General features: G+C 37.9%; 2 protein-coding genes and 1 pseudogene across 6 annotated transcripts in view; 2 read left to right on the top strand and 1 right to left on the bottom strand.

Moving 5' to 3' along the window:
* Positions 1 to 18,803: 18,803 nt before the first annotated feature.
* On the bottom strand, positions 18,804 to 21,227 carry LOC119540679 (annotated as a pseudogene).
* A 484-nt stretch (positions 21,228 to 21,711) lies between these two features.
* GLYATL3 (glycine-N-acyltransferase like 3) lies at positions 21,712 to 37,851 on the top strand. 2 transcript variants are annotated; one of them, XM_037844138.1, is made up of 6 exons: positions 21,712 to 21,772; positions 25,753 to 25,871; positions 30,671 to 30,778; positions 31,545 to 31,671; positions 34,218 to 34,344; positions 37,255 to 37,851. In XM_037844138.1, the coding sequence occupies exons 2-6, from the start codon at positions 25,794 to 25,796 to the stop codon at positions 37,670 to 37,672; spliced, it is 858 nt and encodes a 285-aa protein (XP_037700066.1). In that variant the 5' UTR covers positions 21,712 to 21,772; positions 25,753 to 25,793; the 3' UTR covers positions 37,673 to 37,851. The 2 variants fall into 2 exon arrangements, with proteins under 2 accessions (XP_037700066.1, XP_037700067.1); XM_037844139.1 differs by lacking the exon at positions 21,712 to 21,772 and adding an exon at positions 22,524 to 22,564.
* Positions 37,852 to 57,041: 19,190 nt separating this feature from the next.
* The window catches only part of C7H6orf141 (chromosome 7 C6orf141 homolog), a 4,924-nt gene continuing 1,017 nt past the window's right edge, over positions 57,042 to 60,948 (top strand). Inside the window, exons 1-3 of one of the 4 annotated variants that reach the window (XM_037843193.1) lie at positions 57,042 to 58,143; positions 58,258 to 58,308; positions 60,582 to 60,948. The exon at positions 60,582 to 60,948 is cut by the window's right edge and continues 1,017 nt beyond it. In XM_037843193.1, the coding sequence (XP_037699121.1) occupies positions 57,193 to 57,798 (606 nt within the window). In that variant the 5' untranslated portion in view covers positions 57,042 to 57,192 and the 3' untranslated portion in view covers positions 57,799 to 58,143; positions 58,258 to 58,308; positions 60,582 to 60,948. Of the gene's footprint in view, positions 58,309 to 60,581 lie in introns of all 4 variants that reach the window. The other 3 variants (XM_037843195.1, XM_037843194.1, XM_037843192.1) reach the window with 3 other exon arrangements.

Here is a 60,948-nt window from a genome sequence, read left to right as displayed (position 1 = left end):
AGTGACCTGGAAGATATCAGAATGGAAAATGAAAGGACAAAAGAAAGAATGGGGAAAAAAATTGAAAAAATCAAAATAGACCTCAGGGATATGATAGATAATATAAAACATCCAAATATGAGACTCATTGGTGTTCCAGAAGGGGAAGAGAAGGGTAAAGGTCTAGGAAGAGTATTCAAAGAAATTGTTGGGGAAAACTTCCCAAATCTTCTAAACAACATAAATACACAAATCATAAATGCTCAGCGAACCCCAAATAGAATAAATCCAAATAAACCCACTCTGAGACATGTTCTGATCACATTGTCAAATACAGAAGAGAAGGAACAAGTTCTGAAAGCAGCAAGAGAAAAGAAATTCACCACATACAAAGGAAACATCATAAGACTAAGTAGTGACTACTCAGCAGCCACCATGGAGGCGAGAAGGCAGTGGTATGACATACTTAAAATTCTGAATGAGAAAAATTTCCAACCAAGAATACTTTACCCAGCAAAGCTCTCCTTCAAATTTGAGGGAGAGCTTAAATTTTTCACAGACAAACAAATGCTGAGAGAATTTGCTAACAAGAGACCTGCCCTACTGGAGATACTAAAGGGAGCCCTACAGACAGAGAAACAAAGAAAGGACAGAGAGACATGGAGAAAGATTCAGTACTAAAGAGATTCGGTATGGGTACATTAAAGGATATTAATAGAGAGAAGGAAAAATATATATGACAAACATAAATCAAAGGATAAGATGCCTGATTCAAGAAATGCATTCATGATTATAACACTGAATGTAAATGGATTAAACTTCCCAATTAAAAGATATAGATTCGCAGAATGGATAAAAAATATGAACAATCAATATGTTGCATACAAGAGACTCTTCTTAGACACAGGTACACAAAGAAATTGAAAGTGAAAGGATGGAAAAAATATTTGATGCAAGCTACAGCCAAAAGAAAGCAGGTGTAGCAATATTAATCTCAGATAAAATAGACTTTAAATGCAAGGATGTTATGAGAGACAAAGAAGGCCACTACATACTAGTAAAAGGGGCAATTCAACAAGAAGAAATAACAATCATAAATGTTTATGCACCCAATCAAGGTGCCACAAAATACATGAGACAATCAGTGGCAAAACGGAAGGAAGCAATGGATGTTTCCACAATAATTGTGGGAGACTTCAACATATCACTCTCTCCTATAGATAGATCAACCAGACAGAAGACCAATAAGGAAACTGATAACCTAAGCAATCTGATAAATGAACTGTATTTAACAGACACATATAGAACATTACATCCCAAATCACCAGGATACACATACTTCTGTAATGCTCATGAAACTTTCTCCAGAATAGATCATATGCTGGGACATAAAACAAGCCTCAATAAATTTAAAAAGATTGAAATTATTCAAAGCACATTCTCTGACCACAATGGAATACAATTAGAAGTCAATAACCTTCAGAGACTTAGAAAATTCACAAATACCTGGAGGTTAAACAACACACTCGTAAATAATCAGTGGGTTAAAGAAGAAATAGCAAGAGAAATTGCTAAATGTGTAGAGATGAATGAAAATGAGAACACAACATATCAAAACCTATGGGATGCAGCAAAAGTGGTACTGAGGGGGAAATTTACAGCACTAAATAAATATATTAAAAAGGAAGAAAGAGCAAAAATCAAAGAACTAATGGATGAACTGAAGAAGCTAGAAAATGAACAGCAAACCAATCCTAAACCAAGTAGAAGAAAAGAAATAACAAGGATTAAAGCAGAAATAAATGACATAGAGAACAAAAAAACAATAGAGAGGGTAAATAACACCAAAAGTTGGTTCTTTGAGATGATCAACAAGATTGACAAGCCTCTAGCTAGACTGACAAAATCAAAAAGAGAGAAGACCCATATAAAAAAATAATGAATGAGAAAGGCGATCCTACTGCGGATCCCGAAGAAATTAAAAAAATTATAACAGGATACTATGAACAACCATATGCCAACAAACTGGATAATGTAGAGGAAATGGACAATTTCCTGGAAATGTATGAACAACCTAGACTGACCAGAGAAGAAACAGAAGACCTCAACCAACCAATCACAAGCAAAGAGATCCAATCAGCCATCAAAAAGCTTCCCACAAATAAATGCCGAGGGCCAGATGGCTTCACAGGAGAATTCTACCAAACTTTCCAAAAAGAACTAACACCAAACTTATTTAAACTCCTTCAAAACATCAAAGAAAATGGAACATTACCTAACTCACTTTATGAAGCTAACATCAATCTAATACCAAAACCAGGCAAAGATGCTACAAAAAAGGGAAACTACAGGCCTAGCTCCCTGACAAAAATAGATACAAAAATTCTCAACAAAATACTTGCAAACCGAATCCAAAGACACATTAAAAAAATCATACACCATGACCAAGTGGGGTTCGTTCCAGGCATGCAAGGATGGTTCAACATAAGAAAATCAGTCAATGTATTACAACACATTAACAAATCAAAAGGGAAAAAGCAAATGATCATCTCAATAGATGCTGAAAAATCATTCAACAAAATCCAACATCCCTTTTTGATAAAAGCACTTCAAAAGGTAGGAATTGAAGGGAACTTCCTCAATTTGATAAAGAGCATATATGAAAAACCCACAACCAGCATAGTACTCAATGGTGAGAGACTTAAAGCCTTTTCTCTAAGATCAGGAACAATACAAGGATGCCCACTGTCACCACTGTTATTCAACATTGTGCTGGAGGTGCTAGCCAGGGCAATCCAGCAAGACAAAGAAAGAAAAGGCATCCAAATTGGAAAGGAAGAAGTAAAACTGTCATTACTTGCAGATGATATGATCTTATATACGGAAAACCCTCAGAAATCAACGATACAGCTACTAGAGCTAATTAACAAATTTAGCAAAGTAGCAGGATACAAGATTAATGCACATAAGTCAGTAATGTTTCTATATGCTAGAAATGAGCAAACTGAGGAGACACTCAAGAAAAAGATACCATTTTCAATAGCAAGTAAAAAAATCAAGTACCTAGGAATAAACTTAACCAAAGATGTAAAAGACCTATACAAAGAAAACTACATAACTCTACTAAAAGAAATAGAAGGGGACCTTAAAAAATGGAAAAATATTCTATGTTCATGGATAGGAAGGCTAAATGTCATTAAGACATCAGTTCTACCCAAACTCATCTATAGATTCAATGCAATTCCAATCAAAATTCCAACAACCTACTTTGCAGACTTGGAAAAGCTAGTAATCAAATTTATTTGGAAAGGAAAGATGCCTCAAATTGCTAAAGACACTCTAAAAAAGAAAAATGTAGTTGGAAGACTTATACTCCCTGACTTTGAAGCTTATTGTAAAGCCACAGTTGTCAAAACAGCATGGTACTGGCACAAAGATAGACATATTGATCAATGGAATCAAATTGAGAACTCAGAGATAGACCCCCAGATCTCTGGCCGATTGATCTTTGATAAGGCCACCAAAGTCACTGAACTGGGACGTAACAGTCTTTTCAACAAATGGGGCTGGGAGAGTTGGATATTCATATCCAAAAGAATGAAAGAGGACCCCTGCCTCACACCCTACACAAAAATTAACTCAAAGTGGATCAAAGATCTCAATATAAAAGACAGTACCATAAAACTCCTAGAAGATAATGTAGGAAAACATCTTCAAGACCTTGTATTAGGCGGCCACTTCCTAGACTTTACACCCAAAGCACAAGCAACAAAAGAAAAAATAGATAAATGGGAACTCCTCAAGCTTAGAAGTTTCTGCACTTCAAAGGAATTTCTCAAAAAGGTAAAGAGGCAGCCAACTCAATGGAAAAAATTTTTGGAAACCATGTATCTGACAAAAGACTGATATCTTGCATATATAAAGAAATCCTACAAATCAATGACAACAATACAGACAGCCCAATCATAAAATGGGCAAAAGATATGAAAAGACAGTTTTCTGAAGAGGAAATACAAATGGACAAGAAACACTTGAAAAAATGTTCAGCTTCACTAGCTATTAGAGAGTTGCAAATTAAGAACACAATGAGATACCGTCTAACACCGATTAGAATGGCTGCCATTAAACAAACAGGAAACTACAAATGCTGGAGAGGATGTGGAGGAACTGGAACTCTTATTCATTGTTGATGGGACTGTATAATGGTTCAGCCACTCTGGAAGTCAGTCTGGCAGTTCCTTAGAAAACTAGATATAGAGTTACCTTTGATCCAGCGATTGCACTTCTTGGTATATACCCGGAAGATCTGAAAGCAGTGACATGAACAGATATCTGCATGCCAATGTTCATAGCAGCATTATTCACAATTACCAAGAGATAAAAACAACCCAAATGTCCTTCAACAGATGAGTGGATGAATAAAATGTTGTATATACACACGATGGAATACTACACGGCAGTAGGAAGGAACAATGTTGTGAAACATATGACAACATGGATGAAATTTGAAGAAATAATGCTGAGTGAAATCAGCCAGGCACAAAAAGGGAAATATTATGCTACCACTAATGTGAATATTGAAAACTGTAAAACAAATGGTTTATAGTGTATAATGTAGGGGAACTAGTGATAGAGAACAATTAAGGAAGGGGAACAATAATCCAATAAGAACAGATAAGCTATCATGGGTAAATTTAATGTTCTGGGAATGCCCAGAAATGACTATGGTTTGTTAATTTCTGATGGCTATGGTAGGAACAAGTTCACAGAAATGTTGCTTTATTAGGTTACTTTCTTGGGGTAGAGTAGGAACATGTTGGAAGTAAAGTAATTATCTTACGTTAGTTGTCTTTTTCTTACTCCCTTGTTATGGTTTGTTTGAAATGTGTTTTTATTGTATGTTCTTTTTTTAAATTTTTTTAATGTTTTTTCATTTTTTTATATAGTTGATTAAAAAAAGAGTTAATTAAAAAAAAAAGAAAAAATATGCAGAGCCCCCTTGAGGAGCTGGTGGAGAATGCAGGGGTATTGGGCTTCCCCACCTCAATGGTTGCTGATGTGCTCACAGACATAGGGGACTAGTGGTTTGATAGGTTGAGCTCTCTACCACAGCATTTGCCCTTGGGAAGACTGTTGCTGCAAAGGAGAGGCTAGGCCTCCCTATAATTGTGCCTAAGAGCCTCCTCCCAAATGCCTCTTTGTTGCTTAGATGTGGCCCTCTCTCTCTAGCTAAGCCAACTTGGCAAGTGAAATCACTGTCCTCCCCACTATGTGGGATCTGACACCCAGGGGAGTGAATCTCCCTGGCAATGTGGAATATGACTCATGGGGAAGAATGTAGACATGATATCATGGGATGGAGAACATCTTGACCAAAAGGCGGATGTGAAAGGAAATGAAATAAGCTATGGTGGCAGAGAGATTCCAAAAGGAACTGAGAGGTCACTCTGGTGGACACTCTTACACACAATATAGACAACCCTTTTTAAGTTCTAGTGAATTTGAGGAGCTAGCAGTGAATACCTGAAACTATCAAACTACAACCCAGAACCCATGAATCTTGAGGACAATTGTATAAAAACATAGCTTATGAGTGGTGACAATGTGATTGGGAAAGCCATATGAACCACACTCCCCTTTTTCTAGTTTATGGATCGATGAGTAGAAAAATGGGGGAAGCAAAACAAAGAAACAAACAAACAAACAAAAGCACCCAGTGTTCCTTTTTACTTTAATTGCTCTTTTTCATTTTAATTATTATTCTTGTTATTTTTGTGTGTGTGGTAATGAAGGTCTTAGGGATTGATTTTGGTGATGGATGCACAACTATGTAATGGTACTGTGAACAATCGAATGTATGATTTGTGTTGCATAACTGCATGGTATGTGACTATATCTCAATAAAATCAATTTAAAAAAAAACACTGTGGTACTGGCACAAAGACAGACACAGACGAATGGAATCAAATTGAGAGCTCAGAAAACAACCCTCACATTTATGGCCAACTGATTTTGACAAGTGGGCAAAGACTACTCAATTGGGAAAGAATAGTCTCTTCAACAAATGGCGCTGGAAGAAATGGATCTCAATTTGCAAAAACTAAATAAATAAAAGAATGAGGACCCCTACCTCACAATGTATACAAAACTTAACTCAAAATGGATCAGAGACCTAAATCTAAGAGCTGAAACAATCAAACTCCTAGAAGAAAATGTAGGGAGGCATCTTCAGAACCTTGTCTTAGCAAATGGTTTCTTAGACTTTATACCCAGAGCACAAGCTGCAAAAGAAAAAAAATTGTTAAATTGGACCTCATCAAAATTAAAAGCATTTGCTCCTCAAAGGACTTTACCATGAAAGTAAAGCAACAACCTACACAATGGGAGAAAATATCTGGAAACCACATACCAGCTAAAGATTCAATATCCAGAATATATAAAGAAATCCTTCAACTTAACAAGAAGACAAACAACCGAATTTAAAAATGGACAAAAGACTTGAATAGACATCTCTTTAAAGAAGAGATATAGGTGGAAGCAGGGCAAGATGGTGGATTGGTGAGCTGTATGTTTTAGTTACTCTTCCAGGAAAGTAGGTAGAAAGCCAGCAACTGCATGGACTGGACACCACAGAGCAACCTGACTTTGGGCATACTTTATACAACACTCATGACTATGTGGAACTGCTCAGATCAGTGAAATCTGTAAGTTTTTGTGGCCAGGGGACCCTCACCCCCCCCCCCGCCAGTCTCAGGCCCGTGGGAGGAGGGGCTGTCAGCTCCGGGAAGAAGGGAGAACTGCAGTGGCAGCCTTTATTGGAAACTCATTCTACTGATCCAAACTCCAACCATAGATAGACTGAGACCAGACACCAGAGAATCTGAGAGCAGCCAGCCCAGCAGAGAGGAGACAGGCATAGAAAAAAACAGCACAAAAAACTCCAAAATAAAAGCGGAGGATTTTTGGAGTTCTGGTGAACATAGAAAGGGGAAGGGCAGAGCTCAGGCCCTGAGGCTCATATGCAAATCCCGAAGAAAAGCTGATATCTCTGCCCTGTGGACCTTTCCTTAATGGCCCTAATTGCTTTGTCTCTTAGTATTTCAATAACCCATTAGATCTCTGAGGAGGGCCCCCCTTTTTTTTTAATCCTTTTTTCTTTTTCTAAAACAATTACTCTAAGAAGCCCAATACAGAAAGCTTCAAAGACTTGCAATTTGGGCAGGTCAAGACAAGAGCAGAACTAAGAGAGCTCTGAGACAAAAGGCAATAATCCAGTGGCTGAGAAAATTCACTAAACAACACAACTTCCCAAGAAAAGGGGGGTGTCCGCTCACAGCCATCATCCTGGTGGACAGGAAACTCTCCTGCCCATCACCAGCCCCATGGCTCAGAGCTGCCCCAGACAACCCAGTGTGACAGAAGTGCTTCAAATAACAGGCACACACCACAAAACTTGGCATGGACATTAGCCTTCCCTGCAACCTCAGCTGATTGTCCCAGAGTTGGGAAGGTGGAGCAGTGTGAATTAACAAAGTCCCATTCAGCCATCATATCAGCAGACTGGGAGCCTCCTTACACAGCCCAGCAGCTCAGAGCCACCCTGGGGGGACGGCACTCACCTGTGACATAGCACAGTCATCCCTCAACAGAGGACCAGGGGTGCACGGTCTGGAAGAGGGCCCCACTCGCAAGTCTCAGGAGCCATATGCCAATACCAAGGACTTGTGGGTCAGTGGCAGAGACAAACTGTGGCAGGACTGAACTGAAGGATTAGACTATTGCAGCAGCTTTAAAACTCCAGTATCACCAGGGAGATTTGATTGTTAGAGCCCCCCCCCCTCCCTGACCGCCCAGAAACACGCCCCATATACAGGGCGGGCAACACCAACTACACACGCAAGCTTGGTACACCAATTGGACCCCACAAGACTCACTCCCCCACTCACCACAAAGGCAAAGCAGGGGAGAACTGGCTTGTGGAGAACAGGTGGCTCTTGGACGCCACCTGCTGGTTAGTTAGAGAAAGTGTACTCCACGAAGCTTTAGATCTGATAAATTAGAGATAAGGACTTCATTGGTCTACAAATCCTAAAAGAACCCTATCAAGTTCAGCAAATGCCAAGAGGCCAAAAAGAACAGAAAATTATAAAGCATATGAAAAAACCAGACACCCAAATCAAAAGCCCAAATCAAAGCCCAAGCACCCAAATCAAAAGATCAGAAGAGACACAGCACCTAGAGCAGCTACTCAAAGAACTAAAGATGAACAATGAGACCATAGTACGGGATACAAAGGATATCAAGAAGACCCCGGAACAGCATAAAGAAGACATTGCAAGACTAAATAAAAAAATAGATGATCTTATGGAAATTAAAGAAACTGTTGACCAAATTAAAAAGATTCTGGACACTCCTAGTACAAGACTAGAGGAATTTGAACAATGAATCAGTGACCTGGAGGATGACAGAATGGAAAATGAAAGCATAAAAGAAAGAATGGGGAAAAAAATTGAAAAAATTGAAACGGACCTCAGAGATATGATAGATAATATAAAATGTCCGAATATAAGACTCACTGGTGTTCCAGAAGGGGAAGAAAAAGGTAAAGGCCTAGGAAGAGTATTCAAAGAAATTGTTGGGGAAAACTTCCCAAATCTTCTAAACAATATAAATACACAAATCATAAATGCTCAGCGAACTCCAAATAGAATAAATCCAAATAAACCCACTCTGAGACATATTCTGATCACACTGTCAAACATGGAAGAGAAGGAGCAAGTTCTGAAAGCAGCAAGAGAAAAGCAATTCACCACATACAAAGGAAACAGCATAAGACTAAGTAGTGACTAGTCAGCAGCCACCATGGAGGCAAGAAGGCAGTGGCACGATACATTTAAAATTCTGAGTGAGAAAAATTTCCAGCCAAGAATACTTTATCCAGCAAAGCTCTCCTTCAAATTTGAGGGAGAGCTTAAATTTTTCACAGACAAACAAATGCTGAGAGAATTTGCTAACAAGAGACCTGCCCTACTGGAGATACTAAAGGGAGCCCTACAGACAGAGAAACAAAGAAAGGACAGAGAGACTTGGAGAAAGGTTCAGTACTAAAGAGATTCGGTATGGGTACAATAAAGGATAGTAATAGAGAGAGGGGAAAAATATATATGACAAACATAAACCAAAGGATAATATGGCTGATTCAAGAAATGCCTTCACGGATATAACATTGAATGTAAATGGATTAAACTCCCCAATTAAAAGATATAGATGCGCAGAATGGATCAAAAAAAATGAGCCATCAATATGTTGCATACAAGAGACTCATCTTAGACACAGGGACACAAAGAACCTGAAAGTGAAAGGATCAAAAAAAAATATTTCATGCAAGCTACAGCCAAAAGAAAGCAGGTGTAGCAATATTAATCTCAGATAAAATAGACTTCAAATGCAGGGATGTTTTGAGAGACAAAGAAGACCACTATATACCAATAAAAGGGGCGATTCAACAAGAAGAAATAACAATCATAAATGTCTATGCACCCAGTGACGGTGCCACAAAATATATGAGAGAAAAACTGGCAAAACTAAAGGAAGCAATTGATGTTTCCACAATAATTGTGGGAGACTTCAACACATCACTCTCTCCTATAGATAGATCAACGAGACAGAAGACCAATGAGGAAACTGAAAACCTAAGCAATCTGATAAATGAATTAGATTTAACAGACATATACAGAACATTACATCCCAAACCACCAGGATACACATACTTTTCTAGTGCTCACAGTACTTTCTCCAGAATAGATCATATGCTGGGACATAAGACAAGGCTCAATAAATTTAAAAAGATTGAAATTATTCAAAGCACATTCTCTGACCACAGTGGAATACAATTAGAAGTCAATAACCATCAGAGACTTAGAAAATTCACAAATACCTGGAGGTTAAACAACACACTCCTAAACAATCAGTGGGTTAAAGAAGAAATAGCAAGAGAAATTGCTAAATATATAGAGACGAATGAAAATGAGAACACAACATACCAAAACATATGGGATGCAGCAAAAGCAGTGCTGAGGGGGAAATTTATAGCACTAAACGCATATATTAAAAAGGAAGAAAGAGCCAAAATCAAAGAACTAATGGATCAACTGAAGAAGCTAGAAAATGAACAGCAAACCAATCCTAAGCCAAGTAGAAGAAAAGAAATAACAAGGATTAAAGCAGAAATAAATGACATAGAGAACAAAAAAACAATAGAGAGGATAAATATCACCAAAAGTTGGTTCTTTGAGAAGATCAACAAGATTGACAAGCCCGTAGCTAGACTCACAAAATCAAAAAGACAGAAGACCCATATAAACAAAATAATGACTGAAAAAGGTGACATAACTGCAGATCCTGAAGAAATTAAAAAAATTATAAGAGGATAGTATGAACAACTCTATGGCAACAAACTGGATAATGTAGAGGAAATGGACAATTTCTTGGAAACATATGAACAACCTAGACTGACCAGAGCAGAAGTAGAAGACCTCAACCAACCCATCACAAGCAAAGAGATCCAATCAGTCATCAAAAATCTTCCCACAAATAAATGCCCAGGGCCAGATGGCTTCACAGGGGAATTCTACCAAACTTTCCAGAAAGAACTGACACCAATCTTACTCAAATTCTTTCAAAACATTAAATAAAATGGAACACTACCCAACTCATTTTATGAAGCTAACATCAATCTAATACCAAAACCAGGCAAACATGCTACAAAAAAGGAAAACTACCGGCCAATCTCCCTAATGAAAATAGATGCAAAAATCCTCAACAAAATACTTGCAAATCGAATCCAAAGACACATTAAAAAAATCATACACCAGGACCAAGTGGGGTTCATTCCAGGCATGCAAGGATGGTTCAACATAAGAAAATCAATCAATGTATTACAACACATTAACAATTCAAAAGGGAAAAATCAAATGATCACCTCAATACATGCTGAAAAAGCATTTGAGAAAATCCAACATCTGTTTTTGACAAAAACACTTCAAAAGGTAGGAATTGAAGGAAACTTCCTCAATATGATAATGAGCATATATGAGAAACCCACAGCCAGCATAGTACTCAATGGTGAGAGACTGAAAGCCTTCCCTCTAAGATCAGGAACAAGACAAGGATGCCCACTGTCACCACTGTTATTCAACATTGTGCTGGAAGTGCTAGCCAGGGCAATCCGGCAAGACAAAGAAATAAAAGGCATCCAAATTGGAAAAGAAGAAGTAAAATTGTCATTGTTTGCAGATGATATGATCTTATATCTGGAAAACCCTGAGAAATTTACGATACAGCTACTAGAGCTAATAAACAAATTTAGCAAAGTAGCGGGATACAAGATTAATGCACACAAGTCAGTAATGTTTCTATATGCTAGAAATGAACAAACTGAAGAGACACTCAAGAAAAAAATACCACTTTCAATAGCAAGTAAAAAAATCTAGTACCTAGGAGTAAACTTAACCAAAGATGTAAAAGACCTATACAAAGAAAACTACAAAACTCTACTAAAAGAAATAGAAGGGGACCTTAAAAGATGGAAAATATTCCATGTTCATGGATAGGAAGGCTAAATGTCATTAAGATGTCATTTCTACCCAAACTCATCTACAGATTCAATGCAATGCCAATCAAAATTCCAACAACCTACTTTGCAGACTTGGAAAAGCTAGTTATCAAATTTATTTGGAAAGGGAAGATGCCTCGAATTGCTAAAGACACTCTAAAAAAGAAAAACGAGGTGGGAGGACTTACACTACATGACTTTGAAGCTTATTATAAAGCCACAGTTGTCAAAACAGCATGGTACTGGCACAAATATAGACATATAGATCAATGGAATCGGATTGAGAATTCGGAGATAGACCCCCAGATCTATGGCCGACTGATCTTTGATAAGGCCCCCAAAGTCACTGAACTGAGTCATAATTGTCTTTTCAACAAATGGGGCTGGGAGAGTTGGATATCCATATCCAAAAGAATGAAAGAGGACCCCTACCTCACACCCTACACAAAAATTAATGCAAAATGGATGAGAGAGCTCAATATAAAAGAAAGTACCATAAAACTCCTAGAAGATAATGTAGGAAAACATCTTCAAGACCTTGTATTTGGCAGCCACTTCCTAGACTTTACACCCAAAGCACAAGCAACAAAAGAAAAAATAGATAAATGGGAACTCCTCTAGCTTAGAAGTTTCTGCACTTCAAAGGAATTTCTCAAAAAGGTAAAGAGGCAGCCAATTCAATGGGAAAAAATTTTTGGAAACCATGTATCTGACAAAAGACTGATATCTTGCATATATAAAGAAATCCTACAACTCAATGACGATAGTACTGACAGCCCAATTATAAAATGGGCAAAAGATATGAAAAGACAGTTCTCTGAAGAGGAAATACAAATGGCCAAGAAACACATGAAGAAATGTTCAGCTTCACTAGCTATTAGAGAGATGCAAATTAAGACCACAATGAGATACCATCTCACACCGATTAGAGTGGCTGCCATTAAACAAACAGGAAACTACAAGTGCTGGAGAGGATGTGGAGAAACTGGAACGCTTATTCATTGTTGGTGGGACTGTATAATGGTTCAGCCACTCTGGAAGTCAGTCTGGCAGTTCCTTAGAAAACTAGATATAGAGTTACCATTTGATCCAGCGATTGCACTTCTCGGAATATACCCGGAAGATCTGAAGGCAGTGACACGAACAGTTATCTGCACGCCAATGTTCATAGCAGCATTATTCACAATTGCCAAGAGATGGAAACAACCCAAATGTCCTTCAACAGATGAGTGGATAAATAAAATGTGGTATATACACATGATGGAATACTACACGGCAGTAAGAAGGAACGATCTCGTGAAACATATGACAACATGGATGAACCTTGAAGACATAATGCTGAGTGAAATAAGCCAGGCACAAAAAGAGAAATATTATATGCTACCACTAATGTGAACTTTGAAAAATGTAAAACAAATGGTTTATAATGTAGAATGTAGGGGAACTAGCAGTAGAGAGCAATTAAGGAAGGGGGAACAATAATCCAAGAAGAACAGATAAGCTATTTAACGTTCTGGGGATGCTCAGAAATGACTATGGTTTGTTAATTTCTGATGGATATAGTAGGAACAAGTTCACAGAAATGTTGCTATATTATGTAACTTTCTTGGGGTAAAGTAGGAACATGTTGGAAGTTAAGCAGTTATCTTAGGTTAGTTGTCTTTTTCTTACTCCCTTGCTATGGTCTCTTTGAAATGTTCTTTTATTGTATGTTTTTTTTCTTTTTAACTTTTTTTTTCATACAGTTGATTTAAAAAAGAAGGGAAAGTGAAAAAAAAAAAAAAGAAAGAAAGAAAAACAAGGAAAAAAAATGATGTAGTGCCCCCTTGAGGAGCCTGTGGAGAATGCAGGGGTATTCGCCTACCCCACCTCCATGGTTGCTAACATGACCACAGACATAGGGGACTGGTGGTTTGATGGGTTGAGCCCCCTACCATAAGTTTTACCCTTGGGAAGACGGTTGCTGCAAAGGAGAGGCTAGGCCTCCCTGTATTTGTGCCTAAGAGTCTCCTCCTGAATGCCTCTTTGTTGCTCAGATGTGGCCCTCTCTCTCTGGCTAAGCCAACTTGAAAGGTGAAATCACTGCCCTCCCCCCTACGTGGGATCAGACACCCAGGGAAGTGAATCTCCCTGGCAACGTGGAATATGACTCCCGGGGAGGAATGTAGACCTGGCATCGCGGGACGGAGAACATCTTCTTGACCAAAAGGGGGATGTGAAAGGAAATGAAATAAGCTTCAGTGGCAGAGAGATTCCAAAAGGAGCCGAGAGGTCACTCTGCTGGGCACTCTTGCGCCCAATTTAGTCAGCCCTTTTTAGGTTCTAAAGAATTGGGGTAGCTGGTGGTGGACACCTGAAACTATCAAACTACAACCCAGAACCCATGAATCTCGAAGACAATTGTATAAAAATGTAGCTTATGAGGGGTGACAATGGGATTGGGAAAGCCATAAGGACCACACTCTACTTTGTCTAGTTTATGGATGGATGAGTGGAAAAATAGGGGAAGGAAACAAACAGACAAATGTACCCAGTGTTCTTTTTTACTTCAATTGCTCTTTTTCACTTTAATTATTATTCTTGTTATTTTTGTGTGTGTGCTAATGAAGGTGTCAGGGATTGCTTTAGGTGATGAATGTACAACTATGTAATGGTACCGTGAACAATCGAATGTACGATTTGTTTTGTATGACTGCGTGGTATGTGAATATATCTCAATAAAATGAAGATTAAAAAAAATGTTATTTAGATGATTATGTGGCCTTTCCTTTTTTGACCTATTGAGAGATACAGTGTTGTTTTTTTTTTTAATAAATTGTAGTCAGGAATATGCTAAAAAGAAATTAAAAAAAATATAAAAAAAAAAATAAAGAAGAGATACAAATGACCAGAAAGCACATGAAGAGACTCAGCATCATTAGCCATCCAGAGAAATGCAAATCAAAACTGTAATTCAGACACCATTCCACACTCCTAAGTATGACTGCTATTTAAAAAAACAAACAAAGAAAAAACAGAAATTAAGAAGTGTCGGGGAGGAGGCAGAGAAATTGGAATACTTATTCATTGCTGGTGGCATTGTAAAATGGTTCAGCCATTGTAGAAGACAGTTTGGCAGATCCTCAGAAAGCTAAGTGTAGAACTATGAAGTGTCCTGGCAATCCCACTATATGTAGGTATATTCCCTAAAGAATTGACAGCAGGGACTCAAACAGATATTTTCACACTGATATTCATAGTAGCATTATTCACAATTGCCAAAAGATGGAAGCAACCCATGACCATCAGCCAATAAATGGATAAATAAATGTAGTATATGTATACATAATGGAGTATTATTCAGCCATAAAAGGGAATGAAGTTCTGATACATGTGACAACTTCACGAAGACATCATGTTGAGTGAAAGAAATAAGCCAGACACAAAAGGACAAATATTGAATAATCTCACCAATTTGAAACCATTCGAACAAGCTAACTCATAGAGTCAGAATCTAGAATATAGGTTACCAGGGGATGGGGTGGGGATAGGGATAGAAAGTTAAGGCTTAAAATGTACAAAGTTCCTATTTGGAATGATGGAAATGTTTAGGTAATGGATGGTGGTTGTTCTAGTTTGCTAATGCTGCCAGAATGCAAAACACCAGAAATGGATTGGGTTGTATAAAAGGGGGTTTATTTGGTTACACAGTTACAGTCTTAAGGCCATAAAGTGTCCAAGGTAACACATCAGCAATCGGGTACCTTCACTGGAGAATGGCCAATGGTGTCCAGAAAACCTCTGTTAGCTGGGAAGGCATGTGGCTGGTGTCTGCTCCAAAGTTCTGGTTTCAAAGTGGCTTTCTCTCAGGATGTTCCTCTGTGGGCTTCAGTTCCTCAGAAATGTCACTCTTAGTTGCACTTGGGGTATTTGTCCTCTCTCAGCTTCTCAGGAGCAAGGGTCCGCTTTCAATGGCTGTCTTCAAACTGCAGTTCCTCTTTCAGCTTCGAGACATTCTTCAGAGTGTCCCTCTTGGCTGTAGCAGCTTGCTCCTTCTGTCTGATCTTATATAGTGCTCTAGTAATTTAATTCAGACCCACCCTGAATGGGCAGGCCAATACCTCCATAGAAATTATCCAATTAGAGTCATCAGCTACAGTTGGGTGCGGTGCATTTCCATGCAAACAACCTAATCCAAAGGTTCCAACTTAATCCCCACTAATATGTCTACCCCACAAGATTGCATCAAAGAATATGGCTTTTTCTGGGGGACATAATACATTCAATCTGGCACAATGGTTATGGTAGCAAAACATTGTGAACACAGTTATCAGCACTGAAATAGATATCTGAATATGATTAAAAGGGGAAATGTTAGATTGTATATACAATAACAGAATAAAAATTTTTTAAAAAGAGGGAATACTAAGTTAAACCATGGACTTTAATTAATAGTACAATTATACAAATGTGCTATCATCAGTTGTAACAAATGTTCTACACCAAACGCAAGGTATTGGCAATAGGGTGGTGTGCCAGTTTGAATGTATTATGTCCCCCAAATGCCATTATCTTTGATGTAATCTTGTGTGGGCAGACATTATCAGTGTTGATTAGATTTCTTTGAGTGTTTCTTTGAAATGTGTCCTACCCAGCTGTGGGTGATGGCTCTGATTGGATCATTTCCATGGAGGTGTTGCTCTGCCCATTTGGGGTGGGTCTACATTGATCAGTGGAGCCATATAAATGAGCTGACATAACAGAAGGAACTCAGTGCAGCTGTGAGTGGCATTTTAAAGAGGAGCTACAGCCAAGAGGGACACTTTGAAGAAAGCTCAGGAGCTGCAGATGAGAGACAGTTTGAAGATGGCCATTGAAAGCAGACTCTTGCTCCAGAGGAGCTAAGAGAGGACAAATACCCCAAGTGCAACAAAGAGTGACATTTTTGAGGAACTGCAGTCTAGAGAGGAATGTCCTGGGAGAAAGCCATTTTGAAACCAGAACTTTGGAGCAGATGCCAGCCACATGCCTTCCCAGCTAACAGAGGTTTCCCGGACGCCATTGGCCATCCTCCAGTGGGGTACCTGATTGCTGATATGTTACCTTGGACACTTTATGGCCTTAAGACTGTAACTGTGTAACCAAATAAACCCCCTTTTATAAAAGCCAGTCCATCTCTGGTGTTTTGCATTCCAGGAGCATTAGCAAACTAGAACAGGTGGTGTATGGGAATCCTGTATTTTATGCATGATTGTTCTGTAAACCCACAAGGTCTCTAATAAAAACATTAAAAAAAGAAAAATACCAATAGGAAAATGGGCACTTCTCAGAGAAAATATACAAATGGCCAATAAGTATTTGAAAGATGTTCATCTTATGCTATTCACTTAAATGCAAATTAAAATGAAATATTTTCACCTATCTAATTAGCAAAGTTTATTTGTTTTTTTAGAAAAGGCTAAGAGGAAAGTTGCTGAGCATACAGGAAAATGGATGCCCAGTAATGCTGATGAAGGAAGGTAAATTGGTGTAACTTTTGGGGGAAGCAGCCTGTACCGGTTGCAGAAACTTGTAATGTCTGTCGTTTAAAAGTCTTACTTTACCTGAGCCCTTTCCTTTCCCCCAGCTCTCAGCTGGACATATGTTTAACAAACAGATTTTTGTTTAAATAAGAAACACCTGCACTGGAACCTAAAATTAAGGGATTTACTTTCTTTTATTTGTTTGGATAGAATTTCTTGGCAGTCTCTGTCTACCAAAAATAAATGCAATTGCACCTGTCAAAATTAATACTTGAATCCTTGGGGTTGGCTTAGTTTCTAAACATAAGTTTTTAAATCCTCTCATGTTTCATTCATTGTCAAGAAATATTTAGCTTTAAGAAAAAAAGAGAGGGGGTAGGAAGGAAAGAAGATAAGAAAAAGCAGAAAGAAATTCAGTTTCCCGGTCGGCTTCATGTCCAAAGTGACTAAGCAATTTTTGTGTTCTAAGTAACTTTTTTTGTTAAGAGCTGCCGCTGTTGGATATATTCTTCACTAATAAATCGCCGTAAAACCACTGTTTTTTTTTTTGTTTGTTTGTTTTTTGGCTTAGATGTTTGCTCTCCTCATTAAAGTGGCTCTACTGTAATCGGGGTTATGAAGTTGCTATAGCAACCATATCCAAAGATCAGTTATAGTTGTTAAAATTGGACAAAGAGGAAGATGAAAGAGGGATATTTTCCAAATTTTATAAAACTGTATAATATAGAGTACTTTTTTAAAATGAATGATTTCATTTTTTAACTAATAGAAACAAATGTGCCTCTTTTCCACCTCAAGGAGGTCCTTAAAACAAATGTAGAATTTCTAAAATAGAACAACAGGGCTATATAATAATAACAATGATAAAAGTGTCTGATGTTTTTATGTCAGGCACTGTGTTAAGCCATTAATGTATTTGTACCAACGTTTGGTCCTCATAGCAACCCTAGAAGGATTAAACCCCATAACAATCATTACCCTTTCTGCAGGTGAAGAAATTGAGGCACAGTGAGGCTAAGTAACAATCTTAAAATCACTCAAATAATTTGTTTGGGATAGAGCTGTGGGAACCTGCTGAGAAGTTGGCATCTCTGGGGAAGCAGCCAAGGTATGCACTTTTATTGAACGGGTCTCAAGTCAGTGTACAGGTAAGCCCTGGATACCTCACCAACACAGCCAACTACCAAGGAGACCAAAAGCCTTTATACATCCAAATTTAGGAGACAAAAAGTGGGGGCCACGATGGCTGGCCATTCAAAATAAAAAATAAAAAGAACAAATATTAAGGTGGAAGATTTTTAAAAAAAATTTTTTGGATGATACACAATTTATGGGAAAGCAATGCTGTCACCCTCCCCCATGTGAATGTGGGCAAAGACTACACTGTTCTCCTTAGGGAGAAGTGGGTGGCTTTTGGGAAGGCAAGGAACTTCCTGTAACAATGCAATTCATGGTATTTGGAATGATTATCAACACCAAAAAAAATGTAGGAAGTCCTCAGACACATTTGTAGAACTTTGGGCATGCTCACTCCAACCGACTGCTGTCACCTTCACCATTCCAGTTTTTAAATCCTGAGTTAAGTGCCAAAAAACAAGCAAAAATAACCAAAAAAAAAAAAAAGACAAAGCCATGCCAATCTCATCTCGTTTACTGTGCAAGTTAGGTTTTGTCAAGAAGGGGTGTAACACGACTAAGTAACAGTCTGCCTAGAAGCATTTGTGGTGGACAGTGGAGGGGCCGGACTCCTTGTACTCCTGCTTGCTGATCCACATCTGCTGAAAGGGAGACAGCTAGGCCAGGATGGAGCTGCCGATCCACATGGAGTAGTTGGCTCAGGGTGGGGTGATGATCTTGATCGTCGTCATGCTGAGCATCAGCGCTGAGATCCTCTGCATCCTGTAGGTGATGCCTGGAAACATGGTGGTCCCAGCAGACAGTACTGTGTTGGCGTAGAGGTCCTTGCAGATGTTCACGTCACATTTCATGGTGGAGTTGAAGGTAGTTTCATGGATGCCACAGGATTCGTTGAGCAGGGAGGAAGGCTGGAAGAGCGACTCAGGGTAGCGGAACCACTCGTTGCAAATGGTGATGACCAGCCCATCAGACAGCTCATAGCTCTTGCCCAGTGAGGAGGATGAGGCAGCGGTGGCCAGCTCCTGCTCGAAGTCCAGGGTGATATAGCAGAACTTCTCTTTGGTGTCACACATGATCTCCCACTCAGCCATGGTGAAACTGTAGTTGTGCTCAATGAGGATCTTCTTGAGGTTGTCTGTCAGGTCCTGGCCAGCCAGGTCCAGACATAGGATGGCGTGGGACAGGGCACAGCCCTCATAGATGCGCACAGTGTGAGTCACCCTGTTGCCAGAGTCCATGACAATGGCTGTGGTGCTGATGGACGTGTACGGGGACAGCACAGTCTTTTCAAGGTGTTATTATCTTTAATCTATAAACTTCTGCCATTTATGTTGCACACATTCACTGATTTAGAGGTTATTAGTTTAGAAATTAAAATATTTGGAATGGTAGTAAAAAGTAAATGAAAACTTAAAATGTGAAAATATCTAGAATATATTCAGAATAATGATATGAAATGTTCTGTGACAGCAATATCTGAATTTATGCATTTCATACAGTGATGTGTCTGCTACTAAGTCCATTAAGAATGATAATATGTGGTTATAGAAAGATAAACATTATCTGGGGGATTTATAAACTTGTTAGGATTATTTCTCCTATTTAGTCAGAAATTCCTACATCTAGTTGAAATACTGGATGGAAATAGTCAAACTTAACCCTGATACCTATGGTGCTTTGATGTTAGTTTAGTTTGCTTGGCTTAGGCCTTTCATAATTCAGTTTGAGTGAAATAAGTTTGCTTACTATCCTTAATGTTCTGCTTTTTAAAATGATTTCAAGACATTGTTTCTTTCCAAAATTTTAAATATAAATGTATAAAGAGATTTTCTCATACACATTTTTTTCCCTTTGTTTTCCTGACTACTTTGCACAAGTGAATGTCTAAACGCATACTCATATGTAGTTTGACTGTGAATAAACTGAATAAAAACTGAAAAAGAAAAGGTCACTCAAATATTAAGTGATGGAACTAGGAATTGAAAAAAATAAGTGAAACTTTTGATTTCTTAGGAATTTTCCAATAAGCTACAAATAGAAAGAGCTACTGAATGTAATGAGTAAGTCATATTTTGACAAAGTAAAATATCCATCTTTTTTTAGTGTAATAAGTATTATAGATACATTCACTTGGGTTTATAGAATACAGTCCCTTTAAGTTTAACTTACAATGGCAACCCCCTTTTTTTTCTTTTTCTTTATTCCTTTTAACCTTAAAGTTAAAAGCTCAGCTTAGCCTAAATGATAGATTTCAAATTTACCTTTAGCAAGTCCAGTTTTCCCGGAAAAGTGATATGATTTTGCCTTTTTTGGCTATTTTTTCTTAAGGCAAATAACTACTGTTTTAATTAGTTCTGTTTTACAGGAGCAGACAGCTTTGAAAAAAGACTAGAAATGTCTGTTTGGAATGTTGTTGGAAACAGGATGTCGTCTAAACCTCAGAAGCTCTTTATGTTACTCAGAGTCCATAAATAGCCAACCCCTAACTTTTTAAGGTGATTCCAGATATTGAAATTAATATCTAAAAAAGAGTTTCTTTCTGTAGATAAGAGCTCCTGCTCAATTTTTAAAATTGATTTTCATGAATTAATATTTTGAAAATATTTATATTGGATCCTTAGGGCCACCCACAGGTGTATGTCACCCTCAGTAACATCTTTTTGAAAAAGTTATTGGGTCAAAAAACATTCTTATTTTAACTTTCAATAATGCATCTAATACCATTTCTCCAGCCATTTTCAACAACCACCTACCTATTGTATTATTTATCTCAGGTCTTCAGGTGAAAAATGTTCCAACTTATCCTTCATTTGATCTTGATTTTATGAGACGTAAAGGTGGTAAACAGTATCCTCCCAGATGACTGCATTCAAATTGAAGCACTCTACATATGCCTTTGAGACATTTGTACTGTTTATTATTCCAAGGCCCAGATATTGTGTCGTGGGCTCACACGCCCATGCAAATACTTTGTGGAGGTTTGAAATTACAGCCATTTGACGGAAGCAGGTAAACACTGAATGATTTTTCATTTAAATTCTCAAAATTTTTCTCAATTCCACAAGTATCCTCTTTAGAGATTTACCCCTTTCAGCCTGGAAAGTTTAGGACAGCAAAATCACTTTCTTCAAAATAGATGAAAATACAAAAGACGTCAGTGCCTTACATTATTTTCTTACTCTATCCCCCATTTGCCTGTGCCCCATTTCCTTTTCATTCCCTTCCATGTGGTTCTTATAGATAGACACATTTTATGTCTAGAAAATGTCCATCTCTAAATTAACATTGGTATCATTGGCTTTTACATTAGAAGATTGTGATAAAAAGGAAGGAGTGAAAATATTTGTACTGTATATGAAGTGATTTTCACCTTACAGACATCATAAGCCCCTCCCCTTCTAAAGGTGTGGGCACTTTTTTCCCTCCTTTTCTTTCCACTAAGGACTAATTAGGGAAGTAGGCTTGAAAAATAAACTCACCATTGATGTAAGAGGATATACAGCTGAAAGCCCTCAGTTTCAGACTCAGCTTTCCACAGAAGGTAAGCATTTATTCATTGAAAGAATATATTCCAAATCAATAGTTTGTAATTACAGAAAGGAAGGCAAAAGTAGAAAGAGAAACAATGAAATTCAGTCTTATGTAGAAAGAATAAATTAATAATTAGGTTTAGAAGAAAAGAGATATTAAGGCAACAAGTTTTTGTTGTTTTATTTCAGGTTTTGTTTTATTTATTACTTTTATGTTTTGAATGGGAAAATAAACATTACAAATTCTTTGCACTGTGCTATGGGGACAGCTAGAATAACACATAAGAAAGCAATCTCTGAACAGAAAACCTATAATGAGAAATAATTACTTGCATTGGATTGCAAGTACTTAAAAAGTTTTCTTTCCTCATTAATAAAATGTGTGTCATTGTATTGTAAATGATATATTATACCATAAAAAACAGAGATCTTAGATTTTATTTGTTTATGAGAATTAAGAGTATTCTAGAGAGTGCCAGGCCTTCATTATATTATTAGTATTAATGAAATAATTTCGGTTCTTGCTGTGTGCTGATGGACACTCAAATGTCCTAGAGAAAGTTCAGTTCCTAAATGTTACATGAGTATAATTCTTTTCCTTGGCAACGACTTTCAGTTATTGATATCAGTTTGTCTAAAGGAGTTGTAACCAACCCTTTATGGGTCGGCCCCTCTAAAACGCATTCTTGTTCAGTGCTGCTTGCACCAGGAGAATGAAACCAGGTTTGGTAATGCAAACCAGCACTTGATTCTTTGGACAAAGAATGGAGAAGGGTGAAAAGGCACCTTCACCCCAAAGGGAGGTGAGTGAGATTCTTTTATAGGGGATGAAGGTGCGTGACTCAGGTATGTGCAAGTGGTCCCACTTAGTACTACTGCACTTTCCATCCACAGTCAGAACCTTTGCAATTTCCATCTTCAGTCAGTATTTCTGCACATGATGTTTAGCTGTGGGCATCTGGGCTGTTCTTGTGGTTACTGGCCTCCTGCACTTAGTTCCCCAAAAACAGTTTCTGAAAGCAAGCATAGCTTGGACAAAGGTTAGGTGGAATGGCTTCCTGCGCTTAGTTTCTGAGAGCAAGCATATTTCAAACAAAGGCTGGATAGAAATTTTTATAACTGCTAATCCAAGGGTAACGCTTCATCCTGGTAACAGATTTACAAATCTTTACCTTCCACTTCTAGAACACATATTGATTATGGAAAATCTATAATTGAGTGGTGAATATAAGGCATTCTAATCTTGTAGTTTTCAGAGTTAATAATTATCATTGTAACTTTCTAATTCAAAACTGTAAAAAAAAAAAAACTATTTCCTGCATTTATGAGAATTTCTGCATTGTTTTGTGGCATTTAAAAAAATCTTTGTATTTAATAAAAGAAAAAATCCCTATGAAATTCATTTCTGTGTTTACTGAAAGGGTATTGACAAATGTTCATTAATTAGTGTCTCCTTTTTACCCATGGGAGAAATGTCCTTCTAATTTTAATGTGAGGAATATTTGTACCCTGAGTAATTTGTGGGTTGTAAGAGCTTAGTCTAGAAAGACAGATTGAAGCCAGATCAACGTGGGTTTTGACCATTAAGAAGTTAGTGAACTGGAGATGGCATAAGCAAAAGTCAAACAAATGCTAAGGATAAGGAGCTTAAGGATAATTTTATGGGCCAACTAAATGGTGTAACTAATGTTTTTTTTCTGTTTGTGATAGCTGCTAGAAAACTTATCAAAGTGGGCCCTCACGTTCTGGAAGTAGATATGGGACTGTACTCCATACACTTGGCATATTAACTTGACTGCATTTTACTTTCATACTTCTGGTTTCTCCTTGCCTGACATTTTCATTTTTCTTGAGATATTTTAGATATTTTTATAAATGGTTTTAGATCATTTTGAGAACAAAGTATCAACAAAAATGTGGAGTTCCTACTCTTTGACAAGTACTTTGCTAAGTATAAAGGCGTGAAAAGATGTGTAGACATCAAACCTAATTAAGAGATAGATTATCTACTGCCCTTAGAAATAATTTCATTTTCTCCCAAAGAATATTGAATTAGAATAAATGCGTGTTTTTACATAAGGATCTTAATAGTTTATTTGCTATACCAAACAAAAACAAGCAAACCAGAAACTCCCTTCACTCATTTTATTTTGCCTAGTTCAGATGGCCAAAATAAGATTTTGACTTCCCTATCCCTCTTTTAATAAATGTTGAAGAAAGCCGATTTCACCTCTCCAAGCTATAAGTTACTTATTGATTAAATTAGGAGGTTTCATAAGAGGCTCCAAAGAAGATGTTTCTGAGTTGAGGAAGTACATGGCATTTTGCATCAAAGGCCTTACTACAGTTCTTTAGGAATTGATATTTGAGTTGGATAGAATCCCCACAGGTAAAGAATGAGGTGAAGACAGGTTGAATCAGAAAAAAAGAGAGATGGAAGGAATTTCATGAAAAAACTTGGGAATAGGAATCTGACAGATGTAGTCAGGGAAGAGGTAGAAGTTGATTTTTTGGAGAAGCACAAAGTAAGTGAAGAGGAACAACTAGAGATTAGTCTAAAAAGATAGACTGATACCTGATGATGGAGGGTTTTCACTACTAAGAAGTTAAAACTTGATTTAGAAATGACATTGGTGAGTGAAAAGTCAAGCTGACACAAGTGTGACACGGTGATGGCTGTACTTCTTTCTTTGCCAGTCCTGACATCTGGAAACTTGATATTTTTGAAGACTGAGCACTAGGGCCCAGAAGCCTCCTGGATTTTCTGTTGCTGCTCTGGCACCTGGTATCTCTTCTGAGTCTTGCAGAGAACACCTTGGGTATATAACTCTGTTTACTGGAACCCACAGGTGTGTTTATAAGAAACATGCATCCTTGAAATTTAGGTAATTGTACAGAGTCACACAAACTATATAATACAGTTTTACAGTTAAGTTTAGGTAGACCACAATCACTCTAAGTATCTTGAAGCCACAAAGGTATGCCACACAGAGAAATCAGTAACTTTATCTGGAAAATGTGCTGTAAAGGAATGATCGCAGCTCGCCACCACAATCCCAGAAAGACTGGATTCTAATGTCTAGCTGAATTATCTTTTTCATCCTGGTATGTGGCTGCTGAGAGTAAGTGGATGGTATTCACTATGTTGAATATAAAAAATATATTTTTAATTTAATCATGACCTGATTGGAATGTTGGAAAAATAAATTTTCTTTGGAACCAGGCAGGGTAGGTGGAACCCAAAATCTAGAAAATGTAATTGTATGAGAATGGAGGGGATTGCATACATTATAATGAAAATTTAGTCCCTTTTCTTTTTCACCTTAATTTTATCTGGTTTCAATGAGTCTAGACCTTTGCCCACACCTGATTCTTCATCTTCAATCTAGGTGTTTCCCTCCAAGTTGTTCCTCATAACCACCTGACCCACTGAGGTCTTTCTCTGGTTTCTTCCCCACACTATGAAAAAGAAGTATCTCCACTTAGCCGCAAGACTCTTACCTGAGCTTCAGATCATTCATTCAACAAATATTTAGAGTACCCCTGCTATGTGCCAATCCCTGTGGCAGGTGCTGGGGATACAGTGGAGAACAAAGCAATGGTGCCCCCTATCTACATGCAACCCACAGGCTACTTGAAGAGACAGACTTGAATCAAAGAAAACACAAATAAATATAGCATTACAACTGTAATAAATGCCTTGAAGGAGGAGTTTAAGGTACAAAGGAACTTGTATAATAGGAAGATTGAGCGCCGAGTAGATAGATACATATCTTTCCAGGATTTGGTCATTAGCACTCTCCATTTCCATGTGTTCTCTGATTAGCCCATCCCAGAGCCTCTGCATCTTCCTTCTTCCCTGTTCAGAGGGTGGTAAGAATTACACCCAGTGAAGAAAGGATTACAAAAGTGTCCCTAGGAAGGTTAAAATGTTACCAAGCAAAAATTAATGTATACCTTCATAATATTAATGTATAATGTATATATTCAGGTTTCTAATTAGGCGTGGAATTGCAAGACCTCTGTAGAAGGATGTTGTTACTAAACTGTTCCACCAAATTGCTGATGCTGGAGAAAATGTTGAAGAGTCACTTTCCTGAATCACTCAAGGTACTGTAAGCTTAAGAGTTTTCTCTTAGTTTATTAACCTGTGAAATAATGTCTGACTTATGATTGTTTCCCAAATTTTTCTGATGATAAGACTCTGGGGAGGCACTTGTTAAAGATACCATTTCCCAGGTCTCTCCCACTCCAGATAGATTTAATAGGTTATGGATGAGGCCCAGACAATTATATTTTTGATTGTCACAATAGATGATTCTTAGGGAAATTTAGTTAATGCTAGGCTAGAATATTTCTAAAGTTAACTAGAATTCTTATTTTTTTTAAATGGCAGAAGGCTATGAGTTGGATGGCACTGTTGATAAGACTATAACCCAGGTAGGCAATGGAATTGAACTTTAGAGATTGCTCTAAAAAAAATCTCTGTTTATTTCAAGATCTTTATTTTTGACGTGTTTTCATTGGCTTTGTTGCTCATCAAGCCTCTATCTGTTGAGGTCTCCTCAAAATCTAGGAGGGCCTCTGATAACTAAGGGGTACTGTGAGAGATAACATTAATCAAAGATGACAGGTATATGTTTAAGATGTGAACTGTTACAAGCACTTGGGGAAAAAAGTGCAGTGTACAGTAAAAGTATTTTTGAGGGCTGAATTTCTTGAGCAAAGACATAGCCATAGGTCAGTGGTTATCAAATGTGTGTCATGCATATCACATAAGAGAGACATCATGAATTGGAATTTCTAAAGACAGACCAATGACCTGCATTTTTAACAGGCAGCTGCGTAATCCTAATATACAATAAAATTTGAACAAGTGATCAAGAGGAAGCCCTCTAGTGCACTACCTTGTGTCGATTAAATCTTTTCTTCTTGCATTATTGATAATGTTTAAACTGTATGTGGTGGGGGGAACTCTGAGTAAAATTTGGAATTGTATGGCTAATGAAGCTCCAAGAGGACAATCTGACCCAAATTTGACAATTTTGAATGCTGAAACTGAGATGAATTAACAGAATAAGATGGTAGGCTAATTTGCTTTGAGAACACTTCTGGCTAATTCTTTTGCTAGAAATAACTAAAAAGGTTTTGGTGACTTTCACAGCATCATGAAATATGCTATAAACTCATCAGAACAAATGACAGTGCTCTGGATTAATCTTATATTAAAGAAAAAAGAATTTCAATTTTTTAAAACCCTCCTAACTTTGTAAGATGATGATTACCTCATTTAATAAACAAATAAGTAGAGTCTCAAAGTAGATAACACAGCAAGTAAAGAATCACAGCTAAATCTCAGTTCTTGTGATTCATATCTTTTGCTCTTCCCTCAGCAACTTAGCTATCCACTGCATAGGTGCAGATATAGAATTTTTTATCTTCTTTTTTTACTCCTTCCACAGTTCCTGGCATGGTGTCTTACCAACAATTATTGCTTAATAAGTTTTTGTTGATAATTCACTGGCGGCTTTATGCAACAATTTATTTTTTAATTTCCTACTTGTTCATATCTTTTTTTTTTAAGAGAAGTTATAGGTTTACAGAAAAATCATGCAGAAAATAGGGTTCCCATATAACCTCCCGATGAACGAATATTATTGTAATTGTACTATTAACTATAGTCCATGGTTTACATTAGGGTTCACTGTGTTGTGTTCTTGAAAATACTTCTGAGTTCAGATTAGGTGACGTGATCTGAATTGTGCATATAATTTTTAAAACTATCTTTTACAGTATCTCATTTGAGCTTCATAAAAATTTTTGAATAGGCAGGTATTAATTCAACAATTTTACGTTACAAATGAGGTTACTGAGTCACTTTCTCAACTCTTAAGTGCTAGAGTTCAGATTGTAATCCTGGTGATCAGATTCCAAACTTAGTGTTCTTTTGAAATGTTTGCCTCTCAAAACACCATTTGAAGTAAGAGTTAAGAAATGGAACATGTAGACAAAAATCTATGCCTTCTCTGTGTTATAATCTTCTCTTTAATAGCTGCTTAGCTTGATATCCCCATCTTCTCACTTTACATACATTAAGTCTCTTTATCCCTGGATTCCTACTTCAATTATTGCATTATTACATAAACCTGGCTTTGGTTCCTTGCCCATACTTTCAAAATGCTCTTTAAGTTACACTATGTCCTTCTGAGAATAAAAAAAAGAAGACAGAGAGAAAAAGACAGTTCTGTTGCTTACTCTTCCTCCATTCTTTGGGGTTTATGGCTTTGTTTTTATAATCCAAGGTAAATCACCTTGGTGTTTAAGTAATTAAATGTCCCTTCAAATTGCCTTCACAAGCTCTAACTGCTCATTTCTCCAACATCTTTACTTCCCACTGGCCACTCTCCCCCTCTTCACTGAAAACTCCACTGAATAGAAAAAATAGCTATCAGAAGGATTGACTTGTTTGCTCGCTTGCTTACTTTTTTTTAAAATTCAATTTTATTGAGATATATTCATACCATACATACATGCAGTCATACAAAGCGTACAATCAATTGTTCCCCCACCACGTGGAATTTTTGGTTCATCATAAAATTGTCCCTCCCTCCCCTGCTGTTACCTTGTGGGGTATGAGAAACCCAGGCACTCACGGCCCCTGGAGGGGCAAGGAAGGCAGAGTTGGGGCTGGGAATGGCTGTGGGGCAAGGGGGAGAGGCCAGGGAGGGAGACAAGGCTTTACTTCCTAAGTGATTGTAATAAAAAGTTCCTGGGTATTGAGGCCAATGCCTAGGTTCAAATAAAAATCCCCCAGAATGGCGGTAGCCCCCTTAACTTCCCCCCTCCCTCCCCCCTCCCTCCCCTTTGCCTGGAGCTTAGAAACCCACAGAGATGGGGGACAGCCCCCAGTCCTGGGCACCCACCCACCCCATTACAAAAAAAATTAATTTTTGAACATTTTCATTACCATATACACAAAAATAATAAGAATAAAAATTAAAGTGAAAAAGAACAATTAAAGTAAAAAAGAACACTGGGTACTTTTTTTTTCCCCCCTCCATTTTTCTACTCATCCATCCATACACTGGACAAAGGGGAGTGTGGTCCATACGGCTTTCCCAATCACATTGTCACCCCTCATAAGCTACATTTTTATACAATCATCTTCAAGATTCAAGGGTTCTGGGTTGTAGTTTGATAGTTTCAGGTATTTACTGCTATCTATTTCAATTCATTAGACCCTAAAAAGGGTTGTCTATATTGTACATAATAGTGCCCACCAGAGTGACCTCTCAGCTCCTTTTGGAATCTCTCTGCCACTGAAGCTTATTTCATTTCCTTTCACATCGCCCTTTTGGTCAAGAAGATTTTCTCTATCCCACAATGCTGGGTCTAGATTCCTCCCTGGGAGTCATATTCCACATTGCCAGGGGTATTTACATCCCTGGGTGTCAGATCCCACGTAGGGGGGAGGGCAGTGATTTTATTTGCCAAGTTGGCTTAGCTAGAGAGAGAGGGCCACATCTGAGCAACAAAGAGGCGTTCGGGAGGAGGCTCTTAGGCACAGTTATAGGCAGGCCTAGCCTCTCCTTTGCAGCTTGATTACTTTTAACTAATAACAAATCTGTCACTTGGTTCCAAATCTAAAACAAACAGGTTATGTTTTTTTCTTCCTCAGTATGAATTTTGGAAAGTGTTTTGCCCTTTTAACCTACTGTTTTAGTGTCCCAGCTGCTAAAACAAATATCATACAATGGGTTGGCTTAAACAACAGGACTTTATTGGATCATGGTTTTGAGACTAGGGGAAATCCAAATTGAGGCATCTGCTGACATATATGCTAAACATCTAATTTAGATGTTTCCTTTCCCCAATTCACCTCTTCCCTTATCAGTCATTTCCTTCCCTTGCACCACTTCCATGCCCCAGATTATTCTGTATGATTAAAATAAGAATACTCTTTTTGGAGCTGTGCTATTCCTTTTTAGAGATCAGGAAGAATCTATGTAGCAGCTATTTTTACTGCAAAAGCAATTCACTGGAAAAAAAAATGCAATTTGTAAAAAAGCTTTATTCTTATCTCAGCACCACGAAAAGTGAAATATATTATACAGAGCTGAGGGTACCAGGGGGGTGATGGAGGTGCTTATTAACCCTTGAACATAAATGAAAAAAAAATGTAAGTTGTCTTAGTTCCCCACTCACTAAAACAAATGCCATAAAATGGGTTGGCTTAAACAATGGGAATTTATTGGCTCATGTTTTTGAGGCTAACAGAGTTCCAAAATCTGGGTACCAGCAAGGCAATGCTTTCTTCCTGAAGACTGGCATTTGGGGCTGGCTGCCAGTGATCCTTGGTCCTTGGCTTTTCTGTCCCGTGGCAATACACATGGCAATGTCTCCTTTTCCTTCTAGGTTCTGTTTACTTCTGGCTTCTTCCTGTGGCTTTATTTTTCTATGTCTGAATTTCATTCTGCTTACAAAGTATTCCAGTAATGCAGATTAAAGCCTAACCTGATTCAATTGGGCTACACCTTAACAGAAGTAACTATTTAAAATGGTTCCACATCCACCTGATGTGGACCAAGAACATATCCAAACTGGGGTACACAATTCAATCCACTACAAAAGTCTATCAACTTGGTAACTCTCACTATAGTACTGTAAAGAACTATAGGTTTGGAGAGAGTTTTCATAGGATTTCATAGACGTTTCTACCAGTTTTCATGTACTCTGAGGAAATAACAGGTGGCACATTTGTGCATGTATTGTGTACATGTATACATGTATATTTATAATTTCTCCTCTCATGGTCATGATTGTACAGTAAGACAAGAAGTGAAGAGGGTAATACACAACTGAAACAACTAGTAGTGTTGTTGATTTATCCCTCTGGGTTCTCTGATCAGGTTTATGGAGCAGTGATGAACATAAATCGTGGAAATCCCTTTCAAAAGGAAGTGGTGTTGGATTCATGGCCAGACTTCAAAGTTGTCATCACTCGGCGGCAGAGAGAGGTACAGTTATGAAAGCTAAAAAATGTAAGAGTTGACATCAACTGAAAGAAAAGATTCGGTTAAGGGGGTATATAACCACAGTAGCCATATAAGTTACCTCAACAAGCTACATGTTTCACTCTAGAGTGTCAGCCATATGGAAAACCTGTAGTCTAAATGTGTTCAATAAAATGTTTCCTTTGTGTTTCAAAATCTCTAGAAGCATGAAATACATATGGCTGATTTGTACAGACTAGTTTTTTCACTGGTGTATAATTCCCTATGACTGATGATCTTGGTCGTGTGGGAAAATAAAGAAGACTGAAGAAGACACTATCTGCCCCATTCCCCCTCTGAGAACAAAGAGAGGCTCAAGTGATCAAAGATGTACTGCCCTGACCACCTTTGGAAAGTCTGACAATTCTATAGAGTTCTTACAGGTAGATCCATTAGAGTTATACCCTTTTTATTTTCATAAATTTATGTATTATATATAGCCAACCAATAATATAAATTCCTTATTAAACCAATCTTAGAAAAAGGTGAAATCAACATCTTAAAACATCATAGATGGAATATCTTCCCAGAAGAAAAAATAAAGCAAAAGCCCCCAAATTCCTTTTATTCTCCTCAGTGCTACCTATTAGACATTCCCACTTACGCATTGTTTAATTCAGGTGATAGAAAATTATCTAGATAAGCCCAGCTAATGGTATCTAAATTTGCTAGGATTTGGATTATCCAGAGGATACATTTTAGATTTTTATGATTATGTCCTCTGTCCCAGGCTGAGAGAGATAACCTGGACCATTATACTAATGCCTATGCTGTGTTCTACAAGGATGTCAGGACTTATCAACGGCTGTTGGAAGAACATGATATTATCAACTGGGACCAGGTTTTCCAAATACAAGGTGAGGTCAAGTGTAAGACATCCATATACAGGGCAGCCATTTTTCTCCTTTTTATTATTTGTGTCAGCTAGACAGATAGAAATATGTATATATATATAAAAAATATGATGTGTGTATATATATGCACACATTCATATGCATATATATACATACATTTTATGTATTTACAATTTATATGTTATAGTTTTGTATGAACAACTATTTGTTATTTCTCATGAGGATGGGCTTTACTGGAGTCCTTTATAAACAGAATGAATACAGAGAGAGAGAGAGAGAGAGACAGAGAGAGAGAGAGAGAGAGAGAGAGGGAGAGAGAGAGAGGGAGGGAGAAAGCCATGGAAGCAAGAAGCTGAAATCAACAAAACTCAGAAAAGACCAGCAGATACTACTATGTGCCTTGCCATGTGACAGAGGAAGAAGGGTCACCAGCAGCTAGTCTTCAGGAAGAAAGCATTGCCTTAGTGATTCCTTGATTTGGGTATTTTTTCTCAGCCTCAGACTATAAGCTAATAGTTTACTGCTGTGTAAGCTGACACTTTTCATGGTATCTGCTTCCAGAAGCCTAGGAAACTAAAACAGAAACCTCTCGGGGATGAGGTTTGGAAGGGGAAAATGGGATAAATCTTTTAAAGCCAATTGATTTTGTCCATTATTAGGAAAGCAAAGGTCTGAATGAAGTCATTTGTCCTGTGATGTCTGGGTTTGTCAGTTGTATAATCTCTGGGCTGGTTGGAGGTGGTCTGCTGTGTATTCGAAGGCTCCATGTCAGGATATGGCATCCCAGTGCTTCATGTGCAAGTCAGGATCACGTTGCCCAGTCTGCTCTACACCAGTATCAGCAGACTAAGCAAACCAGTCAGGGGTTATTACTACATTTCTTTCTCTTTACCACCCTGCTTCTCTTCCATCTCTCCAACCACACCCACCACCAATTCCAGCCCCGTATAAATCAGGAAATTTGTAGCACAAATATCTAGTGGCTTCACTTTTAGGGGTTCAGAGTGGAATTTTAGTACCTGAATCTTAATCCTCAACTCATCTCCATTTTACAGTTTCCTCTCAGGTTAGTGTACGCACATGGAAGAACTGACAATGGAAAACAAAGTTCCATGTTATTAGTATCTGGGAAAGCTTGTGAGATTCTAATATAAAGTCCTTTAAGTCGAGTTAGAAACAAATTCATATGGAGTGACAAGGAGCATTGAATAGCCAAAGCCATCCTGAAAAAGAACAAAATCAGAGGACTCACACTTGCCCATTTCAAAACTTACTACAGAGTTACAGCCATCCCTAAAGTGTTTTAGGGATTGAAAGGCAATTTATAGATTAAAAGACAATGCATTAAACATGACAAAATTAATGTTTAAGGATACACACTTGAATGATAAAACTGTAAAGAAAAACATGAAAGTGATAACCATAAAAATTAGGATAGTGGTTATTTTTAGGGGCAAATTAAAAAGGTTTTAGAGAATTATGATGCTGACTTCAGAAAGAATTGATTCAGCTTAACTTGGAAGAAAAAATATTCTGTTTGAACTACTCCACACTTGTTTTGCACTGCCTGCTTATTCCTCATAGATAATCCTTTCAATTACATGGATGTAATTCAGTGTCATAATATGGGATAATAACCAGATCTGTAGTTTAATAGCATTAACTATGTATCAATTAATTAGCCAACATTTATTGAAGTCCTGCTTATCTTCAGAATCCTAACTCCATGAGGCAGGAGCCAAGGCTCAGATATCAGACTGGGTCAAGATGACTTCCCACCCATACATTTTTCAAGAGAAAATCTTAGGTCCAAGCTGTAAAAGTGACTTATCAGTGGGGAGAAAATATGACATTAGAAAGGGAAGGAAGTGGGAAAGTCAGTGTCCAGAGGATTCAATGAGGACACAGGCTGGAAAGGATGGAGCAGATGGGAATTTGGAGAGGCAGAGCATGGATGCTAACCTTCTATACTGAAAGCCCTATAAGAACAAAGACCATACCATTCCTGTGTACCACTTTGAAGCAGGTGCCCAACAGTATTTGGTACAAAACAGGTACCAAATAAAGATTTATAGATAATATAGATATGAAAAATTAGTAGGATCTGGGTGAGTTAAGGATAAATCTCACCAACACTGAGTTTCATTTCTCTAATGGACATTTGACAATGGGCTGGATTTTAAAGTTGGAGCTCCAAGCCAGAGAAATCTAAGATCTTTTATATTTCTATAGACTTTTAGAGCCGTAAAACATTATTCCTTAACCACAAGGATCTTAAAACCAGCCTAAAGAATCAGGAAAATCAAAATTCCCACAGAAATTCCAAATTCCCATGGGATATTTCTACCAGAAATATCCATGGAATGTCATGATGAGTAATCATAAATGGCAGCACAATGAGAATTTTAAAATCCCACCCAAAACTTGAAAGTCAAAGGTGAAAAACTGACTGTATCGATGATACTTAGTATAAAAATACTGCAAAAAATTTCCTTTGTGCTCTTTCAAATAAAATGTGCACACTTTTTATTATGTCCTTCTGTATGCAGGGCTGCAGAATGAGTTATTTGATGTCTCCAAAGCTGTTGCCAACTCAAAGCAGTTGGATGTAAAGCTAACTTCATTCAAGGCAGTTCATTTCTCTCCTGTTTCAACTCTGCCAGACATCAGTTCCCTGTATGTAAATTAATTTTCTGCATTTGGGGAAGGAATTACTGCTACAGAAGTACAGACAGTAGTAACTGGGGTACTTAGAATATTTAGGCAAACTGGAGTTGGGCCATTGAGCCTAAATTGTTAGTATGTGTATTTACTCTTTTACTCTCCCCTGAGCTTGATTGCTCATAACTTCCTAGGAAATCAAATCCATGTCTTTGTCCATAGTTCTAAATGAATTTGTGAGCCCTGTATTTTCATAATATACAAAGAAAAATAGTTCCTTGGCGTCCTCCACCCACAAATGATTCTAAATGATCTCTATCTTCTGAGTCTAAGATTTTTGTTGTTGTTTTTGTTGTTTCTGGATGGGGATATATAACTGAATTATACTGAGCTATTGAGCCTTTATATGCCGGTCATGAAATTTTTTTAACTGTATAATCCTTACCACCACCCTCTAAAGTAGGACTCTTATTCCATTTTTTAACAGAGTTGACATAGTACATAAGAGTGAACTATAGAGCCAGGAAAAATCCCAAGATGTCCCATTCAAAATCCGGGCCTTCAAAACATTCGTTTTGCATTCTTATTTTCCCTGACTTTGGAATCCCTGCTCTGTCATTTACTCATTACCTTTCCTTCAGCTTAACCTTTTACAGCCTCAATTTCTTCTTCTCAAAAACTGTTATAATACCTACTTTACCTGAGTTCAGTGGGAATGAAACAAGATACTTGAAAAGTACTCTGTGAATGTTAGTTTTCTTTATTTCTAAGGGGTGTGTTGAAGGAATTGTTGAGCAAAACAAGACTAAAGCTAGAGAACAATGGACACTTTAGGTCATAGTAAGGCAACTGGACTTTTAAAAGTATTTTCAAACATATACAAAAGTTGAGAGAATAGTATAATGAACCCCCCCACAAATGTGTGGATCGTCTTATTTCATCCTACTCTTTCTACCTCCTGTATAATTTTGAAGGAAATATTCCAGACATTATCCAAAATATTTTATGTGTCTCTCTGAAAGATAAGGATTCTTAAAACAAAATAAAACAAAAAACCTTTACTAGCGTATCATCTCTTAAAAGTGTTTTAACCCTACGTCCTTAAAATAAAATAACCAGCTAATATTCACATTTCTTCAATTCATAGTTTTTTAACAGTTTGTTTGTGTTTTGAATCGGGATCTAAATAAGGACCATTCATTGCATTTTGTAATATGTCTTTTAAGTGTCTTTTGACATTTAGGTTTCCCTATCATCTATTTTATTTTGTATATTATTTTTTGTTGAAGAAACTAAGTTATTTATCCTTTAGAGTTTTCCACAGTCTGCTTAGATATTTCTGAGGTGTCATTTGAAATTTTCTTCTCTCTCCAGTCAGGCCTTTTAAAATCAGGCTTGAGTTGAATTGGTCTCTTCTGCATTAGAAATTAGATAATTTGCCTTTAACACTCAGTTCATTACCCAAAGATAGTATTTTCAATACCCTGCCCTTCAGATACAAAGTCATATGTAGCCTTTAACGTAACTATTCCTGAAAACCTGTTTTTATTTGCAGTGATATTTCTGCCTGAGGTTTGTTTTCCCTGGCTTTAAAGTTCAGTTTCAAAAAGTGAATTAAAAATCCTATTAAGACAGTTATTGCTTTTATTTATTTATTTATTTTACCCCTACTTAGTGGTTAGATGATTAGCTCATGCCAGAGCCCACAGTATGTCTGGAATGTGAGATAACTCTGCACTGCCAATAAAAAGAAAACACAAACTTGTACTTTATAAAGAAGGTAATGGCAAAAGTGACTTTAACAGTCTCATAGCAGCCTCTGGAGAGGGTCTCACAATATTGATAACTTCAAGTATAAAATCAAATTCTGAGGGACAACAAGCCCCAAAGCTTTCAATGAAGTAGTCCTTCTCAGTTCTTAGAAGTTGTACCAATTCCTAAGTTTTTGTTTATTTGAATACCATGGGCTTTAATAGAAAACTTACATAAGATTAAAATAAATATATGGACGGTTAGGGGGCCTATAAAAATACTGCCAGGGGCCATTGTAGGGTTGCCCATGGCCCAAATGGGAAACAGTTTTCCTTAGCTTTTGATTCCCAATGACCCCCCCCTCCCCAAACACACATAAGTATATACACACACACACTTCCCCTCCTGGACAAAGTAAATGTCCCTCTTGACCACACCTTGCACCTACTACATTCCTGCTCCCTCAGGAATGGGGACATTGCCGTCTGGACTCCTGGTTTGAGGCCCCTTTTCTGTTCCTCCAGTCTTCCCTCTGGCTCCCCATAAGGGAGTCTGGGGGGGGGCTCCTGGCCTTAAAAGGCACCCAAGCCCCCTCTCACTGATGCCCCATACTGGCAGCAGCAGGTATGGCCAATGGAGGGGTGTGCTCAGGCTCCAAGAATGCCCCCAACCAACCTGTATCCTTGTCGCCAGGTGGTGCGCACACTTCCCTTTCTTCTTTCCCCACCTTACCTAAGCCCTGCAGTGGGTTGGACAGTGACCCTCCATCGGGTGCAGGAAGGCAGGAGGTGTTTGAATCCCCAACCCCTCTTCACTGGGGCTCCAGCCCACCTTGCCCTCACCCTGGAATCGGAGCAGCGATGGAGATAACAAGTCCAAGCCCGGGACTTCCTCTGTTTCCTATTTGGAGTTACTTGAATTAAGAAAAAAAAAAAAAAAAAAAAAAAAAAAAATCCTTTTCTGGAAAAAAAAAATACTGCCAGGGGAAAAGTTGGAGGTTGGGGATGTTTAACCTAGGGAAGAGTGCATGTAGGGGAAGTTCTGGAAGAACTAAAATTTCTTGAGCATCTCTGGGATGGTTCCTCAGTTTGGACCAGTGTAAAAAGATAAGTAGTTCTTTGTGCTTATATGATTCTGAGCTTGTATTTCTTCTTATATGTCATTTTCTCCTAGAATGGGGTCTTCCCCACGACTAACTTACCTGAGTGTTGCTGATGCTGATCTGCTCAACCAGACTTGGTCACGGGGTGGCAATGAACAGTGTCACCAGTATATCGCCAATCTCATCTCCTGCTTCCCCAGTGTGTGTGTCCGTGATGACAGGGGAAACCCAGTCTCCTGGTCTATCACAGACCAGTTTGCCACCATGTGCCATAGCTATACCCTGCCTGAGCACCGCAGGAAAGGTTATAGCCGGCTGGTGGCCCTCACACTGGCCAGGAAATTGCAAAACAGGGGATTCCCCATTCAGGGCAATGTCCTGGATGACAATGTGGCATCCATAACCCTTCTGAAGAGTCTCAATGCTCAGTTTTTGCCTTGTCGTTTTCATAGGCTTATTCTTACTCCTGCATCTCTCTCTCTAACCTAGTGAAACTCTAGGAATTTTCTTCCTTTCCCTGAATACACCAGCACGGGGAGAATTAAAATTGGAATCAGGATTTTGGTAATGGATAGTGGCAGTGATAGCACAACATTGTGAAAGTAATTAACAGTACTCAATTATATATTTGAATGTGTTTAAAAGGGGAAATTTTAGGTTGTGTATACATTACTATATTAAAAATTAAAATTTTTAAAAATACATAGGACTGTAAAATACAAACTATGAACCCTAATGGAAACTATGGTTTATAGTTAATAATACAATCATAAAATGTTATTTCATCAGTTGTAATAAATGGACCACATTAATGCAAGGTGTTAATAATAGGGTGGTATATGGGAACTCTATTTTATGCATGACTTTTCTGTAAATCTACTTCTCTAATTAAAAAACAAAACAAGACAAAAAATAAATGTTAAAAAAAGTGAAATCACAAGAATTTTGGGTTGTTGAAAAGGGTCTGGAGAAGACATGCAGGATCAGCTCTAAGAAACCTTAACTCTTCCTGACTCAGATTTCTGTGGTAAATAACTGCAGAGGTCAGGGATAGTTATAGCTGAGAACAGAGGATGATTGCCCTCTTTTGGGATCCACTGCAGGAAAAAGGTTTTAAAGCCAGCAGGATCTGATAATCTGCATTTCTTGCAAGTTCCCAGATGAAGTTGATACTGTAGCAGAAATGACTTCATGAGAGCAAATGATTTAACACAGGAGCATGTGGCTACCACTTTGTTTTTACTGCTTGGGCTTCTGCTCCACTTTGTTTTTACTGCTTGGGCTTCTGCTCTGTACTCTCAAAATCAGAACAGTTCCCTACCACCCTAACGCTTCCCTGTCTACTTGCTGCTAGATTTCACCTACCAGTATTCCTACCACTTCTGACCCAAGTTCTCTGTAGAGTGCCCTGCTTTTTCCCCTCTAATTACTTCTGCCTACAACTCGAATCTGTAGTTCTTCCTAGTGAATGCTGGAATGCAGAGGTGCTCACATTTTATTGTGTCTCAGAATCACCTGGAGGGCTAGTTACAACAGATTGCTGTGCCACCCCCAGAGCATCTGATTCAGTAGTCTGAGCAGGGTCTGATAATCTGCATTTCTTACAAGTTCCCAGATGAAGTTGATACTGCTGCTCTAGGGATAATTTGAGAACCACCGAGCTATTGCCTTAGATGGAGGAACGATGATATGGGCATTTGAAATGCTGGAACCAGATGATGTCAGCGTAGTGCTGGACCTTACCCACCAACAACCCCAGGTGCCCTCATTTATAATCTGCTTTCTCATAAGAAACTAAAATGTATATATGAATGTGTATACGGGTATGCAAAGGCACATATACGTAGACATACATACAAACATTGCGTTCATATTTTCTATATGCATGTATACATACTCATCAAATTTTTAAAAGATAAATTTTAATCCTCTCATTATACAAAGAATTTGAGGATCAGGAAAAATAAATTACTTCTTCAAGATTATATCAATCAGTGCCAGAAGCTGAGTCAGAATGCTGTTATTTTTTTTATTTTCAGTCTGCTGTTCTTTTCATTAAGTCATGTATTTTTTTTAAGGAATTTTAAGTACTTAAATAAATTAATCCCTTCATTATTCTTTTATACTTGTCATTATTTGTTTTGTTTTGTTTTGTTTTTAATTCAGGTTCCAATTGTTTGTGTATGCATGTCTTTCAAGGACAGTAAAGGAAGAGATAAACATCACTAGCTGTGTTCTTCCATTTCCAATAAAAGCAAGCACAAAACAATGGTTGGATTTGTCTACTCTGGATAAAGTTGACTTAGCCATACAGAAAATATTGTTTTTTTTTTTATCCCAGTGGAGGTCACAAAATCCTGAACATAAAGACTGAGGGGGAAAAATCCAAATTTTAACTGTTTATTCTGAAAAAAGGAAACATTGACTGAAAGAGACCATGGTCTTAATAAAAAATAAGACTCCTTGGGAGTGAAGATATACTTAGGTCATCCTGAGCCAGCAGCTGGTTGCCTGGAAACTTATTCTTGGGGCCATAGGGAAAAGCACAAGGTAACTGGAGTCCTTAAACCTCATGGGAGAAAGTGGTCTAGTTTCTGCCCCAGGGATACTCATTATCTTTAGCATTGATTAAGCATGAGTCACTCCTGCCTGATATATGGCATGTTATTATAGTCTCATTTTCTTCCTAATAATAATACACCTTCCATTTACTTAACATTTAACTATGTGTTGCGAATTGTGACAAATACTAGATGTACATAACAATCCTTGTGGAGGATAAAGTATTGTCTTATATGGAAATTCAGGCTCATAGGTGTTATGATTCACCAAAAGATATACAGGTTTTAAGTGACAGACTCATGATCAGAACCTGGGTTCGTCTGATCCCAAAGTCTGATTTGTTAGTCATTATGCTAACTGACCTCTTAAGCAGCTTGGAACTCTTTGAGGGTAATTATTCCTTTATTTCATTGCTTCCTGAATTTTTCACCCCCACCTCCACAATGGACCTCTTGGTTTGAAAAAGATTTTTTTGCCTCTCAAATTTCACCTTTAACGTCATATACTTATTTTTAATCTTCCAGATAACCTGGCTGGATATATTTGCTCCATTTTCAACACTCTTTTGACAGTGTGAAAAATAATTCTGATCCTTTTAAGGAATGTGTGAGGAAATGCCTAGAGTAAGGAGAGAAGGGCAAGTAGAAGAGAAAGAGAAGGAAAGGGCAAGAATAAAGAAGGGGCTAGATCACGTAGGATCTTAAATGCTGAATTAAGGAATTTGTGCAATGTAACATAAGCTGTTGAAGAATTTTAAGCAGAGTATTTATCAGTTCAGGAGATCAATTGGGAGGTATTTCAACAGTCTCAAGCAAGAGATGATGGTAGCTTAGATTTCAATGCTGGCAATGATTATCCTGAGAAGTGGACAGATACCTCAGCTATAGGAGGAAAAGTCAGGACTAAGTAACTTAGTGGCTATAGAGTGTGGTCAGAGAGATGTCAAGGATGATTTCTAGGTTTCTGTGTTATGAAACCTAGGGCTAGTGGTATTTTTCCACCAAGATAGGAAGCACTAAAACAGGGCCAGGTCTGGGGCAATTGGGAGTAGGGGAGATGGTGTGTAGAGTTTGGGGATGTTGAATTTTGAAACATGCAAGTGATGGGATCAAATTGGCTCTTTGAGTCTAAAGTTCTGAAAAGCTGTCAGGGCAAGAGAGATAAATTTGGAGTCATCAGCATATAGTTGGTAACAGAAGCTAAAGAGTTCGGCTAAGATTGCCTAGGATTGGACCTTTAGTGCATCATATGTTTAAGGTTGAGTTAAGGAAGGCTCTGGAATAGAAGAAGGAACAGCCAGGAGATAGTAGGAAAGCCAGGAGATTTTCGTGATGGGGGGTTGGTCATCAGTGTCAAAACTATGCTGGGAGGTCAAGAATATATAAGGAATGAAAATTTTCCATTGCACTATCAAATATTTTAAATGCATATATCAAATGATAATGTTGAACCAAAGAGGCCAGGAACAAGAGTGCATACTGTAATATTCCATTTATATAAAGCTCAAAACCAGGCAAAATTTTAGAAGTCAGTAAATAGTTACCCTTCAGAAGGATAGTAATTTGATGAGGGCAGGAAAGTGGCTTCTGACTTCCGGTAATTTTATGATTTCTTGACCTGGGTAGAGATCACAAGTGTGTTCACCTTGTGAAAAACTCATCATTCTATACAATTATGAGTTAGGCACTTTTCTGAATGTATGTTTTACTGCAATAAGAAATATTTATTAACAGAAAACAGACCCAGAACCTGAAATTAAAATGCATGTTCCTTTTAATTCCACTTCTTAAAATTTATCCTATTGCTATATACCAGCTATACAAAGATTTATATAAAAGGATGTTAAGTACAGCATTGTTTGTAAAGGTAAAATAAAATTAAGTATTTTTTAAGTAACTCTATGATTAAATATGTTACAACCATTTGATGGAATACTGTGGAACACTAGAAAACTGCTGATATGGAAAAGAGGTACATGAATACTATATACAAAGCAATTACATAAATGTATGCATATGTTTGTGTAGAAGTGGTTAAACACAGGTTTTAATAACATGGACATTTTTTGAACAGTCTATGCTTTAAATTATTAAATAACTGAATCTTTGGGGGAAAGGAATTGACTACTGAGAAGTTTACTTTTTGTATTATAACTGTCTGTACTGTTGAAGCTATTACTGTGAACATGTATTAATGTACAAACAAAAAATTTAAAAAGAAAATTCTCCAGTGGAAACAATGACCTGGAGAATATTGGTGAACCGTGCCAGAACTGTTTTAGGAAGGGGTGACTACCAGTGTCAAAAATTCCTTAGAGAAATTCCATTGTGAATGTAGGGAGGGAGCAAGTAGATAGGTAAGTAGTTCTGCAAGCAGCTTAATGGCTTATACTGCGGAAAAAAGAGCCCTGGTAAATGGCAGTTATTTCATGGTACAGCCATGATTAGACACGAGGAGAGCTCCAGGACTTCAGCTGATGATGAAAGCAGTCAATACAGCTAATATGCTCAGCTCTCTTTATGTATTGTCTTGTCTGCTCTGGACGATGTTAACTAGGTTTTGTAAGCATCTCTGTGTGTTAGCAAGATTTTTAGTTGATACCATGCAATTACTGCAATGAACTCTAGATGTCAGATTTTAGTTCTGGATGATTTCTTTGAATTATTTCTAGTTCTTCCACTAGAATTTTGACTGCATTTTGATTTACTTCTTTTCAGCAGATTCCCAAAAGCTTAATTGCCATATCAAAGAATATGGACACTTTAAAATCTCTTTATGTCTAATGTAGAACTCTAGTCTCGAATGTCTATGCCAATTCATCCCATTTGACCTCACTGTCCCAGTGTTTGGTTGCTTTATTATATACTGTAAGCAATAAATAAATTTTTAAAACTTTCCTAATCTGATTGGAAGTTGGGGGGAGGAGATTATGCCTATTCAAATTTATATGACTTAGATTTTTAGTGAAATAATTTTCATCATTTGTACTACTATTTTGCCAAGGATTCCAATTTTCTTTTGTATATGTCTAGTGGGTTCTTGCTGTATTTTCTTACCCATTAATTAGAACATACTTTACCTACAAAGTATATAAGGCCCTTTGATATTTGTTGCAAAAATTTCAGAATTTTCCACATTATAGAGTATAATATATGTTTAAAAATTTTTTAGATATTTTAAATATTGTGTTTCCTACTCTTATCCATCTTTTACTTTGGTTTCTTAGTTGCTTTTATTTTTAGTTTTTAAAAATTATTTTAAAGTATTATTAAGTACATGCTTATTATTAACATAATATTGACCATTACGTAACTGTATACACATAAAGCAAATAGCTAGTGTCTCTAATTCCCACTTCTTATGCCTGCGACTTTCTAAAGATAACAACTGTTACCAGTTTGTGTATCAATCTAGAATTCTCTTTCTCTCCATATGTATATTTCATATATATGTGTGTATGTATGTATATACAAAAAGCATGTATGTATATACATATTGTGTCTATACATATTATGTCTATAATATATGCATATGTGTATGTGTTTATATGTATTACATAATATACAAAACCATAAATATACTTTATTATTTATAATCTGGAGTCATGCTGTATATACTGCTTTGCAATCTGTTTTTTTACTTAATAATATAATTCGAGTATCTTTTCACATTCACTCATATACATTTTTCTTTCTTTTTTAATAATGAATGATAAAAAGCCTTTCTACATTTACAATTCAAACAGTGACCTATGGGTCAGGGACCCACAAGGGGCCCAAACTGGCTCCAAAGTTCACTGGGGAGGGGATCTGGAAGGGCACCAAAGTTCTCTTTGATGGCTCCCCAAATCTGTGCTTTCCTGAGCTGCCCAGTAACGCAGCCCTTCAGCCAACTGTCCCCCACCCCCCACCCCTGCACCCCCACCCCGCCCGCCAGAGCCCTGAGGAAGTACTGTGTTTTAAAATCTCCACCACCTCTGTCCCTGTTAGGGGAGGGCTTGAAACAATGGCTGCGGCTGCCTTTGTCCTTGTCCAGGCAGGTTGAAACACTGGATCAGAGCTGGGACCCAGCAATCTGAATTTGCTAATCAAAAGTTGTGATCAGTAGTTGGCCATTCCCACCCCTGTTCTTTGGGAGGAGGATTTTTATGACCCTTTCTGACCCCAGTGAGCTAGCCAGCAGTGGGCAGCCTGCCACCAGAGTGGGAGTGGGTGGGCACTGGCAGCTGCAGCAAGGAGAGAGGACCTCACTGTACTTTACCGTAGTTTATCAGCTTCCTCCCGCTCTTCCATGAATGCTCTACAGTGTTCTTCCGGCCTCTGGGGCCTCAGAGAAGTTGTTTCAGACGGTTCCTGTCTGTTTAATAGTCGTCTTGGTGGAAGGACTGAGTCCGGGAGCTCCCTGCTCCTATGTGTAAAATTTAGCGGAATTCAGTAATTTGAACTTTTGCTTTTAATTAATTATGTGTGAAATTTATTTTGGTTAGTGATGTGAGTTGAAATCTAGTTTTATTTATAGGTACTAAAAAGCTTACTAAAGAAGATTTATAGACAGAAGAATGTGTGTCTTTCTAATAACAAAGTATTGTGTTAGTACTTCCTTTAAAATGGTATGTTCATGGAAAGACATCTCATATTTTTGAGTACGAGACTACATAATAAAGATGTCAATAGGGTGGGGGTAGGACACTTCTTTTTTTTCTGGAGTTAGGTTGATTCTAAGGTTTATATGGAAACTAAATATGTAAAAATAGAAATACAAATTCTGAAGAAGTAGGATAAAAAGGAGAGTTAACCCCACCCATAGGAAAACATACTACAAAGCTTCCATAATTTACACAATGTAGTACTTGTACATGATTAAGCAGAACAATGAGACAGAAAAAAACATCCAGAAATAACAAGTACCTAGAAAAATTTAGAATAATATAAAAGTGGAATCTCAAATCACTGGGGAAAAGATGGAATTTTAAATAAATAGCAATTTGAAAAAAGTAAAACTGGGTTCATACCTCACACCCTGTACCAGGTGTTTCAGTTTTCCTGAGCTGCTATCACAACTACTACACAATGGTTTGTCTTAAAAACAGGAATATATTGGCTCACTATTTCAGAGGTTAGAATTCTTGGTTTTTCCCAGAGTTCTGGCTGGCCAGCAATCCATGGGTTCATGGCTCTCTCATCACGTGCTGAGGCCCTCTCCTTTCTCTTCTGGGTTCTGTTGACTTCCAGCTTCTGGCTTATCCCTGTGGCTTTCTCTGACTGTATCTGAATTTCTTCAGTTTATAAAGGAGTCCAGTAATCTGAATTAAGGCCTATTCTTATTCAGTTGGGCCACACCTTAACTAAAATGGCATCCTCAAGATCTCTTACTTACAGGACTGCAGATTAAGATTTTGTCTAAATTGGGGTACATAATTCAATCTACCACACTAGGATAAACTCCAAATTGATCAGGGATCTAAATATATACATACATACTTTTAAAAAATGAAATAATAGAAGCCATACAAATACTAACAGAAAACATAGGTTAATTCCTTTACAATGTAGACATGAGAAAAGCCTTTTCAACCAAAACCCCAAATCCAGAAAAAATAAAAAGTTTTTTTTATTTCTCAATGGCAAAAAAACATAACTAGAATTAAAATACTATTGACAATATATAAGAAAATATATAAAATTTGTATCACAGATAAAGGGTTAGTCTCCTTAAAATACAAAGAGCCCTTAAAATAGAGAGGGAAAAGGGGGAAGTTAAGAGTCATATAAGTCACCAGAAGGAAAGCTGGAGGTTAAAACAGGGGAATGTGTAACACAGTGAATCTTGTGGTGAATGATGACCATGATTAACTGTACAAATATTAAACATTTTTTTCATGAACTAGAACAAATGTGTGACACTATTACAAGGAGTTAATAATAGAGGGATATATGGGAAAAAATGTACCTATTGCAAACTATGGGACTATAGTTAGCAGTAATTCTTAATATTCTTTCATCAATGGTAACAAATTACCACACCATTAATAGGGGTCAATAACAGGGGGAAATAAGAGATATGGGATGTTTTGGGTTTTATTTTTTATTTTTATTTCTTTTTCTGGAGTAATGAAAATGTTCTAAAATTGATCATGGTGATGAATGCACAATTATGTGATGATACTGTGAGCCATTGATTGTATACCTCGGATGGACTGTATGGTATGTGAATGTATCTGAATACAACTGCATTTAAAAAAAAATTGAGGGGAGAAAGAATTCAAAACCCAGTAGAAAAATGCCAAGAAACATTGTTAGGTCACAGGAAAACATTAACAAAATGGCTTTTAAACATAAGAAAGGATGCTTAACTTCACTCAAAAAATATATATATATATACTATTTAAACTGTGGAAGTGCAAATTATTACAACTTTTGTGAAGAAGAATTTAATAATATCTAATAAAACTGCATATACATTTACCCAAGCAACTCAACTTCTAGAAATTCATTCTGAAGATTCCTCCATAAATATAAAACAATGTTTGTGAAGGGTTATTCATTCTGTTGGTATTTGTGATAGTAAACATTTGAAAATTGCCCAAGTTCCCATCCCTAATGGTCTAATTGAATAAATTATGATGCAGCAACATAATGGAGAACTATGTAGTAGTAAAAAAATTAAAATAAATAAGGAAGTTCTCTATGATGTGATATGGAGTGATTTCCATGACATATTTTTAAGTGAAAAAAGTTAGATGAAAAAGTGTGAGAAAGAAAGGAAAATGCATATATCAAAAGGTCTCTGCTTACTTTTGCAAAAAGAAATATTGGAAATATAAGCCAGAACTAATTTTTTAAAAATAAAAGAAATGTGACCTATAAGTAATGGAGATAGGGATATAGATAAGACTTCTCTGAATAAATCATGTTATATAGTTTTGACTTCTGAACAATCTACAAACCTGGTATTAAAAATAAGATTTATTCCCAGCTCTGTCTGCTGAAAAGGTCTACAGTTAACACAGAAATGATTAGCTTTCCTAGTACCCAGATCTTGGTTTCTAAATGCCATTCCCCTAAACATAAAATCTAAATAAGCTTCTTCCCAACCCTGCAACACAAGATTGTCTTCCTCATGGACCTGGGACCATCTCTCTGAAATGTAATCAAGATAGCACCCCTCTCTGTCAGTTTCTGTAAGCGGGTACAAGCCTAACTTCTGTGGGTGCCTGGCTCCAAGTTGCAAACCTATCAGCTATCATAAAGATATGAAAAGTTTATTTTTTTTCCTTTGGATAAAGGCAATTATGAAACACAAGTGGCTACCCCAATTACTAGGTAAATTTAGGATGAACCATGAGTGACAAATAGTGCTGTCAAGTCCTCTTACTTGAAGACAAGCTATCGCTTATCTTGAGACTATATTTGAAATGGGTTGCACCTATGTGGCCATATGGGTCAGATTTCTTTCTGTCTTCACAATCTCTTTAGTGAGTTACCTGTGATGCACATCCCATTTAATACTTATTCAATAATAAAACTGTTTTATTTCTCTTCTACTTTTTGTGGAGAGGTTTTCTGGGTAAGCAGGAGATTTTGTTTTTAATTACATTCCCCAACAATCACCGTCTTAACCAAGCGATCAAACCTAGCCTAAGCAAAACTGGAACAACCTAACACTACATGCGATAAGAAGTGCAAAATGCCACCCATGTAGAATTCTTGTCAAAAGTATTTAACATGAGTCTAATCATAAGGAAGTACTCAGAAAAATCCAGAATGTGGAGCATACTATCAGACAATTGGCCTCAACTCTTCAAAGAGTCAATGTCATTCATGGAAAAAAAAAAGATAAGGGTGCTCCAATCTAGATTGAAACAGACTAAAGAGACCTAACCAACTGCAATTCATAAACCTTGATTGAATCCTAGATCAGAGGAATAAAATCTAAAATACACATTTTGGAGGCTATTGGGAAATGTTAATTACAAGCTCTATATTAAATGATATTATTTAATTAATGTTAATTTTCTTAGGTGAGATATTGGTAAAGTGGTTGTGTAGGAATTTATTCTTTTCAGATGTGTGCTAAAGTATTTGGTGGTGAAGTATGACAACTATAACTTAATTTCAAATGTTTACTAATGAAAGGATGTCCATACATGTATGTGTGTGTGTGTGTGTGTGTGGAGAGAGAGAGAAGCAGCAAGAGGGAAATAGAGAAAAAGAGAAAGGGAGAGATCAAATGCAATAAAATAGTAATAATTAGTAAATCCAAGTGAAGGATTTAAAACTGTTTATTATACTATTCTTTCAACTATTTTTATGTTTGAATCAAAATAAAATTATTGGTAAAAGTGGCAGATTTTCAAGCAGCTGGAACTGTGTACAAATGACTGAAACAGAAATCCTCACAAATTTAATGTAAAAATATTTTATTAAAATGATGTATTTTCACTTTTCCTTGCTTAAGGATTTCTTCTTTATCTTTTCATTGGTAACCCCGTGACTAATAATTATTAATAAATATTTAATTTGTGATATTTTACTCCACCCAAAAACCTTAAACCCAGACATAGGACGTAGGACTGTCAACAGAGGATGATGGAAACCTGAAAGGAAGGACTGCAGAAGTAGTAACAAAGAGGACCCAAAGAGAAAAGGAAAAAGGAAACAGGGCTAAAAAGACAGTAATTATAGAGATAAATATGGTAGAAGTTGAGAGAAGACTCAAATTGATCGATTCAACAACCATTTCCGGCACCATTCTAAGTGATTAGGATATAGCAGTGATGGGTACACAGCAGTGAATAATATAGACAAAAACCCCAGCCTTTGGAACACTTACATTTTAAAGGAAATAGCATTTTCTATGCCAGGCACTGTTCTAGGGGCTTTACATATATTAACTCACTTAATCCTTACAAATACTCAATGAGATAAGTACTATTCTGTCTCTCATTTTTCAGATGAGAAAACTGAGGCAGAGATGTTGAGTAACCCACGGTCACAAAGCTAGTGTATACAAGAGTTAGGAGTTAATCTGGGTGTTTGACTCTACCATCCAACCATTAATTTTATACTATATTACAATATAATCTCAGGAAGGGATGACAAAAGAGACAGAAGAGCAAAAACAAGTTCAGAGAAAGGGAGAAAAAGACCAAGTGTGGTAAGAGAAAATGATAGCTGTCAGGAATATTAAAATGAGGGAGGGCTAAATCCTATGCCTTTCTTAAAGAAATATGGTATTAAAAATAAGAAAATTACATAAGATTGTCTTTAACATACGGATTGAAAAAGAGAGGGGGTGTGTGGAGTGCAGATGGGGAAGCAGAGCTACTAATGACTACCTTGGCCTACTGTATTGCTTTGTCCAAGCCTTGCCCACAAGGGGAGAATTATGTAGTATGTCAAAGAGATAAAGAGGGATTATTACTAAGTTTCTTTGAGTTCATGGCCATTCCAGATCAACTTGTTTGCGGACTTACTAAAGGTCACACTCAGTATTTTCCACCCACTCTCTGCTTTATTGATATAATTTAACACAATCTTCTTATGGGGCAAGATATTTGGGGGATGAAGGCTCTGTGGATGTAAAACATTATTAAGGATTTCCACAACACTCATATCCCTAACCTGATTACATTTATATTAATTAATAGAATAAATTTCTAGGAAGAATAATTGCCTTGTGCCCCCTTAATTTTTTCTATTATAACCTAATCAAATTGAGTACTAAGATCATGACCTTTATTTTACTAATCCTAGTGATTATTTTATTTGAAGTATTTAAAAATATTAATTACCTATATTGAGTCAAAGATTAAATTCTCTCTGGAATAATACTACATACTCCTATTGAACATGTAAACTTTTGTTGATGCTCAAGATGGATGTGGGATAAAGAATATTGTTTCTTTAATTATCATCATTACAATGCTGACTCCATTACTTCTGATGCAATTTCCTGTTTAATAAGTTGCTTACTAATACTCAATGAGAGATCCTTGATCTCTGACTGGATGATGATGAATATACTTTAAAACCTTGGATAATGTAGGCAGCTGATACTGAGTTACAATTTTTAAATCTTTTCACTTAAGCAACTACTACTGAATGTACTACATGAGTCACTCCTTGTGGAAATAACTGACAAGTCTACTATTTTTTTACTTTTAACCTCAAATCTCAAAGTGCCATGCCAACATCATTTAGGGGTTGCCACGACCTCTACAGAGTGAGAAAAAAGTGCTTAAATGTGTCATTTTTTTAAAATTGTGTATAATTATATGCATATAAAGTTAGTCTTGGGGTCCACATGTTAGGTAAACCTAAGCCTCTTCTATCTTCTCCCCAAACACATGTTGGTCACTCAAAATTTAAGCCAGAGACGCCTTTTAAAAAATTTTGAATCTGTTTCCATTTTATATCAGGCTACTAGGCTAACCTGCTTGGCCATGACAGAATTGCCAGGCTCCTACTCCTTCCCCACAATTGACAACTTCCAACATTTTTCCTCTATCCCAAGAGCATGAGTTCTGATTCTAATTTCCTAGTTCAAGCCCTTAACTTCATGAAAAACCATACTTTGGGCTCCCAGTTCTAAAAAATAATACTGAGCTTTAAAAAAAAAAATTAAAACCTATTTTATAGGCTTTATAGTTTTCAAAGTGCTGTTAGAATTGTGTCATTTGATCTTCACAACAACCCTGAGAAGCAAGCAGGACAGGTACTATTTATCCCTTGCAGATGAGAGCATAGGTTGGATAATTGGGAGATTTGCCCAAGGTAATATGACCCATAAAAGTCTTCTGACCAGTGTTGTTTGTTTTTCTTCACACAGTCGGGGTTCTGTAGGTCATGAGAACCTTAAGAGTCAAAGCAAATAAGATTAAAATCTCTTATAAAAGGCTCTTGGTTTTCAAGGTCCATCCATAAGGAGGCTGAATTGTATTTATGTAGAATAACCTCAAACTAGTGTGAAAACTGTACTTTGTGCTCATTTAGATTGGTTGTTTGTTCCTTTTATTTATTCAATCAACCGCATCACAAACATTGTTAGGTGGGGTTAGGATTATGAAGCCTTTTTTATGCCATGCCTAAGAGTCTGGGCTTTATTTTTGTAGCTAAGGGATTAAAGAGGAGAGGTTAGAAAAGGAAGGATATTAAGGAAATAGAATCTGTAAGACTTGGTTAAATTAGATATGTGGGGTAGGGGAGAGGCTGAGAGGAAATGAAGAAAATAAAATTGCCAGTCATGCTAATCTTTGAGACAAGGAACATAGAAAGAGGGAGCAGATTTAGAATAGATGATGAGTCCAATTTTAGGCATTTTGAGTTTAGGGTGACTGTGGAACAGTAGGAAGTTAAATAGAAAAATTTAGATTAACTGTGATAACAAACAACCCCCAAATTTCATTGGTTTATGATACAAGTTTGTTTCTTGTTTAGAATGTGTGTCAGCTGCTGCAGTTTTGCTGGACTTGACTCAGTGCTATTCCACGTGATACCTTCATTCTTAGGTGAAGGCCCAGAGGCTACCTTGCAATGACTTCAAGCATCTGCTTAGATGGGTCTAATATTATATCTGCTCACACTCTACAGGCTGAAACAAGTCACATAGCCAAAGTCAACATCAGTTGGGTAGGAAGATGTATTTCCCTTATAGAAAGGTGATTGCAAGTTACAGGGTTAACAAGCCAGAAGTATGATCCTCTTCAGAAGAAATAAATATTATAATCTAACTCAAGTTTGGAACTAAGCAACATGATCTAGGATAGAGATATAAATTTGAGAATCATCAAGGTACAGATTGCAATTGAAGTTATGGGAATGGATAAAATCATGGAGAGTACTTTAGACAGATAAGGAGAGAAATGTCAAAAATAAAACTGTTCTCTTCATAGTCCTCCATACATGCACCTTGTTTCTAAGATTGCCTTATGCAGAATACACCATATGCCACGCCCATATCCATATTCTTTTTATAATATATAGTGCCATAGACTATTATTTTTAGCCTCTGAGAATTCATTACTTCGTAACAACACCCTAACTTCTTTTTTGGAATATTTCCTCTCCCTTGGCTTCTATAATGGAAGAGCAAACAGTTGAATTTACTAGCCCAACAAGACCCCCAGGAGGGTCCCTAAAGGCTTCTTCCACTATATCTTTCCTTTTACTGCCCTGTATGGTCAAGGGGCAGGTAGGTGACATAAACTCATCCAATAGAAAACCTTTGACTCCTGAAGTAAGTGTCTCAAAGAGAAGTGAGAGGGTTGGCATTTATTCAGCCCAGAGATGGAATCTGCTATGTGACTGCTTCTGTAGTGCCAATTTGTTATCCTCTGCAAGGGCTTTGATTTTTCTACCTATTTTAAAGTCTGTTTCTCCTAAGTCCCCAATGAATCTGTGAGCTCCTAATACCTCTATAATAAAGTCTGTTTTCCCTAAGTTAGATTTGGTTTCTGTAACATCCATCCAAATTACCCACATTGATCCATATAAACTTCCATTATTCCATGAAGCCTTTCTCATCTAGTTTAGCTCTCCCTCATTTTCTTCTCTTCGTTAGACTCCCTTTTTAACTTGTGGTTCATAATATACACTTTATTCTTAATTTTCTTGATTTAGTGTCATAGTATGTTATACCTAGAAGGGACCTTAAATGTAATCTATTTCAGTGGTTCTCAAACTTGGCGGCTTGTTAGAATCTCCTGGGAAGTTGTTTTTTAAAAATGCCAGTTCCCCAAGCTACACCCTAAGCCAATTAAACCTATATCCATGGAAGTAGGGCTAGATAACTTTTTTTTTTTTAATATTTCCCAGGTGATTCCAACGTACAGTCAAGTTTGAAAACCACTGAGGTAGTTCAATCTCATTTTACAAATTGGAAAATTTGGCTGTTTTATGTCTATTTGTTTTGTCTTCTCAACCTGATTGTAAACTCTTGAGAAATAAAAGTTATTGTACTTCTTCAACCACCAGAAAGCAAATAACAGTGTGATAGTTTGGATGTATTATGTCCCCCAAAACACCATTATCTTTGATGCAATCTTGTGGGGGCAGACTTACTAGTGTTGATTAGGTTGGAAACTATTGGTTCAGTGTTTCCATGGAGGTGTGACTCAACCAACTGTGGGCAAGACCTTTCATTGGATAATTTCTATGGAGGTGTTGCCACACCCATTCAGGGTGGGTCTTTATTGGATCACTTGAGTACTTTAAAAAGAGCCACACAGGCCCAGATGTGGAGCAACTGAGAGTGACATTTTGAAGAGAAGCGGCAGCTGAGAGAGGACAAAATGCCCCAAGAACAGCACTTTGGAGAACGCCATTTTGAAATGCAACCTGGGAGCAAGCAGACACCAGCCACAGAGCTGTTAGCTTCCCAGCTAACAGAGGTTTTCCAGATGCCAATGGCCTTTCTTTAGTGAAGGTACCCTGTGCTGATGCCTTATCTTGGACACTTCATGGCCTTAAGACTGTAAATTTGTAACCAAATAAACCCCCTTTAAAAAAGCCAATCCATTTCTGGTATTTTGCAAAAGGGCAGCATTAGCAAACCAGAACACATAGTTATACATGGTGGATGCACACAAAGCAACAAATAAATATGCTCCATACCCAGAGTACTTCATCTTAGTCACACATTAATCATTTGGGGCAATGTGAGATTTAAGAATATATATATATTGCTACCACCCCCCTCTTCCCACTTCCACTCTGATCTACCAGGTGTAGCCTGAGTTCCATGTTCAGCTAGAGTTGAGAACCTTTGTTAAACTATTTTCTGGAGACAAAGTTGCATGTGAGCATAAATGGTCAAAGTATGTCAGGCTCATTTAGCTGTAAGAATGAAAAGCATTATCTTGACAAAATTTATTTACCAATCAACTGGTCCAAAAAGAATAAGTGGGCCTAAGAGTCTCTTCTGAACGCCTATTGTCTGAATTGTGAATTCTCCTGCCAACGGCGACATGATAGGTTGCTGAATATGCCAATGTATGGAGGATCTCCATAGAAAGGAGTGTTACATCAACTGTAGAACCAGAAACAGAAATACAAACTGTAGACAATATGATGAAATAGAAAGGTTTTTTATGTTACCTTACTCTCCCTAACCACTGTTATTTCCTAGGTTTTAAAAGTAAAACTCTATTAAAACTCTTCACGTATTGCTACATTTCCTATTGCCATAGCCACCACAGTCAAGCAACTGGCCAGCAAAACAGCTACAAATCCATTCTTCCCATCTTATATTCATTTGGGGGCTTAGATCTATATGCTTTCTAAACAGTCAAGTTTTAAATACCAGTGACCAAAGACCACCAGGAACATATATTTACTACTTCTAATAATGATGTTAGGTTTGAATACAAGGGAGAAAGGACCCTAGGGGAATTATGGGATGGACATCTCATTAAGTGGGAAGTAGAAGCCAGAGCCAGTGTTGGATTAGATGTTGTCAAGGGGTGGGGGCAATTTAGTGACAGGACATCTTGGTAATTTTTATCTAGGATATGAGAGGATTAAAGCAAGCACCGAGTAGAAGTATCATTGGCAAAGGAGTGACAGTCACCTTAGTTAGTCTTAAGAGGGGGTCTTTACTCATTCTTGTGGTTTTGAAGTGGCCACAGAATACCTCATCTGAGCAATGTATATATTCTGGGAGTGTTGATTATGGTCTGCTGGGATCATCATGGCCTCACTGCCAATATGGCTGCATTTTATTTTTTCACACACAAAAAACTGATAGTTTTTTCCTACTCCAGAATTTTAGATTTGGTAGGAAAAAGCTGAGGGATATCAATGTGGGTGTTAGAGCTAGAGGCCTATAGCAGGGAGGTAAAGCTGCAGAGGTACTAGAATAACTGAGGGTGATACCATCATAATTTTTTTTTTTTTTTTTTTTTTTTAATTTCCAAGCCAAATCTAATAGACAAAACGAGAGGGCCTACTCGCTGGGAGACTAGGCTATCAGTGGCAAGCTTCTTTTGACCCTAGCAGGGCAGAGTATAGACCTGTGTCCTTTCATCACTTTTCAGACCCCAGGGACATGAGTTGCTTTACCACTCCTAACTGGCACGCACAACTGCCACGACATATGCAATCCAGAGAGGAAGTAAATGGGTCCACTTTAGCCTTTCAGGGACTTTGAGATATTAAAGTACAGCCCACACCCCTATCCTGGAGGCAAGCTACCTGTTCCTCCAGTTTATTTTCCTTTTAGACTTTACCTCTTTTAAGTTTGATTTACTTTAGCATTTCCTCTTAATGTTCTTTTATGCATTATTATGCAACTTCTTGGCATCTGGAAATTCAGGTGCCTTGGCAAATAGGTTTTCCCCATTCCCCATCCCCCACCTTTATCACTCATCTATCCTAATCCCCAAAGGCAAGAACCAATAAATTTAGAACCAATAAATCTTGTGGTTTATCTTAAGCTTCCCTCAGAATACAGATAATTTCACTGGAATTTTCCCAATATTCCTTCTAGGAAGGAAAATAGAATGGCTAGAATTTATGCAGCTTTTAGTGATGTTTTCTCATAATGTTGTTTATTCATGGATCACCACCATCTGAATCACTGGGGCCTTGCTAAAAATCCATAGTCCTAAACCCTACCTCAAACCTACCAGAATAAATCTTTGCGAAGCATCAATCTGCATTGTTAACAAGCTGCTCTGAAGATGATTTTCTTGTACATTTAAGTCAATTTATTATCTCCTACTTCTAGACAAAGGATTTCAAGTATAGGTTACCATATGTAAAGAATGAAAACTTCAGAGAACAAGCAATGTTGCTTGTTTCTCAGTTTTCCACATCACCTAGAGCAGTGGCAGACATTTAGCACATACTCAGTAATTACCAACTAAAGAAAATGAACAGAAAACAAGATTACATCATGGGTTTAAAACAGGAGAGTAATTTAGAAGTCATTTGGAAGCAAGCATTTAAATACCAGTTACAGTCCTGTCTCCACTGTTACCAGCATTTTTGGGCCAGTACTTAACGTTTCTGTGCTTAACAGTTCTCAAGGGACCTTCTTAATAGCACTATTTCCTTAGTTTGTTGTGGCAAGTGAATGAATTTAAATATATAAAGTGCTTAGTACAATTCTTGGCTCAAGTGCTCAGAGACATTTGTCAGAGTTTATCAGTAACCAGCTCAAGGTCAGGCATCTCATCATTAGCCAGCACCCACGTTTTCTCACTCATCCAACATTTTTTTTCTTTAGATGATTAGAATGACCTCCCTTTCCAAAATATCTCTTTCACCATATTACTTGGGGCTTCATATATGGGCTGAAATTTTCACCATTACAGTCATTTTTCTAAATCAGATAACAAAACAGTGCACATTTTCTATTAAGAGAAACACCTGTTAACCAAAATGGATGGAAATCACAAACCGTGCTCTTTTTGTATTAATTAGTTTTTCTCATTAATCTTAGACAAAGATTACTATATCGCAGGACCTGGTCATGGGTAGATTCTGAAAGCCTAGTGGAAATATACATGTTTTTAAACCTATGAAATTGAAGAGAAGGGGAGGAAGCATTTTTAGAATGCACACAAACACAGGCAAAATGTTCAATCCTGAAGAAGTCCTAGAAGTTTTTGTTTTGGTTGTTTTTCTGTTTTGTTTTGTTTCAAAGCAAAGGCACTAGGGATCTTCCTGAGGTAGGCATTGATTACCAAAACGAAGACAGGTGTGAGCACCGTCCTACAAACCCTGGCTCCCAAAGGAAGACAACCCAAAAGCTGTTTTCTCAAAGGTTTAAAATTCTTCCAATCTGACCCTTTGATCTACGTAATTTAATCTTGTCAGCACGGTGGGGTGGGTGGGGTGGATTCGGAATAGAGAAGAAATTCTTTACAGAAGAATTTGATTATAGCAGACGAGTTTTTTAACTTCCTTGTTCCTTCACCTTGCGGACGGTCCATGGAAAGAAGACTCGCTTTTTAAGTCCTAGGCATTTTAGGCGGTGCCCTCTCCCATCCTTCCCCGTTCTCCAGCAACCTCCGCCCGCCCACCCCAACGGGAAAGCGTCTTCTGCGCCTCACCTCTGAAAAACGGAGGGAGGGAGAGAAACTAGGCTAGAACTTGAAAATTAAGAGAACAGAATCAGAAACACGATGAAGGGAGCGGGGCTGGGGTAGGAATGGGAGCGAGGGTGCAGAAGTGCGTTTCGGGGCTGATGTCGGGCTTTGTCTAGACTACACGGCTGGTAAGCCGCGAAGCGATCAAGGCCGAGGAAAGAGGCGAGGGAGGGGCGGGGCCAGCCCCAACATGGCCTAAGGCTGAGCCTGACTCCTGCTCTCGCGGGCGGGGCGTCCCGGGCGGGCCGCGGAGGCCACATCCGGGGCCTGCTCGTCCCGCGCTTTCGAGAGCCGAGCGGGAGTTCGCTGACTGAACTCCTGAACCAACCAACAACTAAATGACCCCTCCGCCGGGATGGAGAACCCCGCGTCCTCCGGCGTTGCGGGTCCCGCAGCCTCTCACAGCCGCCCGGGACGGGCCTGGTCCTTTCCGCGGAAGCTGGGGCGCGGGGCTTCCCTGGCCCCGGGCGCCCCGAATCCCGCGGCAGCGGAGGCGAGCGGAAGCCGGGGAGGCGCCCAAGAGAACCGGCCGCCAGCGCGGGCCCCAGGACCGCGGGCTGCAGAGAACCTGGACTATGAGAACTGGGTCAGAGAGAAGGTGGTCTTTCTTCTGCACCCGGAAAGGTGGCTGGGGACTCAAAGGAACCCTGCACAAGAAGAGGCGGTCAATGGGGAGAACCTTCCCCACGCAGGCGGAGACGGCCCGGAACTTCACTGCCCGGAACCCGACTGCTCTTCTCGCTTTCCACAAGAAACGCGAATTTTTGGCAGCCGTGTAGACGCTCCCTCTGGAGCTCCACCGCGGGACCCGGCAGCACCACCCAAACCCGTACTCGTGCGGGTCGTGGACCATCAGGTGACACAAGAGGTGCTGCGGACGACGTGGACGAAGGGCCACTTGACTACAACGACCGAGGACCGTTGCATAACCGCGGTCACTTTCCGCGCCTTCAGGAAGTGAGGCAGCTTCTGGGTTCTGGCACCGAGAGAGGCACCTCGCTTCGTCAGCGCGGAGAAGATCGTTTCGGGATCCCCGAGGACCGCATCCCAGAGGAGAGGAAGCAGGAGCCGGGGAAAGCTTCGGGTTGGTGGATCAGCGGTAATCATCAGAAGAGAAAATGCTATTCTGGGAAGCCTACGATTAATCGACAGAAAACCTTTTAAGACGCTGACTCAGCGCTTCAGGGAGGCAGGAGGCTCCTGCTACAACCTGAAAAACTAACTGTAAGAAACCTAATACCTCGTTTGTGATTTACATACTGTGACGGCCCGGGGACCTAAGTCATTCAGAAGAGAGGGAGAAAAGGTATTTTGAAATTGGCAGAATGAAGGAGTCTTTTAATAAGAAAACCTGTTCTCATTATTCCATACCTCTGAATTGTTCTCTTTTTCTTCCTGTCTTTCCCTGCCTTCTCTTTAGGACTTAAAAGCAGAAGTGAAGGTTGAGGTGCTCCTTACAGGGGAGGTGACGGTGGGTAAAGAGAATCTTGTTTTAAAAGTTGAAACAGAAATAAAAAAGAAATGGGAAAATGAAAACGCAAAATAAAACTTTCTTTAGCAGCAAGTAAACAAAATCTTGCCACTTTCCAGCAGTGCGGTTTTCTTTCTTTTTTTTCCCACATTCCAGTGTTCTGAAGAAAGAGGAACTAGGAAAAAGAGAAAATAAAAGACTGAGCTTTAAAGGAAAAAGGCCATTTAGAAGGCCTTTACCCCAAAGAATATCTAATTGAGCACAGCGTAAATGGGATCATATTGATTTCAGCCTGCCTTTAATATTCTGAAAATTTTTATTATTTCAAGGTTAAAAATCCCACAGGTAAACCTAATCCAAAGGTAGATAGAAATGTATAGTTTGCCATGAGGTGATTGGATGACTCATTCTTGTCCATGGTTCCTTACTAATAAGACCTGTAGACACGAATTGATTTATAATACAGCTCTTATTGTGCTCTTTGGAAAAAAGATTTCCTGATGTTATTGAAACAATTGTTTTTTTTATTTTACTTATTTTTATTATTAAATGCCATCTTTATTAACTCTTTAGTCACATGGACTCTATTCGGCCTGTTTTGGAAATCTGTGAGAAGCAGTACCCTCCCTCTAGATCAACTGCTTTGACTTTAGTCACTACTGAAGTAGTATTTGGTGTACTGCAAGAATATACAATCCCGATGGGACCCTGGCTTTCGTGAGGTAAAGGGTTGAGCAGTGCGCTCTACCCTACCCATCATACTTTGCCCTTTACTTTCAGTTCAGAGTTTGAAATGCCTTCAAAGAATCATCTGATTCAGGTCTTACCTCCTGGGAGGCAAGGTATATCCTCATTTTAAGGATAAGCCAACTAACATCTGGAGCTCTTGTGGCTTGTTTAGTCACACAGCTGTAATTGTGTGTGCTTACTAAGCAGATGAGGCATATGATCATCCCCCTCCCTCCTAAAGGATTGGGGATATCACAGGAGTCAAAAGTTCACTGAAGTCAACCTGGGTTTTCTAACTCCTTTATGAGAAGGACTGGCATCTCCTTGATGTCTACATGTAGAAAGGCCTGTTGGGTGGAGAATTACTACTAGTGGTTCTCAGGCCCTTGAGATCCTCACTTGAGAGAGGAATGTGACACCTGGGCTCATCTGTGTTTAAAACTGCTTGGCAGATAGAAAGGGTAAAATATTTTGACCTTTGAATTCTCTTTTCCTCCAACAGCACTGCCTAGCTCCTATGTGAGTTTAAACTTTTTAACCTCTTGGCACACAAATTTCAGTTCCAAGCTTTAAAAATTTGCTTGTGAATCACCACATGCTCCAGGTGATTGGACATTGAATATACACAATGAGGAAAGGCTCTTTAATAATGACCAAAAATGGTAGCGGCTTTCGTGAAGTTAAAACGGTATGGGTTCAAAACCAGCTTCATTTTTTACTGTGACCTTGGGCAAGATGCTAAGTCTCCATGTGCTTCTGCGTCCTTATTTGTTAAATGAGGTAATAAATAATATCTACATAGGGTCTTTTCTAGAATTTGGTTAAATGAAAATGCTGAGAACATTGCCTGGCATACAATAAATGCTCAACATTAGCTATTATTGTTGTCATTTTTGTTATCATTGTTCACTTTTCATGTTAACCAGGCTTTATCCTTTTAATTAATAACAAAGTACAAGGCATAAAGCACAAAAAATCCTATGAAACCCAACACAATAGTTTTTACTGAGAATTTTCCACACTCATGAAAGAAAATTTATTTCTAGATTTTCACAATGTTTAATGGATCAATACATTCTTTAAATTCCTTAGATTGACTTCGGAATCTTGTGATAAGGACTCATCCTAAGGCTGAAGAGCCTAAGGTGCACCTGGGTGGGTAGACTCTGTGAAGGCATCCTTCTTGGCAGGTACAAGGTTCCAATACTTTAATATCTGGTCAGGTTAGTTTGTTTTCTGTCTGGGATTTTAAATGTCATCTCAAAAAAAAAGGCAAATAGGCACAATTATTTTTCATTTTATCTCCTTTCAGTCAATAATGTATTCATTGAAGTCAGTTCAACTCCTTTCATACAAGTATGTTTGAGTTAATTTTATCTCCTTTAGGTAAAAATTTATTCTTTAAGCATTTTATACAATTTATCTGCCTACCTGTTAACTGCATACAACTAGGTCTTATCAAATGCTTATAGATTTCCTTTTAATCAGTTTCTCACTGGAAATAAAAAGCAATTCATTGAACTACTGTTGAATTTGCTTCACAGGTTTTCCTGATCCAATCAGAACTCATCCTGTGAGGAGTATGAGGAAGCCTTTCCTATTCAGAGTCCTGGGTGTGAATCTCAGGCATCTTCAATACTAAGAAGTGTCTGAGAATGGCTGGGTCTTGGCTCTTTTAACCTCCACCTCACTCAAAAATATGGTCATCTGAAATCACTGTGTTAGGTGGCTGAATCACAGCAGGGACTTCCAGAAGCCACTTGAGTGACCTTCAGACAAATATCACAAAGCAAAACCAGACTCTTGAGATCACTATGGATTAGCCAAGTGTGGACTCCTGTTGAAGCCCCGTGGGCACAACTTCTGTCAGCTTTGAGATTCATTGCAATTGACTTGCAGCTCTCATTCTTC

This window comes from Choloepus didactylus, chromosome 7, assembly GCF_015220235.1.
Source record: "Choloepus didactylus isolate mChoDid1 chromosome 7, mChoDid1.pri, whole genome shotgun sequence".
NCBI lineage: Eukaryota > Metazoa > Chordata > Mammalia > Pilosa > Megalonychidae > Choloepus > Choloepus didactylus.
The sequence above is the reverse complement of the archived record's forward strand: the minus strand, read 5'-3'. Positions and strand labels throughout refer to the sequence as shown.

What these genes read in the sequence shown, in the direction of transcription:
- GLYATL3 (XM_037844138.1), top strand. Translation starts at nt 25,794, where the DNA reads ATGTTGTTACTAAACTGTTCCACCAAATTGCTGATGCTGGAGAAAATG. An exon ending in ACTTTCCTGAATCACTCAAG is followed by an intron (nt 25,872 to 30,670) that starts GTACTGTAAGCT and finishes TTCTCTGATCAG; the next exon opens with GTTTATGGAGCAGTGATGAA. An exon ending in TCACTCGGCGGCAGAGAGAG is followed by an intron (nt 30,779 to 31,544) that starts GTACAGTTATGA and finishes CCTCTGTCCCAG; the next exon opens with GCTGAGAGAGATAACCTGGA.